Below are 72089 nucleotides of genomic sequence, written 5' to 3' on the forward strand. Positions count from 1 at the left end.
TATCATCAGGGAGGAGGAGAATGTCAAGCCTGAAGCGCTAATGAGCTTGACAAAGCAGTCTGAGCCACACAGGAAGCACAGGGCACACCAGCACTAGGCTTCTCCTTGGATGATTAATCTTATGTTCAATGTAATCCCACTGGCTTTAACGACTGGGCTTGTTTCTGACTGCTTGTGGACCAGGGAAATGAGGGTATCCTCCTCAAGCGTTGGGACCCCTCCTATCTGGTGCCAGCAAGTCTCCACCCCTGGAAGTTAGAGCTGACATGAGCCTTTTACTCTCAAATTACGTTCAAGGTTAGAAAGAAGACAGTAACTCAGAAAGAAGGATGAAGTATATGGCAATAAGAAAGAGCACTTAAAAATGGAAGAACGCCTTGGGTAAAATTAAGTGTAAACTTTGATTTACCCAAACGGTCTCTGATTTCTTCTTCACAATAATCACAAGAATAAGATGGATACCAGAGAATTCTGACATTTGTGTAAAATTCATATTTTTCAGGTATCTTTTCCTTATTTTTTTTTAACATTTGTGGTTTGTATAAGTGTTACCAAGAGCTGTCAACAAATAAAACACACAGCAGAGCTTATAACAACAAGAGAACTAGTTAGTCCAGCCTGCAGCGTGCTTCAGTTTATAATCCTGCAATGGTTACTTTCTTAGTTACATGTTTCTGGATTATTAACCCAGACAGCCCTCTGTTCTGCTGTCATGAGAGCAACGCTTTACTTGCCCATAAAAAAGCATTGCTCTCATTTTCTTGTCTCATTTTCCTGTGTCCTCATTCATATCAGTGGTCAGTGTTTATTTTATTTTATTTTATTTTATTTTATTTTATTTTATTTTATTTTATTTTATTTTTTTTTACTCAAGGTACCATCATAACCTTTATTTATATTTTATCAGTATTCCATTAACTCTTTAGACTATCACTCAGCTCTCACTTTGTTAAATAAGGTTATGTTCCTCGTTTTCTCTCTACTGGCATTACTTATAAATTTTCAGGGTTTCTTGTTTTTGTTTTTTCAATTCAGTATTGCCTGGCAATGTGAAGTTCTGGTACATGTCTCTTTACAGAACATTGGAAAAAGTCTGAGATCAGTGTGACTTTTACGTTTTTATGGCCATATAAATGATATTAGGTTGGTGAAGTGACACTCTGGAATCTTGTTTTCACATTTTCAGTTTCGTTGCCACCATTTGGGGATGGGTTGAGGGAGCCTATTCATAGCACTAAAGCTAAATGCCCCCAGCCTTCTGCTTTATCAACTGCATAAAAATTAAACTTGTTCATCACTAGAGGTTTTTGTTTGAAAAAGTTTCTTGTTCTTAAGTTTCTAACCTTCTTCATTTAATTATTTCAGTATATAATTCAGTATTTAATTCTTTCTTCATTTAATTCTTTCTGACCTCTACCCTATAATTTTCTGCCCTGTTACCCATGGGTAAGTCTTAGTCACCTGTTACCTTTATGGGATGAAACCTCTCCTCAGATGCTGCACCCTAGACTGAGAGGCTGATATCACTGCGAAGCCTTGTTAAACTGGACTCGCAATCCATCTCTAGCCTTGGACACCCATCACATCCCAGGCCTTGAAAACTTTGTGTCTTGAATTAGATGACCTCCACATTTGTTTTTAGTTTATTGAAGCATATCAAGTTAAATTCTTGGGAGTAATCTTTTGATGTATAAAATTATTCAGCCCCTTTGTATGTTAAGAAAAAGGGATTTGTCTGGATATGTGTTTGTTAGTAAAGAATCTAAGTTGAAATTATTGTATCTCAAAACTTAACAATGTTTATTCCACCTCTTCTAACAGCATATGAATCTGAGAAAGTTCTTTTGAAAATGCCTCTCTCTCTCTCTCTCTCTCTCTCTCTCTCTCTCTCTCTCTCTCTCTCTCTCTCTCTCGTCTTGTTGTGCTTCTCTGCTCCCCAGGCTCAAATGCTTCTCCGGCCTCAACCTCCTGATTGGCCAGAGTTCCTGCCCTGTATCATTACCCCTTCTGATGTTTGTTCTTTCACACTTGGGTTTTCTTCTCTGAATTCATTTTTAGCCTAAGCATTCTGAATTTTATTTTGGAGATCCCAAACTAGTCTCTGTGTCACCTGAGGTGGGTCTGTGGTCATAATGAAAAAGGAGGTAGGGAAATTGTAAGAGCCAGAGGTTCCTGTCTCAGTTAGGGTTTTATTGTTCTGAAGAAATACCTTGACCATGGCAACTCTTTCAAAGAAAAAAAATTAATTGAGACTGGCTTACAGTTCAAAAGATCACTCCATTATCGTCATTGTGGGAATCGTGGTGGCATGAAGGCAGACAATGCTGAAGAAGGAGCTGAGGGTTCTACACCTGGATCTTCAGGCACCAGGAAGAGAATGAGACACAGTAGGCCAGACTTGAGATTCTGAGACCCTAAAGTCAGCCTCTAGTGACACACTTACTTCAACAATGTCACACCTATCCCAACAAGACCACACCTCCCAATAGTGCCAATCCCTATAGCCTATGGATCATTTTTTTTTCAAAGTTCCACAGTACTGATGTTTTCAACTTAGCTGTATTTGCTAGATATGACAGTCCCGTTGCACACGTGAACTAACTCATAGTGGCTGGGACTGCTTACACAAACAAGACCTGCAAAAGATCAAGCTATCCCAAGCACAGATAGAGTTGGACTCGTGAAGTCCCTTCATAACCAAGGAGCTATTTGAGGGTCAGTGGCTGCTGAGGGATGGAGAACCAGTTTTCTTCAGGGATGTGGGTCCTGAGAGTCTACACATGCTTCATTAGATGGACTTGTACAACATGCACAAATGGGCAGTACTAAGTGACCTTGCTAGGTTTTTTTAAAAGCAGCACATGAAATGTGGGAAAAAAGTAGTTGTGGGGTTAGGAGAGAAATGGGAGGAAATGAGGTATGGGATTGCATGTGTATGTGAAATTCCCGAGCCAAAAATCCAAAAGTGATCGGTTTATGATGAAATCAGAAGTAACTTTATGGCCCAAAATAGGAATTAGACTTATGTCATATTCATGTAAGGCTTACATTGTAAGTGACTGTGACGATGAATTTTGATTATCAATTTTATTGGATTGAGAAGCGTGTAGGAGATTAAGGAAGTGCACTTCTCAGTGTTTGTGAGGATTTTTCCAGAGCACTGACTGCGGGGGGTGTGGGACACTCATCTTGGATGTGGTCCTCCCCCCTCCTCTTCTTTTCCCTCCTCCTCTTCCTCCTCTCCCTCCTCTTCTTCCTCTTCTTCCTCCTGTTGCTCAGCAGGGTTTTTCTACGTAGTCTAAGCTGATTTTGAACTCTCTGATCTCTTCTTCAGCCCTGCAAGAGATAGAATGATGGGCACACAACACGCCCAGCAGTACACATCCTCCCACTTCTTACAGTAGCAGGGATTGAACTCAGAGCTTTGTGCCTGTATATAAAGAACTCTACCACTGGACTACATCCTTACTCCAGGATGTAGTTTACCTCCATAGTAGAATAAGCATATCCCCCATTTTTTTTTTGTTCCAGAATATCAAATAGCACCACGTGTTATTTAAACTTCATTTTAAAAGGTACAATAGAATAAAAAGTGGCAATTTTGGCTTTTATAATTTTTTATACTTTTGAGATTTTCTAAAATGAGTGTTGTATTCTTAAACAAGAAAAAAAAAGATGACTGATTTCCCCAATATTTATTCGTGGGAGAGTATGTCGTGATAACCAGAAATCACAAAAATGCATATTAACAATTGAAGTGGTTATCTTTTTTTCCATTTACTGCATTAAAGCTTCAACTCCTGAACTTATTTTAATATAGATTAGAAACACAAACTGTTCATTCTTTACTTGAGCTAAATGTCAGTTATTCCTCTCCTGTCAGATGATATTTTACAGGATATTGCAACCGTGTCCTTCCTTGCAAATTTGATACAAAGTATAACAAGCTTACACTAAGTCCCTGTCTGAGAAGCAGTCCATTAGGTTGGATGAAGCGATTAAATGTGGATCTTGCAGACACCATGTAGGTGGAGTTACTGGTTCAGATAATTGGATTACTGTAAACAGTCCACTTTGCAGGAATGATCTGGATAATTGCTTCGCCTCTGCATTTTTACATCGCTCGGGGTTCTAGGTTTATTTTGCATCCTATAGACCACTTTCTTCGGTGATGAGCAATCAGGGAAAATCAGATTATCACTCTGTTTAACCTTCCTGAGCCTTGGGTAATTAAGTCAACAAATTAGCTGGAGGCTCCAATGCGGAAGAGGATTGGTAGACTGTGGTCAAGACAAGTATTTATGAATTTTCCCTTAAGCTACTTTTCTTGGGGACGCTTTGATAAGAAACATATGATGCCAATTATCATTAACTCTCTGTGGTTTCCATGTTTGGGAGCTGAAGGCTGATTTTAGAAGGTTGAGGACCCCTTCCCTGTCATTGGGTACCTGTACCAGTCTGTACCAGGCTTTGAAACAGGGTTTTGCCTTGGAGCCCAGGCTGACCTTAAACTCCACATCCTCTGCCTTCAGCCGGGCACGTGATGGCAGGACAGACGTGTGCTGTTCAGGCCTAGAAAGTTTTTTCTTTGTTTTTCTCCTTTTGGAGCTTGGGGTTGAACTTAAGACTTTACACATAAAAGCTGAGTGCTTTAATCACTGAACTATATCCCCACAATCATGTTTTTTAATTGGCCTGCGTAATTGAATAAGCATACAATGTCAGCAGTCAGAAGCCCAAAAGTAATATTCCAAAAAATAAAAAAATAAACCACAATAGAACTGAGAGTGGCATTTTCTGCATTGTGATTTTTTGTTGTCTAAAATTTTCCTGTATTTGTCAGACTTTCTACAATGAATACATTTGCATTTGTTCCTCTTAAGTGGATCCAATGAACCAATTCACATTTGTAAGCAAGTGGAAATAAAAAAAAAGCCCATAACCAATTGTTCTTTTATTTAAATAGTTGGGAGGGCAAGGTGTCTACTGACAACTGGAAATAATCAAAATAAAGATTTCCAGCTTTGGAGCTGGCAACGACGAGAGCAGGACTCCACAGGTTGATCTGCCTGCTGACTTCAGGCTCAAGAGTTATAAATTCCAGGCTCATACTCAGCTGATGGGGCCTCATCCTGGCTTCCAAGGTAGGGGTACTTCCCCCTGTGTATTACTGTTGTGTGACAGGTTTTGCCCGGAGGAGATACAACACACACATCTACTTACCCCAGAAAGGGACGCATGACAAACCAAAGCAGTGATCACACCATTTTTAAAATTGTGGTTACTAACAAGTGTATGGCTGAGGGTTATTACAAGGAGCAGGGATAACTCAAAAGAAGATGCCAAACCAGCAAGCCCGACCCCAAATGAGTGAAGACTCCCGAAAACCTACAAGCCAGAAGCTCTCTCCACAGCACACAGGTAGCTCCACAATCATTCTTTCCATAGATTGGTTGGTCAGAGTCTCCACCCCTAGCAATTGTTCACTTCCGTTTATGTTGCCAGAGGCCTCAGGAATCTTCCAAGCTTCTCTTCTTCCTGGGTATGTGGCCGTTTGTTAACCTCCCGTTTAACCACCGGAAGCTCATGATTGGCTCCTATCCTCCAGCAGGGAATGTTTGAATTTGGAGGGCAAGTTGCAATTCTGAGGGATAAGCCATTACAGCGTCCCAGCCCGAGGAGAACCTCTGCTTCTTGCGTTGTTCTGCTTCAAGTTTCTGACCGCTCCGCTTCCCTCAACTTCTTCCCAGACCTTCCCTCAGCTTGGGCTGGGGCAGGCCTAACTGTGACTCTCTGACCTGTGTTCCCTGTTCTCAGGCCTCTTCTGTAGATCAGTTTTTAACAATGTTTTCCGAAAGATAGTACCTGTCTGCCACCCTTTGAGTCATATAGAGTGACATAACGTGACTTCCCTTCTTAGTCTCACCAAACCCTATCACTGTGTCTGAGGCACGTGCTGGCTGCGGGCTTGTGTGCGTGACTAGGTGTCCACCGGTTAACAGTTTCTGCTTCTCTGTCCTTGCCAGGGAGCCGCACCTCTGAAGTCTGGGCCTGCTTCTTCCCCATCCTCTGTCGCCTATTTCCCCTCCCCTTCCCCCCATGTTTTCATATATCCTTTCAATTCCTTTGTGCATTTCTAGAGTTTCTCTCCTTTCTTTGAAATACAGTCTAGTGTTTCTTATTCCTGCTGTCTCCTTCATCAGGTTACGGGGAGGCAGCCTGTAATTGCAATTTAAGAAAACAAACAAAATTACACACCAGCAAACATATCTCAAGTAACAATTGTAAGAAGCTTCGGCTCATCAATACAGACAGACAGACTGGCCCACCGGAATTCGGAGGGCAAATATATTTTCAGATATACAAAGTAGGAGATATATATCCTATAAAATACATATAACCTTCATTCATATATATATATATATATATATATATATATATATATATATATATGTGTGTGTGTGTGTGTGTGTGTGTGTGTGTGTGTGTGTAAATATAACCCCAAAATATACTTTTTTTGCAAGTCACTCATCACAGGCCCTGAGCTAAAGGATGGAAAAAACTTTATGAAGTAAAAGGAAGCTGAAAAGAAGTCAGTCTAACTATTCTTATAGCTAATAAAGTAGACATCAAATCAAAATTAACTCAGAAGAGATAAAAACCAACCACTACATTGTAATAAGGACAGAAATCAACCAAAAGGTTCAACAATTATAAAAACATGTTTATCAAATGTTCAGTCTCCCAGGTCTATAAAATAAATGTCAGTGGACACAAAGGTTAGACAGGCGCTGTTCTAATAATGGGGATAATTTCACCACACCATTGTCACACAAATGAAAAACTTCTCCAATACAAATCTTGGAACTAAAAAAATAATTTTGAAGATTTTAGCCTGTGGGAAGGCTTCTTACCCTCATGGGTTGGTAGTGTGAAATAGCTATATTGTGAAACCAGTCTATAAATCCACTGGAATCCCTAAAAATCCCAGTGATATGTCTTCATGGAACTAGCAAAAACAGTCTTAAAATTCAAAGGAAAACACAGAAGACACCAAATAACCAAAGCAAATGTAAACAGTTATGAGCATGCTGGAGGTCTCACAACATTTAATCTCCACTTACTACAGAGTTTTAATGGAAGAAAATGTTTCACACATCCGGTGAAAGCCATAGTGCACACTAGGTCTGCACATATCAGGGGCACATCCCAAGAACAATCACCAAGAGAAGGCTGTTGGTTCTGATGGATTCTCACATCTACCCTGTCCACATGCGTTATATATAATAGAGGAAACTTTACTTTCACATTAAGGGCACCTTCACATATGTATATGAGGATATATGTATATGTACATATGCATACACACATGAAATCTGATCTTACTGTTATACCAGCATTCTATTTCATGTCCCTCTATTACCATGCATTTATTCTGGTTCCCATGGAAACATCGTTAAACAGTAATCAATGGCTGCATTAGGTTTTGCTTGATCTGGATAGATTATTACTAGTATAGTTTTGAGTAAAAAAAAGTTTTTTCTTTTAATAGTTTAGAAAGCTTATATGCAAGGCAACCTATTTATCACACATTTGCCACATTATGAGATAAAAACACATCTTTGGTATTTTATCTAGTGAAATGTATACCATGGTTGTATCTTATTATGCATTATCTAATTTATTAATGATCTTAACATTCTTTACTGATAACTGAGCACTCTGACTGTCATCATTAGTCTGGAGAGTTTATACATATTAGATCACATAGACACCATGAAGTCTGTGTAACCAATTAGCTCTACAAAGGTAGAAGAACGGCGAACAGGTAGACAGTCAGGATTCAAACTGCATGTTTGAAGCCTAAACTTTTTAATTATCTCACAAAACTCCTCCTGAAATATGTCTGGTGACTACTATGCCCTACTTCGTTAATTGATTATCACATAAGTCATGTGAAGAATTAGACTCACTGGTTATACATAAAATTCAAAGTAGCCAAAGCGATGCTAATTAATAATAAAGATTGATTAAATGTTTTTTTTTAAAGACAGAAAAGAAAAAGCCAGGTGAAGGTAAACTTTTTAAATTCCCATGATTCCATCATTCATTAGGTGGACGGAAACTTTATGGTTTGTATTATGAATGTTTGCATGACAGAGGCACGGACTGCTGTGGCTGGTCTCAGTCTTTGCCCTTTCAAACTCAGTATTCTGATAGTTCTGTACTTTTCATTAATACTTGTCTGGGATTCTACTTGTTTCCAGCACAGTCACAATCGGTCTGTCACAATCTAGTTTGCCACTGTTGCAAACAAAGTCTATATGTACTCTCAAAAACAAATCTGTCTATAATTTGCTTTGACAAACTTTATAGTGTCAGAAAAGAAAAAGTCCATTTCCCGTGTTCAGTAATATTGCCGGACTGTAGGTTGAACTATGTCCCAACAGAAAGGTGATAATAATGCTAGTGTCTTTTGGGTTGCATTTTAGATTGCTTTTGTGTTGTATACATGGGCATCTTTCATAGAGTGTTGCTGAGTAATATTAAGCACAAATCGAAGAAACATATTGTTCTGTATTATGAACATAGCCAAAGGAAAAAGAGCATTTGTAAAATATGCAGGGGCATCAGGCTGCCAACAGAATTACTTTGTACACTTAATATATTTTCATATATTCAATATATTTTAATACAATTAAGTAATGTATCGCTTAATATATTTTACTGTAAGTCTCTCTGAGGTGTGTGTGTGTGAGTGTGTGTTTGTGTGTGTGTGTGAGAGAGAGAGAGAGAGAGAGAGAGTGCTTCAGCTTTTACAATCATCAGAGAAAAATCAACAAAATACATTTGTCCTTCCTTCTTCCCTGACTACCACACACAAATACAAGCAAGAGTATTATGCAATAAGGCACGATGACACAGACCTATAATCCCAGCATTTGAGAGATGAGGCAGAAGGATTATAGATTAGAAACCAGCCTGGGGCTAAAGATAAAAAGAAACACAAGAGTTAGACTAACTGTAAAATATTCAGAAGCATCCCATGACACTGGCAACCTGATTCCGCAGAGGGATGTGCGGTTCCCCATCGTTTGCTCTGTGCCTCTCACCTGTGGGTAGAGTCAGCCTCTCTGATTCTCGCAGCCATGGGATGGATGCAGGCTATTAATTTGGAAAAGTCTGAAAAGTCCTTGGATAGCCATATCATTGGACACTGTTTGCACCTCTTTTCCAATAGCTACTTAATCATTCTCTTCTCCTTGGTCCATCTCTTTAAGATCTAATAAGATCTCTACACATTATAAGCCTGTATCTTTTTTTTAAAATTATCATTCTCTCATATATCACAGCCTGACCACAGTTTCCCCTCCCTCCCATCCTGCATGTCTCTCCCTGCCATCTCCACCTCCCCTCAGAAAAGAGCAGGCCTCCCAGGGACATTAGCCAAGCACAGCATAGAAAGCTACAATGAGACCAAGCACTTATCATCATATCAAGGCTGGACAAGGAAAAAAACATCCCATAAATAGACACAAGAGGCAGGGACAGGCCCTTCTCCAGCTCTTAGGATTCCCACAAGAATACCAAGCTACTCAGCTATAGTATACATGCAGAAGACTAGGCCATATCTCTACAGAGCCTGTATCTTTTATTCTAAGGTTCATTTCAATATATTTTCAATATGAATTTCACTGTACAGAATTACAAAGCAAAATGTTATATGCATATGTGCACATATAACTGGCACAAATACTGACATTGAAATTAAGCAAATAATTATATTTGATTGGTTGTTATATTACAGAAGGAATATATTTCATTTATGACAAAAAATAAGTATGCTTTCCCAGAAAAAAATCAAGAAATATTTACTCTAGAGAATATTTGTAAGTGAGGACAAATAGGTAAAGTGATTGTCATAAAATGTACTTTTTAATAACCGCTAATAATTTTGTTTTTAGGACTGGTCTGTGCACATCCATTTTGTACTTCTGTACTTATAACATTATAAAAGTCACCAGTAGAGGGAGTAAATAATTTAAAAATCAAATTAATTTTGATCTATTTTACTTTTTAAGGTATATAAGGCTTTATCTATTTCTACAAAATACCTGTATTAAATTGGTACTATGTAACTTATTCAAGATCTATAACTATACAGTTAGAGAAATATAAGAATAACTTTAAACATAATTTTAAAATATCCAGATCTAAACTCTAATCCAGTTTAAATCAGAACCATATGTATTATAGAAAGAATATGGATGTGAATAAAAGAGACTTAAGTTTTTATTTTTTCTTCTTCTTTAAAAAATTTTAAAGTTAGCACATAACACTGCAGCGTTTTTATTCATATGTGTTATTATACTTTGCTCTGTTTCTAATGATGGGCTTTAGGGAAATCTGTGCAATTTCTCCAATCTTCATTATTCAAGTCTTTAAGATAGAAAATGAGGAGAAGGAGGAAGAGGAGGAGGAGGAGGAAGAGAAATAATCACGGGGGTAGGATGCTACAGAGCACATCTGGACCGGGTAAATGTGGTGATGTAATGGTGAAATTAGCATAGGAAGCACTGGGAGTCCTCACTAACCCACCTCTATGAGCGTTCATCACACCTTCTCACTTCCTCCTGTGTGTCACCAGTCTTCCTCTTGGCAAAGGTAGGAAATGTTAGCAGGGCTTTCTTGGAAACTATTTGCCTTTGGCTGCTCTGCCACATTACAGGAAATCTCTCTGCTCTGCCATTTTCCTTGACTGTTAATGGCATTACCTGGATTCCAGAATGAGCCGTTTAAAGGAACACAGTCTCCACTCACAGACATCGTGAATTGTCGCATTCCATTTCTTCTTCACCAAAGCACTCTCCCAAGGTTTTATTGTAGTGTTGTCTCAACAGGGTTGGTTAACTGAGACATAAAGTGTCATAGGAAGGAAATTAAAGATACATGTCTAAATAATTATAAATTTCCCCAAATCTATTATATACATTGTCATTTTCATCAAGAATGTTTGTTTTTCTAATTTATTTATTATATGCATAACACCACCATTGCTCTCTTTAGACACCAGAAGAGGGCATCAGACCCCATTACAGATGGTTGTGAGCCACCATGTGGTTGCTGGGAATTGAACTCTGGAAGAGCAGTCGGTGCTCTTAGCCGCTGAGCCATCTCTCCAGCCCATGTTCATTTTTCTTAAACGTCCCTTTCTAAACCTGAGTTTGAGTTTGGGAGACATTTTCCTTCCCGAACTTTTCTGAATTGCCCACTGAACACACACCCAAGCCCTGGGATACTGGTATCAGGTGAGGTCACCACACCCATAGAACACCCCAAGACTAAATCAAGGTTGGTATAATAGACTACAAGTTCCACAGGACACTCAGATACCACTTGGCATGTCACATCCTGCAGAACGTGACCATTTTCTCTACTTGGTATATCTTTGGTTTCTTCATTGTCAAATGGTCAATGGTTAGACCACTCATATGTGAACACTCACCCTCATCCATCTTCTAAAATTTATTCTTATCCTCAGAATAAATTTTGTACTATGGGGAATTAAAATATAGTTTAATCCTATCTTGATTATTATTTGAAAGATCACCTGCTTTTACTAGGTATTAGTCATTTACACTACAGGTGGGCTAGCAATTTATCTTTTCCACCTGAACTCTCAAGCTCCTATATCTGCTTCAAATAAACATAAGCCAGCTGATGACTGCTTTAGCGTGCAACTGTTCCAACCAGAGCCACGCACGTTTGTGGCTAGAGTCTTGCAAGTTGGCTTGGCGAAGGCCTAAGTTTCTGTCTTATCTCCTTGTCGCGTCCGCTTTCGACCAACAAGAACGACACGACCACCAGTCCTTCTAACAGCAGTTTATTCAGCAAACTTTAGTCTTCATCTCTCTCGCTTCAACTTTAACTCTCTTCCTTCTCCCTCGAACCCCGGGCCTCTCACTCTTATATACTCTCAGTACCCATTCACTCACAGCAGGCCACGTCACCTCACCAGGCACACAGCTTCAGCCAATCAGGGCAGCAGGGGCACGTCTCCACCAAATATGGACTTGTTTAAACTACCAGCATCATGGTGCATCTGTGCAGCTCTCACGATGGTCGTGGCTTATTTTCAGGTGTAAGAGGAAGTCAGGTGCAAGTCATAAGACTTAGCTGCAGTCCCGGGCGCCATCTTGGGACTGCTGCCACACCCGCTCCTCGCACCTCCTTGTGTTGGAAAGTACAAGGCTGTATTTTCAGTTGCACACATGAACTAGAGTACTTGGAAGGGGATTCTGAAGGATTGTGAGTCTGATAGTTTGGGATGAAGGGAGCTGGTTTATTGAAAGCTTGGGGTTTTCTCTAATGTGGCTTCATTATGCTGTGTTTGATTTGTTTTCCTTCATGTTTTTAGGCAGGGGTTTTCTCTGTACTCCTGATGGCCTTGGACTCCTATCCCTGTCTTAGCGTGAAGGGCACTGGGGTTACAGGCACGTGCTCCTCTATGCAGATGGAATCACTAGCTTTAATTGCTTGAAAAGACAAGAGGGATGAAGGTGAAATCTTTGGTTCCGAGATTTAAAATGTCAATTGAAAACATTCAACCTGGACTAATTCAATAACCCTGGATGAGAAAGAACACAAGGAAAATGCATAGTCTACAGGAGAACGACTCTAGAGCATAGAACCCAGTGAGGTGCATGTACCGATTATGAGATACACACAAACACACACACACACACACACACACACACACACACACACACATTACGGACAGGAACTTGGGATTTATTGAGGCTTTGTTAGTGTTCTCACCGTTGTAACTGGAAACATTTTCTAGTAACTTCTATAATTCCAGTTGCAGGAAGGAGTAATTCGTAGTCTAAAGAGCACACCAGACTTCTTTAGAACTCAAGTGGAATGTTCCTGTACATCAGGGGTGTTAGTAAAATGTGTTCAGATAGTCTGGAGAGAAGGGATCTTGCTTATTGAAAGGTTTAAACTTTTCCCAGTGCTCCAACACCACTCAAACTGGATAACAATATTTTAAAAAAAGCATTGAGGTTAAAAAATCATAAACAGAAATGAAATCTAGGGGATGTAGCTCGAGCAAGGAGAAACAGTCCAACATGGAGCAAGTCTTGAGTTGGAGCCTGAGATCTGAAAAAGAAAATACAAAAGGTAACGAACCAACTAAGACATCAGATCAGGCAGGAAGAAGAAGAGATACTGGAGATTAAGAGCACCGCTGCTCTTCCAGAGGACCCGGGGCTCAATTCTCAGCATCTGCATGACAGCTCGAAACTGTCTGTAACTCCTGTTCTAGGGACTTGTCACCTTCACGCAGGCAAAAACACCAATGCACATAAAAAAGAAAGGCTACTGGAAACTTTAAAAGAGAACTCGAGACCAACACTGAGCTACCAAACTTATCAATCCTCTGTGATGTGCCACATAATCAGAGTCATCTAAATCAAAGTAGAAGAAAAAGAATAAAGTAAACGGAGTAAATAGTCTATAATAGTAAATACGTATAACAGTTTAGAAAGTATAAAGTAAACTAGAATGTGTTGGTAATTATTGCAGTATGAAACATCATAGTATCCATTTAGTAACGTACTGTAAGGTTTCTTACACTTGTAACTCACCTTCAGAGGAAAAGAAACCCAGTTGCCTAAGGGGCAAATAGACTAATGGACTCTGCCGCCCAAAGTCAACAAGTATAAATAGTCCCTGTGATCACAGTAAGATAACTGTGCTGGGATTCCATTTTCATAAATATGAATATTTCTTTTTTATTAAAATGTTATTAGAAATATATATATATATATATTCTTTTTTCCCACTATCAAGACATCTATGCTGAATTCCTTGTTCATGTTAGGTCGCTTGCCAATCACGGGAAAGATTCAAATTAATTACAATAGACTAGTAGAGGTCAATATCACGTGTTCCACCCTCAAGATGTTGGCTGCTATCTCACACAAATCACCTGTTCTAAGAGAGGAAGAAAACAGATTCATCAGGAGAAACGGAGTCACCAGGTCACCAGAAAAGAAGAGGAAAAGAGAGGAGGTACAAGGTAGTCAGAAAGCAGGCTTGACAACGGCAGGTATGAGCTCTGACTTCTAAGATTCCATCCAAAGGGCAAGACTTTATATTTTATAAGGTCAATCATTTTGCTGAAATTGGTTTGATCTTTTCTCCATAATTACTACCTAATAGTAAAATCCCTTTTGCATATTAAAGCTTTACTCAACAATATTACAATGTCTGCTCTTAAAGACGGGCCACATTAAAGAGTGGACCTGGCATAGGTGGTGGTGGAATTCATCACACGAGTCTCTAGAGGGATAACCGCTATTAAAAGATCCAGGCAGTACACTAACTATAAGCTTGGCTGAATTAACTACAGCTTTTGTCAACAAAGACAGCAGTTTCTTTTTTAAAAAAAAATTATTCTTCTTTCTCTACATCCTCGCCAACATGTGCTGTCACCTGAGTTTTAGGTATTAGTCATTCTGCTTGGTGTGAGGTGGAATCTCAGGGTCATTTGATTTGCATTTCCCTGATCACTAAGGATGGTGAACATTTCTTTAAGCGCTTCTCTGTCATTCGAGATTCCTCTGTTTTGAATTCTCTGTTTAGTTCTATACCCCATTTTTAAATTGGATTGTTTGTTTTTTTTGGAGGTTAGCTTCTTGAGTTCTTTATATATTTTGGATATTAGCCTTTCTTGGATGTGGGGGTTGGTGAAGATTTTTTTCCCAATATGTAGGTTGTCATTCCTACATTGCTGGTGGGATTGCAAACTAGTAAAACCACTCTAGAAATCAATCTGGAGGTTCCTCAGAAAATCGAAAATAGATATATCTGAAGACCCAGCTATACCACTCCTGGGCATATACCCAAAAGATGCCCCACCATGCCACAGAGGCATGTGCTCCACAATGTTCATAGCAGCCTTATCTGTGATAGACAGAAGCTGGAAACAACCCAGATGTCCACAGAAGAATGGATACAGAAAATATGGTTTATATACACATGGAATACTACTCAGCTATTAAGAATGAGGACATCATGAGTTCTGCAGGCAAATGGATGGAACTAGAAAATATCATCCTGAGTGAGGTAACTCAGACCCAAAAGGACATACATGGTATGTACTCACTAATAAGTGAATATTGGCCCCAAAAGTCCACAATAACTAGAATAAAATCCACAGACCTTAAGAAGGTTAACAAGCCAGCTGAAGGCCCAAGTGAAGATATCCAATCCTGCTTGGGAGGGAGAAGAAAGCAATCACAGGAGTGGCAGAGACCAGAGGCAGAGAGGCAGGGACCAGGGTAGGAAAGGTGACAGGGAGGGGAAGAGGGAAACTTGATCAGGTATTGGGTGGTGGTGGGGAACAGGACTGAAGCCCTGAGGGCCAGCAGAAAGAATGGAAATAGGCAAACCTTAGGAGGTAGGAGGTGTGGGGACCCTATAGAATGTACCAGAGACCTGGAGGTGAGAGACTCTCAGGACTCAAGGGCAGGGACCTTAGATTAAATACCCAACAGCGGGGAGATGGAACTTGTAGAATTCACCTCCAGTAGAAAGATAGGGCTTCAAGTGGAGGGGTGGTGTTGCCATCCCACAGTCAAAAACTCTGACCCAGAATTGTTCCTGTCTAAAGAACTTCAGGGACAAAAATGGAGAAGAGACTGAGGGAAAGGAGATTCAGTGACAGGCCCAGATTGGGATCCATCTCAAGGGGAGGATTCGAGGTCTGACACTATTACTGATGCTGTGGTGTGCTTACAGACAGGAGCGTAGCATGGCTGCCCTCTGAGAAGCCCAACAAGCAGCTGATAGAGACAGATGCAGATACTTAAACCCAACAAATGGACTGAAGTTGGGGACCCCTGTGGTTGAATTAGGGAAAAGCTGGAAGAAGCTGAGGAGGAGGGCGACCTCATAGGAAAACCAGCAGTCTCAACTAACCTGGACCCTTGAGATCTATCAGACACAGAGCCACCAGCCAGGCAGCATACATGAGCCAGTCCAAAGCCCCGACACATATACAGCAGAGGCCTGCCTGGTCTGGCCTGAGTGGGGGGAGATGCACCTAACCCTTGAGAGACTTGAAGCCCCAGGGAGTGGTGAGGCCTAGAGGGTGGTGGGGAACATTCTCTTGGAATCAGTGGGGAGGAAGGATGGGATGCAGAACTGTAAGGTGGACTGGGAGGGGTACAACGACTGGATTGTAAAAAAAAAAAGTAGTAATAATTTTTTTAAAAGTTTATTCTTACCTTCATTTGTGCATTTGTGTGTCTTTGTGTATGTGTGTCACATTTGTGCTGGTACCTGAAGAGGCCAGAAGAGGAATATCAGACCCCCTGCAAGCGGAGATGAAGGAGGCTGTGAACCATCAGACATTGGTGCTGGGAACTGAACTCCCAGTTGTCTGGAAGAGCAGTGAGTGGTTTCAGCCATGCAGCCATCTCTCCAGTCCCAGACATTTCTCCTTGATAGGTAAGGAAGAGTGAAATGTTTGGACAAGAAAAAAGAAGTTGCATTGTAAGCATTTCCAAATAAATAAATAAATAAATAAATAAATAAATAAATAAATAAATAAACACTGTGTTCATTCTGATAAAATCACATTGTTCTTCCAGGCACCAAACTTACACTACGCCGGTTTAAAATGGAAGGCTGTTTTAATTTTTTTGTGTGTGTGTTCTCAAAACTGTTCCTCATTATAAGCCGGCCTTCTGAAGAGCTACGGTCTTTCATTCAACGTCTACAACCAAATAAATAATACTGCTTCCAAAACAGTGTGTGCAAGAGACTGGTTGGAAGCTTGATCACATGCAGACCTCTTTGTTATGATACAGTAAACCTTTGATTGTATCACTCCTATCTAAACATACATCTGCCAGCTGTCAGTTTGTCTGAGGAAATCAAGGTTGCCTTTCTTGGTGTGTTTCCTGTTCTGTTTCTCTGAAAGCACAGTGTCCCCACAGTGCCACGCTCTGCTGCTCCAATCACTTATCAGTCTTCCAGTGGGGGAAAAAAAAAGAAATTACAAGGAATTTTTGTTTTTGCAATGATTAGGAAGGAATGCTGCTTTCTGGATTCTCACAGATAGCAGGAAATGCACGCACCGGCTGCAATCCTAATCACTAAACTAATTCTTTAAAAGCGCTATTATTTTAACTACCATTCTCCTAAGAAATGACTACTTGCAGAAACCTCCACAGGAAATAACTGCCTGAGAAAATGTGAGCTGGGAAATGGGCCATAAAGTTGTACCGGGAGGCTGACTATACATAAACACTATTGTTTAGATTCTCAAACTGTCCCTGTTCGTGGTATTAAATATTTGTAAATAAGTAACTCTGTCAAAATATGAATATTGGGACTCAGAAATAAACCAGTGAGGTACAAGGCCAAGGCAGATAATCTGCTAATCCCCTACATTTTAAGACAAGGGGAAAACGGAGAGTGGAGTCTGCTATTCTGGCAATTCTCTTCCTACCAAGAATTTCCAGTGGGCTTGTCTGGAAACCATTTTTAATTTTTGTTGTACATATTCAGTTGATTTGCGTCTTGATAGATATTTGAAGTTGTGGAACTAGAGCATTTGATGTTCCCCACCTCTTACTCCTAAAATTCATGCTTGATGTTTTGTGCTGGAAAAAAAAATCAAGGAAAGTATATTGTTTTTATCACTCAGAACCATCTCAGATTGTATGCAGACTCTCTACCAGACAAATCAGCTCTTCTATCCCAACTTTGGTAGTTGTAAAATTTGTGAATCTGGATATCTTTTTCCTCCAGAAAATATCAGCCTTGAAAAAAAAAATTCTCATTTTGACTTACAGATACACATTTTATTTTAGTTTGATTTGCCTTGGAATTTTGAATGATTTATGTAAATATCAAGTAATTTTTATCTAGTGCCTTTTCTTTTCCTACATTAAACAAACAAACAAACAAACAAACAAACAAACACAAAAGTAAATAAAATCCAGGTTATAATACCCACAAAACAGAGACCTATTAGCTGGTCATATCTAATGCATACATTTGTGAACACTAAGTAATAGCTCTACTGTGTTGGTGTGTGGAGTACTAAAGTCAATGATATTTCACACAACTGTTGCTGCCCATGTAACTCTACTTAACATAACAATAAATGTAAAACCTTACGTTCCATATATTGAGGGAGGAAAAGATACACAGTCATTCCTAGGGTTGAAGAGAAATAGCCAAGGTCTGTGCCTGGTTGTGGTCTTACTAAGCGCTGATTAGCAGGAGGTTCTTACTGCTTTCACAGTCGTAGCTGGGGCCAGCGTTTTAGAGCTGCTACTACCGAACCACTGTAAACTGGTAGATTTGATAATTAATCCTCACGAATCGAGCATGCTTTGAAGCTAATTATAAAGATATTAAAACAAAATATTTAAGATAGTTTTTTCCCATATTGTTCTGAAATTAACTTCAGCCACAGACTGAATAAAGAAGACCCCAAACAACAGGGTGTAAACCCACCTAATAACAAAGAATAAATCCCTCTCGCCCTCAGCACTGCCCAAGCATAGAATGGGAACATTATCAAGCCCCAAGAAACTTCTCAGCATGCAGCTGACTCTCCTGAAGAGCATTTTCTTTGGCTTTTACATAGGTACCTTGGTAGGCAACTTTCCTATCATATTTCACCCTTCTTACTAACACCAGCAGATTGCTGACAAACAGAATACAAATGTGTATACAAACAAGTTGTCCAGAACTGAAGAAGGAAGTGGAGGAACCTCCAAATGAGCAGCCTATGACTAATTAAACCTTGAAGCAATTCAGAGGAAAAAACAGTTTACAGGACACATGTCTGCTGCCTGCCTCCTCTCGTTACTGCTTTTCATCATTTCCTCTTCTGGCCTTTACTCCTCCTGCTTCCTTCTCTCTCTCTCTCTCTCTCTCTCTCTCTCTCTCTCTCTCTCTCTCTCTCTCTCCTCTCTCCCTCTCTCCCTCTCTTCTCTTCGTCCTCCTCCTCCTTCTCTCTTTCTCTCCCTCCCCTTCCTTCCTTCCTTCCTTCCTTCCTTCCTTCCTTCCTTCCTTCCTTCCTTCCTTCCTTCCTTCCTTCCTTCCTTCCCTCCCTCCCTCCCTCCCTCTCTTCCTCTTCCTCCTCCTCCTCCTTCTTCTCTCTCTCTAGGATTTATTGATTTATTTTTTTGTATATGAATACATTGTCACTCTCTTCAGACGCCAGAAGAGGGCATCAGATCCCATTACAGATGGTTGTGAGCCAACACCTGGTTGCTGGGAATTGAAGTTGGGACCTCTGGAAGAACAGCCAGTGCTCTCAACCACTTGAGCCATCTCTCTACTGCTTCTTTTTCTAAAAAATTTAAACTCTCATCTCTTCTGCCCATCATAGCTCATTTTTGTAAAAGAACTGTCCTCAGGCCACAGTGACTAAAAGATTTGTGCTTGCCTTACATAAATAAACAGGATCGGAAACATATTTAATTATGAAAGAGGAAAAAAAAGAACCTAACCTCCCAAATGAATATAAAAAGATGTTTTTTACCATAACTTTGGTACATTAATTAAAAACCCTGTTTTACTCTTATAGCTCATAGTTGCCTTTAATTATTTCCTGTGACTGAAACTGTGCACCTCAATACACAAACACACACATCATCACCATTTATTATCTACAAAAAATATACATAAATGGGTTTTGTATTAGAATTATCTTGTATGTGGACTTGATGGATGTCCGAATCAAGGTTAACTTATACAAAAGGGAGATTATATTAGTATCTGGGGGAAGGAGAAGGTAACTGGACAGGAGAGACAATCCAGACTCAAAACTTTCTGATTCTGGTATCTAAAGACCAATCACGAGGTGTCCCATGTCACAGCCTGGTCTCTGGAGCAAGACCCAAAGATGCTGTCTATTGCTTATGTACAAAAGAAGTCTGAGTCATCCTGAGTGCATCTCATTTATACTCATGAAGTTTTACTGGACATTATCAAGTAAGGAGCGTTTGAGAATAAACTCCAGTACAAGTGAGCATAACACTTTGTGCACCTGATTTTTTTGTTTTGTTTTTTTTGTAAAGTATACTAATTAATTAAATTAGGACTTTCCATTGGTCTCTTGCTTTACAAAATAGATTCTCATAAGCCTTAAAGGGTCAGAGGGATCCTGGTAATAACAACAGTGGGGAATTTCAATAGCTTACTCTCATTTTTAGACTGTCAACAAAACAAAACAAAAAAAAATCAAAAAAGAAATGTCAGAGTTAAGCTTCATCATAGAGTAAATGAACTTAACAGATATTTGTAGCATATCCCTTCCAACAGATATTAAAGTCACATTCTTCCCAGCATTCTTAGAAACATTCTATAAAGTAGGCCATGTTCTAGGCACAGAGGAAGGCTTATCAGGTACAGAAGAACTGAAATAATTTATTATATCTTATCAGATCATAGTGGAATGAAACTGGAAATCAATAGCAGTAGAATGTATATTTCTACTGGGAAACAAAATGATATACTCTTGAATGCCAAATGGAGGATGGAAGAAACCAGGGAGGAGAATGGAAAACTCTAGAATCAAACCAAAATAAAAGTTCAGATTATCATAATCTTTGTGATTGGGTCGGAGAGTTCTAAGAGAAAAATATATGCTTACTTTGAAACATCAGAGAAATCTCAAATAAATAACCTAACATTCTAACTCGGGTTCCCAAGAAAACGACAATTCCTAGGAAAAGTCCAAGCCCCAATGTCGTAGGGAGAAAGACATAGCGAAGATCGAGAGGTCTTGACTGAGACTGGTGACAGAGGACAAGTTTTTTAAAAGTTGGTTCTTTAAAGGGATAAGCATGAACCATACACTGTAGCCAAATTAACCAAATAAAAGACAGAGACAATCCAAAGCAATGAAATTTGAGGTAAATATGAATATTACAATAAAGTCCAGTAAAATCCGGAAGATAATTAGAGAATATTTAGAAAATTTACACTTCCAAACCTAGAAAATCTAGAGGAAATGGCTACATTCCTAGATATATATGACTTTAAAAAATTAAATCAAGAAGTTATAAACAACTTATACAGATTCATCGTAAGCAACGAGACTGAAGCAGTAACCAAAATTTACCCATAAAGAAATGTGGGAAGCCACATGTGCCGTTGCAGGGTGGCACTAGCTACTGCTGGCCACCACGCATACATAGGCAGTAAAGTTTTTTTGCCAAGATGAGGTTTTGAGAATTAACCAATCAGATGAGAGACAAGTTAACCAATCAGATGAGAGACAAGTTAACCAATCAGATGTGAGACATGCAAATAAGGTGGTAAGCAAAACCCATGCATAACCAATCCGGGTGTGAGACATGCCTCTCCTAGGCCTATATAAGCAGTACCAGTTCTAGGCTTGGGGACTCTTCGCCTCTGCAATCAAGCTCTCCTAATAAATGTGTGCAGAAGAATCCTGTTGCAGCGTCGTTCTTGCTGGCGAGTCAGGGCGTGCGCAAGAAAGAAAAGTTTAAGAGCTGGCAAATTCACTGCCACTTTCTACCAAACCATTAGACAGAGCTGGTACCAATAGTTCTGAAACAATTCTACAAAGTAAAAATTGACAGCGTAGCATTAAACTCAGTTCTACAAGAAAATTAAATAAGGCTAAAACAGCAACTAAAAAGGAAGAAAGAAAGAATAAAAAGAAAGACCCTTTAGTCCAATTATCTGGAAATACAGATTCTCAGTAAAATACTTGCTACTTGAACTCAAGAATATGTTAATAAGATGGTACACCAGGACCTAGTTAGTTTTGTCCTGTTAAGGCAAGTTTGGCTCAATATATGCAGATGAGTAAATGCCAGCCCATAAATAGATTTGTCAGGACTCATAATTATATCAATAGATGCAGTAAAGACCTTTGACAAAGTTGATCTTCCTGTCAGGTAAAACTCCTAGAAAACTAAAAACAGAAGGGCCATGTCACAACATAATAAAGGTTATTTATAATAAACCATTATATTAAATACTGAAAATTGCCATCATTTCCCCTAAAATCAGTGAGACATGGGTGTCCAGGTGCCCTTCTTATTCAATATAGTCTTGGAAGTATTAGCTAGAGTAGTCAGAAATAAAAATAACGGATGAAATAAAAGAGGAAATTCAAAGAGGAAATGAAGAAATCAAAGCATCCTTATTTACATATGCCATTTTACTAAACTGAAGGCCCTGGAGACTCCAGCAGAAAGCTCTTATGCCTGAAACACACTCTCACTAAAGCAACAGGATATAAATTAATAATAAAAATCAGTACCCTTTCTATATACCAATAATTAATTTCTTAATTTCCTATTCCTAATGGCTTAAAAAATAACTTTCCAGAACTAAACATAAACAAGGTGGTGAAGGACATCTACATTGAAAACTTCAAAGACTTTAAGGCATGAAACAAATGGAAGACACGAGAAGATGGCAAGATTTTCTGTGCTCATGGATTGGTGTAATTACTATTGTAAAGATGGTTATATTATCAAAAATGGTCTACAGATGCAACTTGATTCATATCAAAATCCCAGTGACTTTCTTCACAGAATTAGAAAAAGTTTTAAAAATCATATGGAACCACAAAAGACCTCTAGTAGCCCAAGTAATTTTGAGCAGAAAGAGTAAAGTATGAGATAGTGGCATACCTGGTCTCAATTTCTATTACAGGGTTATAATAGCAGAAAATATGATGCTGGCATACAAACAGATATGTAAACCATCTAATAGAATAGTAGACCCAGAAGTAGATTTATACAGTTATAACCACTGAGTTCACAGTAAAAGTGTCAAAATGTACAGGAATTCAAGTCTAACGATTTGGTGCTGGGCAAACTGGATATCCACATGTAAAAGAATACAACTACATCCATATATCACCCTGCACAAAGTTCAACTCAAAATGAATAAAATAACTCCACATAAAACTAGTAGTTTTGAAACTGCTAAAGGAAACAGAGATATAGACAGAGACTTTCTGAAAAGAATTCCAATAACACAGAGAGGAATCCTGAAACTTGACAAAAGAGGATTTTGCTAGCATGAAGATATTCCTAAAGAATGTGGGGAAACATCTTTGTCAACTTTCTATGAAATAACAGATTGATAATGAGAATAATAAATAGCTATAATAACATCATGTGCCCCTCAACCCACTTTCTGAATGGGTAATGAACTAAATATGGAACTCATTCAATGTCCTTAGCAAATCCATATGGAGATAAACATTGAAACAGCTTTGTGATTCCATCTCACCAAAGTCAGAGCAGCAAACACCAAGAAAACGAACGACAGCAAATGCTGATGGTTGGAAGCACAGCGGATCCCATATTGACTGCTGGTAGAAATGTAAACTGGTACAGCCATTATGACATTCATTGTAGAGGACTCTAGAAAACAAAAAAAAAGAAAACAAAACAAAGACCCCCTCACCCTGCCCCACTCCCCAAATATAGAAAATGAACTATTGTGTGATATTGCCATACCACTCCTGGTTGGATTTCTGAAAGCCTCTATGTGAGCATGCCACAGAGATACATGTGCATCTGTTTATTGCACATTCTTCACAATAGCTACCAAATGGAACCAGCCTAGACTTCTATCTGGATGAATGGAGAAAGAAAATTCAGTGCATACCTACAATGAAAAGTTTCCAGTCATAAAGAAAAATGAAATAATGACATTTATAGTGAAAGAAGTCAGCCTCAGAAAAACAAAACATTTTTTTCCTCCTACATCAATTCTAGATTCAAATATGTGAGTGTTTGTGTGCTTTTGTGTGCATGTGTCTATATGTATGTGTGTATGTGTTTGTGTGAATTTGTGTGTGTGTTCATGTATGTGTGTTGTATGTGTTATGTCCATGTAAGTATAATTATGTGTGTGTTTATATGTGTGTATGTGTTTGTGTATGCTTGTATTTATGTGTATTTGTTTGTGTCTATGTATGTGTATGTGTGTATATATTTATGTGTGTGTGTTTACATATGTGTGTATTTATGTGTATGTGTGTCTGTGTGTGTTTATGTGTGTATCTGTGTATGAGTGTGTGTTGCTTACGTGTTTGTTATGTGTGTGTATATGCGTGTTTGTGTGTGTGTGTGTAATCTCATGGAATTAGAAAAAAGAGCAGCATTGTTAGGAAGAGACCTGAAAGGAGCAGGCATGTGACTAGAGTGAGAATAGGTCTCTTATGAAATGAAAGGGGGAGTATTATTTAGGAGGGTCTGAGGGGAGGAGATACAGCAGGAGTAGAAGGGCATATGATTTGGGGCAGGACACTAAAAGCAGGGTAAAATGACAATATATAGGAAAATGCCGCAGTGTAACTTATTACTGTCTCAGCTAACTTTAAAAATTAATAATAAAAATTTTCATCTTTAATTATGAAGACCACGTTTGCACAACCTCTCTACACTGTGGAAGGTGATGTATTTCAGAAAGTGGACTTTGTTTGAATAAGTGGTTGGTTCTGTATTTCTAGCTCTGAACTTGGGCTTGCCTTTCAGACTGCTTTAATTTTTCACACGTAAAAACAAAGCCAAGAACTATAAAATGCACACAAATTTCAGTCACACAGAGATGACAAATTCATATTTATGTAATCATGGTGAAGTCAGATCATGGTGGTGAACTGCGTAGTGTGGTTTTGAATGGTTTTAGAAGAAATCAACAGTAAAGAATATTCAAAATTTATGAAAATCAAATCAGAAACTCATAGACTAAAACCAACCTAAGCTCACTTAGCACCAGTCTGTTGCCATGGTAATGTGACACAGCCGTGACTCCGCTCACCGCAGGCAATTAGAAGTTTTCTTTAAGGGTAACGGTAACTTTTGCTCATTTCACATTTGTATGCTACTTTCTGTTAACCATTATAAATGTGAAATCAGCAACACATACTAGGGGCTTATTAAATACTAGGTGGGAAGGCGGTGGTAGCATACTAGAAGAATCAGATGCAATTCATTTTAATTATTGTCGAGAGTGGGGAAAGCAACCCTGGCAGGAATTTCCTGGGTATAGATAGAATACTGTACTTCTAGATTGTTATTAACCACAGCACTATGATTTCAAGACAGAATTAAATGTCACACAACTGACAAATTGTAAAATGATGTTCACTGACATTATCAGGTAAGCAGTTTTATTTTTAACTTAAAAATGTTGTCCCATAAATTGCATTTTATGTTTGCCCTGAAGACATATGATATACAACTTACCCAAATAAACTTCTTAGTCGAAGACTGAAGGGTTATTTTAAAAGGGGGGGGGGCTAGATATATTATGTAAACTCCGTCTTTAGTCTCCCAGAAGAGAGGAAGCAGATTGGGTGTTTATTTAAATTACTAAATTACCTTTATAGCAACTTGCGGCCAAGGAGGTATTTATTTGCAAAGCTGTAATACAACATCTTTAGCAGGAAATCTTAAATAAGAGCAAAACCACTTCAGGACATTGGCTGGAATTCTGAACTACGAACATTAAACAATCAGGAAGAAAATGACATAGCGTTATTTCATTCATACAGACAGTTCTATAAATAGTCAGGAGTGAAGGGAGGGAACTGTACACTCCTTGCCTTGGCACGACAGTTCCTGGCAAAGAAGATACATAGGAAGACAGTAATTTTCTTCAAAAACAGTGATAAAGATGGATTAAAACTTTTTTTTAAAAAGAAAAATCTAACTCATTAATGCGGAAAAGCTATCCAAACTGGGAAGGGGTGGGTTAAGAAGAGACAGAGCATATTTCTTTCTTGAGCTGTTTTTAGTCTCTTGGTGCTGTGGAATTAGAGAAGCAAACTGAAATGATTTATGGAATGAAGGATTCCTGCCCACCCAGTTCACAATCATGTGCAATAACTACTGTTTCCTGCTATTTGCCGCAATATTTAGCTCAGATGTAGGAAAAAAAAACCACCCCACAACATACAGAAGAATCAATTATAAAAAGAAACAGACTTCCTCACACTTCCCCTATACAACTGTAAACAGATACACAAGAAAATAACAGATGTGATTGTGTGCACATCAGTAATTATCCTTAATCTCATCCCTTGCCTTCTCTTTTTATTTTTCCCCGAGAAGTTGAATTTGCTTTCACCTTTGAAGTACTTTTATATGATCTTCTCTCTCCTTTTCTCCCTTGGATCCACCATGCCTTTCCCCCCTTTTCACAATTTTTACAGGTAATATGGCTTACCTGTTAGCAAGTGATCATTAATCTATGTAAGTATTCCTCAGAGGTGATTTTGTCAAATAGTTATTTTTCTTATATTACTAACTAGATTAATTATGCATATGGAAGGAGTTACAGAGACAAAGTTTGTAGCTGAGACAGAAGGATGAACCATCTAGAGACTGCCACACCCGGGGATCCATCCCATAATCAGCCTCCAAATGCTGACACCATTGCATACGCCAGCAAGATTTTGCTGAAAGGATCCTGATACAGCTGTCTCTTGTGAGGCAAACACAGAAATGGATGCTCACAGTCAGCTATTGGATGGAACACAGGGCCCCCAATGGAGGAGCTAGAGAAAGTACCCAAGGAGCTAAAGGGGTCTGCAACTCTATAGGTGGAACAACAATATGAACTAACCAGTACCCCCGGAGATCGTGTCTCTAGCTGCATATGTATCAGAAGATGGCCTAGTTGGCCATCATTGGAAAAAGAGGCCCCTTGGTCTTGCAAACTTTATTTGCCTCAATACAGGGGAACGCCAGGGCCAAGAAGTGGGAGTGAGTGGGTAGGGGAGTGGGGGGCAGAGGGTATGGGGGACTTTTGGGATAGCATTTGAAATGTAAATGAAGAAAATACCTAATAATAAAAAATTATGCACATGGATAGTCATGGGAGTATAGGCAGGATTAATATAGTAAAAATGGCTATCCTGCCGAAAGCAATCTACAGATTCAATGCAATCCCCATCAAAATTCCAACTAAATTCTTCACTGAGATAGAAAGGGCAATTTGCAAATTCATCTGGAATAATAAAAAACCTAGGATAGCAAAAACTATTCTCAACAATAAAAGAACCTCTGGTGGAATCACCATGCCTGACATTAAGCTGTACTACAGAGCAATTGTGATAAAAGCTGCATGGTATTGGTACAGTGACAGACAGGTAGATCAATGGAGTATAATTGAAGACTCAGAAATAAATCCACACACCTATGGTCACTTGATCTTTGACAAAGGAGCTAAAACCATCCAGTGGAAAAAAGACAGCATTTTCAACAAATGGTGCTGGCACAACTGGTGGTTAGCATGTAGAAGAATGAAAATTAATCCATTTTTATCTCCTTGTACAAAGCTCAAGTCTGAGTGGACCAAGGAACTCCTTATAAAACCAGAGACACTGAAACTTATAGAGGAGAAAGTGGGGAAGAGCCTCAAAGATATGGGCACAAGGGAAAAATTCCGAAACAGAACAGCAATGGCTTGTGCTGTATGATCAAGAATTGACAAATGGGACCTCATAAAATTGCAAAGCTTCTGTCAGGCAAAAGACACCGTCAATAAGACAAAAAGGCCACCAACAGATTGGGAAAGGATTTTTACCAATCCTAAATCTGATAGGGGACTAATATCCAATATATTCAAAGAGCTCAAGAAGCTGGACTCCAGAAATTCAAATAACCCCATTAAAAATGGGGTACAGAGCTAAACAAAGCATTCTCAACTGAGGAATACCGAATGGCTAAGGAGCACCTGAAAAAATGTTCAACATCCTTAATCATCAGGGAAATGCAAATCAAAACAACCTTGAGATTCCACCTCACACCAGTCAGAGAGGCTAAGATAAAAAATTCATGTGACAGCAGATGCTGGCGAGAATGTGGAGAAAGAGGAACATTCCTCCATTGTTGGTGGGATTGCAGGCTTGTACAACCACTCTGGAAATCAGTCTAGAGGTTCCTCAGAAAATTGGACATAATACTACCACAAGATCCAGAAATACCTCTCCTGGGCATATACTCAGAAGAAGTTCCAACTGGTAATAAGAACACATGCTCCACTATGTTCATAGCAGCCTTATTTATTATAGCCAGAAGCTGGAAAGAACCCAGATGTCCCTCAACAGAGGAATGGATACAGAAAATGTAGTACATTTACACAATGGATTACTACTTAGCTATTAAAAACAATGAATTTATGAAATTCTTGAACAAATGGATGTATCTGGAGGATATCATCCTGAGTGAGGTACCCCAATCACAAAAGAAGTCATTAGATATGTACTCACTGATAAGTGGATATTAGCCCAGAAACATAGAACACCCAAGATACAATTTTCAAAACACAAGAAAATCAAGAAGAGGGAAGACCAATGGGTGGATACTTTGTTCCTCCTCAGAATAGGGAACAAAATACCCGTGAAAGGAGTTACAGAGACAAAGTTTGAAGCTGTCCAGAGACTACCCCACCCGGGGATCCATCCCATAATCAGACACAAAACCCAGACACTATTGCAGATGCCAGCAAGATTTTGATGAAGGGACCCTGGTATAGCTGTCTAGTATGAGGCTATGCCAGTGCCTGGCAAATACAGAAGTGGATGCTCATAGTCATCTATAAGATGGAACACAGGGCCCCCAATGGAGAAGCTAGAGAAAGCACCCAAGGAGCTGAAGGGGTCTGCAACCCTATAGGTGGATCAACAATATGAACTAACCAGTACCCCCAGAGCTCGTATGTCTAGCTGCATATGTAGCAGAAGATGGCCTAGTCAGCCATCATTGAGAAGAGAGGCCCCTTGGTATTGCAAACTTTATATGCCCCAGTACAGGGGAATACCAGTGGGAGTGGATGGGTAGGGGAGCAGGGTGGGGGGGGGGGAGGGTATAGGGAACTTTTGGGATAGCATTAGAAATTTGAAATGTATATAAAGAAAATATCTAATAAAAAAGGAAAAAAATTAAACAAAATCAAACAAAAAACCCTGTAACTAGTACTGTTATCCTGTTCTGTAAAACTTAATAGAGGCATACAGGGGCCCTGAAGTTGTATTAAAAGATAAACCAGTTAATTTGTGTGTGTGTGTGTTCATGTGTGTGTGTGCGTTCATGTATGTGTATTCATGTGTGAGTATGTATGTATGTTCATGTGTGTGTATATTCATGTGTGTGTGTATATGTATGTATGTGTGTTGTGTGTGCATTAATGTGTGTGTGCATGTGTATGTATGTGGGTAATCCAGAACAATAAGAGCTGTTTTAACAAAATGAAATAAGTGGAAGGGAGTCAGATATGTTTCTTTGAAGGCCCTCTTTCTATATTGGGAAGTCATATTATATTTATGTTACAAAAATGACTGTCACAGAGGCTCAAAAGATGGCTCAGCAATTAAAAGCACTTGCTCTTGCAGAAGTCTGTAGTTTGGATTCTAGTATCCCCATCTATAACTCACAACCTTCTGTAATTCCAAGTCCCGAGGATCTAACGCCCTCTCCTAGACTCTGTGTGTACCTGTACTTCAGAAAGATTAAATGAACGAACAAACAAATAAACACAGACTATCATAAGATCATTTACAATCAACTATGGCGTCAGTTCAGAAAAATGACAAAATAATTGAAATGGAAAATCAACAGAAAAGGTGAGACTTGGCATGGCTTTCAAGGATGAAAGATTGGTCTACTAAGAACTTGACTTTGCAGAATTAGTAGTTATGGATGAAGTTCAGCCTTCCTAAATTGATAATGGTTTCCCACATCCCCTGGATATCCTGGCAGATACTAAACCAAGACAGGTGATTTGCAGCAACAGGAGAGCAGGAGAGAATGGGACTGTAATTCCCCACCTATCAAAACCCCACAGAGCTTTTCCAGAAGTAGTTGAGGCAATTTATGTTTAAATGTATTAAGAATATAGATAGTATTAAAGCCAATGAGTTTTAGAAAATGAGTGAGAAGTGAGGAAAATGCTTCCTATTTGTCTTAGTTAGGGTTTTACTGCTGTGAACAGACACCATGACCAAGGCAAGTCTTATAAAAAACAACATTTAATTGGGGCTGGCTTACAGGTTCAGAGGTTCAGTCAATTATCATCAAGGTGGGAGCATGGCAGTATCCAGGCAGGCATGGAGTAGGAGGAGCTGAGAGTTCTATGTCTTCATCCAAAGGCTGCTAGTGGAAGACTGACTTCCAGGCAACTAGGGTGAGGATCTTATACCCACACCCACAGTGACAAACCCATTCCAACCAGGTCACACCTATTTCAACAAGGCCACACCTCCAGATGGTGCCACTCCCTGGTTCAAGGATATACAAACCATCACACCAAGGAAGGGTGGGTATCAACTCCTCTGGCACAGGAACGCCACACAGCTGTTCCAAAGAGCTGAAACATCCGTGTTGCTTTTTAAAAAGTGAGTTCCAGAACATTATGAACTAACCAGTACCCCAGAGCTCTTGACTCTAGCTGCATATGTATCAAAAGATGGCCTAGTCGGCCATCACTGGAAAGAGAGGCCCATTGGTCAGGCAAACTTTATATGCCCCAGTACAGGGGAACGCCAGGGCCAAAAAATCGGAAGAGGTGGGTAGGGGAGTGGGGGGGGGGGGAGGGTGTGGGGGACTTTTGGGATAGCATTGGAAATGTAATTGAGGAAAATATGTAATAATAAAAAAAAAAGAAAATAGAAGAGAAAAAAAAAAGTGAGTTCCAGGACAGCCAGGGCTATACAGAGAAACCCTGTCTCGAAAAACCAAAACCAAACCAAACCAAAGCAAAACAAACAAACAAACAAACAAAAAAACCAACCAAACAAACAAAACCCAAAAAAACCTTTTATTTGCTAACTCCACTTTCTCTGCCCAAGATATACAGGATTGATGAAGAGAACAGGCAGATGGAGGTTGGAATAGGGTACAGAGTTAGAAAAAAAAAACTCAATACTTTCTTATCCTTTCTTCTTAGTCAAAAATTATTTATAGATATCTATATCTCATCCTCAAAAAATTCTTTTTGAACCCTTGACTGAATTCTAATGTTTTCTCAGCTGATAGTTGAGCATGCCTGGTCCCAAATCTAAAGTTGATGATAACTTATGGTATCAATGCAATGTGGATAATTAAAGTTTATGTGACCAGCAACTGCATGAATTTGAAAGTCAACATAATAAAGTATACTCCTTTGTGTTATATTTTGTCTTGTTTTAAAAACAGGATATTGCTGTGTAAATTCAATCAATAGGATTGAATTTATGATTCTCCTATCTTAACCCCAGTACTGGGATTCTAGTCTACTTTCATATCTATATAGCATTATTTAAAAGATGATTTCAGCAGATCACATTGGATACAATTCTCTTGAAGGCAGAATGTAAGGTCTATCAAAAGGAAAAAAAGAAATGCATACACACACATTCACACTCACTCGCACATGCATACGGACATGAACTCACACATGGGAGCTTATTAAGACTTTCAGTTCATCCTGAGTGAGGTAACCCAATCACAAAAGAACATGCATGGTATGCACTCACTGATAAGTGGATATTAGCCCAGAAACTCGGAATACCCACGATACAATTTGTAAAACACTTGAAACTCAAGAAGAAAGAAGACCAAAGTGTGGATACTTTGATCCTTCTTAGAAGGGGGAACAAAATACCCATGGAAGGAGTTACAGAGACAAAGTGTGGAGCAAAGTCTGAAGTAATGACCATCCAGAGACTGCCCCACCTGGGGATGTGTCCCATATCCAACCACCAAAATCAGACACTATTGTGGATACCAACAAGAGCTTGCTGACAGGAGCCTGATATAGCTGTCTCCTGAGAGGCTCTGCCAGTGCCTAACTAATAGAGAAATGGTTGCTCACAGACATCCATTGGATGGAGCACAGGGTCCCCAATGAAGGGTCTAGAGAAAGTACTCAAGGAGCTGAAGGGGTTTGCAGCCCCATAGAAGGAACAACAATATGAACTAACCTATAATCCCCAGAGCTCCCTGGGACTAAACCACCAACCAAAGAAAAAACATGGTGGGACTCATGGCTCCAGCTGCATATGTAGCAGAGGATGACCTAGTTGGTCATCAGTGGGAGGAGAAGCCCTTGGTCCTGTAAAGATTCTATGCCCCAGTATAGGGGAATGCCAGGGCCAGGAAGTGGGAGTGGGTGGGTTGGGGAGCAGGGGAAGTGGGAGGGAATAGGGGGTTTTCGGAGGGAAAACCAGGAAAGGGGATAACATTTGAAATGTAAATAAAGAAAATATCAAAAAATAAATAAATGAAAAAAGACTTTCAGTTCAGGGGCTGAAGAGATGGCTCAGCAGTTAGGAACACTGGCTTCTATTCTTATTTAACCCAGAGGACCTGGTCAAATTCCCAGCACCATGTCACAACTCACAACTATCTATGACTCTAGTCCCAGGTGATTCAACACCCTCTTCTGGCCTCCATGGTCATTACACACACACACAGTGCACAGACATTGATGCAGACTGCAGACAAACATTCATAACTGTAGGCTATGATTTTTCTAAACCTACTTTAATAAGAGTTTTTAAGTGCTTCAACCTCCCTTCTAGCCCCAAACCCACCACAGGTAGTGGGAGAAAAGGATTAATAGTGAAAGATCCTGGCAGAATGTAAAAGGACACAGAAGCCCTGAAATTGGCAAGATAGACGTCAGTGTTAGAAGAACTAGCTTCACTGATTTAGAAAAATAAAGGTGCACAATGCTCTGGCCACTCCTTGAACCTGTGTGTCTGCCAATGTTCTGACCAGGTGTGTGCCTGTACTGGCTAGTTTTGTGTCAACTTGACACAGCTGGAGTTATCACAGAGAAAGGAGCTTCAGTTGAGGAAATGCCTCCATGAGATCCAACTGTAAGGCATTTTCTCAATTAGTGATCAAGGGGGAAAGGCCCCTTGTGGGTGGGACCATCTCAGGGCTGGTAGTCTTGGTTCTATAAGAGAGCAGGCTGAGCTAACCAGGTGAGGCAAGCCAGTAAAGAACATCCCTCCATGGCCTCTGCATCAGCTCCTGCTTCCTGACCTGCTTGAGTTCCAGTCCTGACTTCTTTGGTGATCAACAGCAGTATGGAAATGTAAGCCAAATAAACCCTTTCCTCCCCAACTTGCTTCTTGGTAATGATGTTTGTGCAGGAATAGAAACCCTGACTAAGACAAATTGGTACCAGGAGTGGGGTATTCCTGTGACAACCTGACCATGTTTTGGGGAGGACTGTGGAAGGACTTTGGAACTTTGGGCTTAAAGATCCATCCGTTGTTAAGAGCTCTGTCGGATGTTGTGTAGGAGCTTGGAAGATAATGTTGAGAACACTGCAGAAGATGGAGGTCTGGTTTGTGAAATTTCAGAGGGAAAATTAAAGACTCTTTTCAGGGCCATTGCTGTTTTGAATGTGAAGATTCTGTAGTTCTGGTTAGGTGGGGCTGAAGAATCAGCTGTGATTAACAAGATACCAGAACTACCAAAGCAAAAACTTTGTATTACTGGGACTATTGATGCTGGTTAGCTGGAGCTAAGAAATTAGCGGTGATTAAGAAGAGACCAGCATCATTGAGGTGACATCTTCTGGGAAGTGTTTTCTGTAAGCACAAAGAGGCTGTGTTCCAGAGATGGCCAAGGTTGTACTCCTGCTGCAGCAGGACTTGGTAATATGTAAGGGTCACCCAGGTGGTACTGGTTTTGAAGGCATGAAGGGGTCACGCAAAGCAGCTGAGGCTCGGCACTGTGAGAGGCCATGGAAGGCCATTGGTGAAGGTGCAGCCTCAGTTGCAATTGAAGGCCCAGGACTGAAGGGGTCATGCAATGTTTTGGAGATGCCAGTACCATGAGATGACCACCAAGAGCAGCAGCAGCAGTGGAGTACAGGCATCTGGAGCCTAGAGGATGACGCGTGTGCTACAAAGGGCCTGGCTAGAGAAGTGACCCAAGCCCTTGGAGGAGCCCAGAAGATCATGAGTTGGATCCCAGACATTGGACGGTTGGAGATTGACTTTTGCTTTTGATTGTGACTGTGCCTTGATATTTTCCCTCTTGAAGGAAGAAACTTTTTTAGTGTAGCCCACAGTTAAGAGACTTTTAGTTGTAAAGAGACTTTGGATTTTAAAAGAGATGGATATTTTAAAGAGATTGAAAATTTAAGAATATGTAAAGACTGTGGGACTTTTAAAGTTATTTAGAATGGGGATGAATAAGATTGTAAGGGTTGAGGCTTACTAGTGATGTTTTTGTGTGTCAAGTTGACAAGGGGTCAATTGTACTGGCTAGTTTTGTGTCAACTTGACACAGCTGGAGTTATCACAGAGAAAGGAGCTTCAGTTGAGGAAATGCCTCCATGAGATCCAACTGTAAGGCATTTTCTCAATTAGTGATCAAGGGGGAAAGGCCCCTTGTGGGTGGGACCATCTCAGGGCTGGTAGTCTTGGTTCTATAAGAAAGCAGGCTGAGCAAGCCAGGTGAGGCAAGCCAGTAAAGAACATCCCTCCATGGCCTCTGCATCAGCTCCTGCTTCCTGACCTGCTTGAGTTCCAGTCCTGACTTCTTTGGTGATCAACAGCAGTGTGGAAATGTAAGCCAAATAAACCCTTTCCTCCCCAACTTGCTTCTTGGTCATGATGTTTGTGCAGGAATAGAAACCCTGACTAAGTCAGTGCCCATTGCTGCACCTTCATTAGACTCTTTCCTTGTACCCCTCCCATACCCATTTTTTGAGAATAGACATTGTTTAGATCTGGAAATCCCCTAATCTCCCCCTTCTCCTTTCCCCACTGAGGGCCTATAAAAACTGGGAACTCTTTCCCCTCGAAGTCAACTCCTCTACCCCTGCGTAGGATATGAGTCATCGCCAGAGCTCTGGCTTTCCCCGAATAAAGCCTCATGTGGTTTGCAACAAGCTCGGTCTGTCGTGAGTTCTTGGGTGTCCGCTATTGTCCTGAGGCCTGAGCGAGGGGCTCCTCTTAGAGTCTTTCAATAGGAAACAAGGGTTGTGGACCTGTTTAGAAATAATTCTTTGGGGCTATTGCAATTTTTGCTGTCAACAGTCCAGTCCACTAGCGAACTAGTGAACATGAATCAGCAGCAACAGTCTATTCCACTCAGCAATTATCACTCATGAATCAGCATTAGCAGTTTGATCCAGAAGAAACCTTAAGGCTCTGCCAATCAGCCTGAGTCCTCGGAAGTGACAAGAAGACTCCAGAAGATCAGAAGAAGTTCTTTGTTGATGTACTCTCTATGAAATTACTACAAGTGATCAGCAGCTCGATGCAAGGAGAGCCAATGCCAGAGCCTCATCATTGAAGACTAGTTTCTAAACATTACTTGTCCTCTCACCTGTGTCTGCTTCAGCAAAACATTCTTTCACCTCTTTGCCCCACCAAAAATATTTTATGACATAACTGAGTTTCCAAAGGAACCCGAAATTTCCACTTCATCTAATGAAATAAAAGTAAATGAAAACAAAAACCAGTTTCAGTTGAAATTGATGAAAATCTTGACCTAAACTAGTCTTCTCCCTAGAGGACTAAAGCTTGATTGATAGTATTTGGCCTCCAAGGTCCCTTGTTGAGTGAAGATAAGACGTGAAACAGATCTCCTGTTGACTTTGTTGTGACTCTGTGATCAACCAGGATCATCCTGGCAGTATGTAGTGTAGGTAAGAATTGAATGTGTGTTGACAGTGAGCACAATGTTCTCATTGCACGCAGGGGAGTTTCTACCTCTAATTGTTTACTCTGTGAGCACAGTGTACTTGAAAGGCTTCAATTTCACCCTATGAAGACTAGAGTTAAGTATATACATGAAGAACTGTTTTCCTTGGAGCAATCACCATCCTCTTGGTAGCCTTGCACCCAAGAGGGACATGGAAATAGCTGTGAGTATGCAATCTGAGAGCCTTTGTTACTGGTCCGATAAGCACATAGTCATCTTTTTTAATGTAATGAAGATGGAAGCTACTGTACTGTCAACTAGTCATGAAATGAAAACTTCTAATCTGATGTGTAGAGGTGAAATGACTTGGCAAGATGTATGTTCCCCTTTCCTTCCCCACTTCTAATACCCCAGTTACCTACCAACATTGTAAAATTTAAACACAGGAATTGTCAACAAACTTTGGCCAAAGAGGAGTGGTTTCAATTATCTGAGGGAACTCGATTATAAGATGATTTCAAACTGATTGTGATTGGAGACTTAGCATTGATGATGCATGGACCCTGATGATCCTTAAGAACTAAACTTTTCACTTATATTTACCCAATAAACAGCGTTTGCAGACAACGGTTAAAAGTATTTCTTAAAAAATAATGCACATTGCTTATCAAAATTAAAATTTTTCCCTCTGCTTTGGTCACAAGAGCCAATGTCGCTGACATCTTAATTATAAGCAGAAATATTTAAATAGCATTGTGCAATTGTCTAGGGTTGGTTGTTTTTTTTTTTTATGTGCCCCCCCCTTGAGATTCCGACTTTTTTGGCGTTTAGTATTTACTCATTTTGCTCGCTTCCTTCAACCTAGTAGAACTTAAACATCAGCAGAGCCAGACCTCCTTGGATGCCTTTCCTTAGATCGCCAGTGATAAAAAATCGTCTTTTAAACACACTTCCACAGAGGCCACATGTGTACCATATATAGGCTTAATATAAATCATGAGGAGAGGCCTCCAGCATCCTATGCATAAAGTCTTTAGCTTGGTATACTCTAGTAGGTTGTCTTTGATCTGAGGAAACCCACAATTGAATTAGCCAAGATGATTTCTTTTCTGTTTTCCCCTCTTTCTCATGCTCTTCGTAGATTTGCAGTTCAGAGAACTCTGGCCCTAGGGACAGAGGAGGAAGCTTTTGGCAGCTACTCCAACCCATTGTCTGTTAACAAAGGAAAGTGAGAAAGCCAGACAGTTCAGGAGAAGGAAGCTTGTCCTGGTCCTATGGTAATGTGTCCTGTAAGAAATGTGGGTTGTTTCTCCCAATAGTCATCCAATCTGTCTTTCTGGTTTTTTTTTCCCCAGGGGGAGAAGAAAATATCCTCATTAGAACCAAGTTATAGGTTATAAGATGCTGCGGATTTCTCTGTGCTATACTCCTGGTTATATTTCCATTCTCTTGTTTGAGCTCTACCCCTAAATGAAATGACAGGACAGTGTCATGTGAAAGACATTTGTAACCTAACCCTTAGAGCTTGGACCTTCAAAGCTGTCTGGTGATTTCTACTCTGCTACGATCAAGATTCTGCATGAAGGAGCCAAAGAAGCCACTGGTCCAAGTGCCTGAAAGGCTTTAGTTTCGACAAACAAGGTCTGTCTACACCTTGTAATTTTAATAATGACAAATCGTATCTCAGCTTCTCTTGGGTAGCCATGTCTCTCATCAACAAGATTTTGATTTTATTTCTATATATTATCTTATTTCCAAAAGGATTTAAAATGATTTTATGGTACATTGGCTGCTTTAAATTGATATCTTAGAAAGAAGAAACTATCACTCCAAAACATGAAGCTAAAATAAAAAGTATATAATCATATAAAGAAACTCTTTGGGACTAATTATATTACAGAGTAGGGAGGAAAGAGATATCCCATGGCTTAGCTAAATCTGATCAGTTAAAGTTTCTAAATCCTTAGCAATTATTCAGAGGAAACAAAAGTAAAATAATTTAAGGGACCCTCAGGACAGAAACATTCTCAGCTCTTGGGACAGTGCTTGATAAATCTGACACAGCTTCCTGGTCAGTAGGACAACTATCTGTCATTGTTATCTTAGATCAATTATTTTGGATCCCTCAAGCCTTTAATACCAAGCAAAGATTGCCTTGTGTAAAATATTCTCTCTGTTTATACGTTTACATTTATCGGATTCGATAGAGAGATTGATGCCGAGTTTAATGACACCGAACCGTGACGGTAGATTCCCTGTCTTAGGTGGCTTTCTGCACCATGCATTGGAATTGGCTTGTATGGAAATCTGGTATGACTTTATCGGTAGAGGGTGACATAGGCCAGGCCAATCCTTTCTGTCTAGAAGACTAATGTTGGAAGAAGCATGAGTCTGAACAGCGATAAACACTGGGAAAATATTGCCAAATGCAGCCCTAAATAATGCACTGATGTCACCATCATGTGGATGCCATGTACCGCCCTTCATATGATGACAGTCGCTCTTACCCATGATACTCCCATATAAAAATCTGTAACTCTCAGGTACATAAAGAAACACCAAGCTTAGATCGTGAGACATTCTACCCAATACCAGAAAACTCCCCACAATGATATAAAGTCACAAAACACAGAAAAACGGGCAAACTCTATATTATCTTTAACACTTCTTTTTAGATATAAATCATTTCTAAAGGACTCCCGAGATGGTTATTGGTAAATGCCTCTATGATACATTCCCATTGGATACAGAAAAAAACATTTTTAAGTTTAAGAGGGAAAACTAGCTGCAAAAGAAAGGGACTCTTCTTGTTAGGTATAAACGATATAAGAAATAAAATAAGCACATGAGGCGTATCAGAGAAAAACAATCATTGGATCATGGTAAACAGGGAAATGACTTGCAAGTCTGTATAAGGTCAAGTACTACATATTCTATGATTTCTCAGAGACGAACATCCTTCATGTATTTCCTTCTCCGTAACACGACCCCCTCCCTAATATTAACCACAAATACCTAGCCCCATTATACGCAGTCCCCAGAGGCACCCTGAAGGAAGTTCAAAGGGGAGTTTTTCACACCCAAATTATCCTGAGGTATTTTCCTTCTTTCTTCTTCTGGCATATTTATCTTGTTTTAATCACCTTGCCTCTTCTATGATTTTCTGCTATGTCAAACTAGGGAGCAATGCGAGGGAGCTGGTAGCCAGCTGTTTTCCATCCCAGCTGCAGAAATAGCAGAGATTACAGCCAACTGAAGGAACTGCAGACAGGAGTCTGGAGGAACACCTCCTTGAATGGTCATTCCCGCAAGCAAGGGGCACCAGAGGAAAAGGCATACTGACCCTGGGTACAGACTGGCTCATTTGTCCAAATTAGAATAGGAAGATTAAGAAATTAAAAAGAAGGAAATGTTTTCTACAAAAATATAGATTCAGGACATTCATTTAATAACTGAACTCAAACCTCTCTGTAAAAAAAAAAAGATGTCTGGAAACAAAGGTAAAGTTAAGGACTTTTTTGCAATATATGTGTCTCTTAAATATATAGAACAGTGTGTTGGAGAGCTGAAGAAGTATAAGCTCCATAGACCTAGTAAGATGAGTGGTATAAATTTTCTATAGTGAGAAAACAAATAAATGTTAATTCTGTAATAACAAATAGAATTCTGTTTCAGGGGCTCACAGACCTGAAGGCACTCTTGTAAAGATGTTTCTCTATGGTCATTTCCAGGGTGTTTTTTTTTTTTTTAATACGACTTCATTATTTTAAATTCTATTTTGAGTATTTTTATTTATTCTCTGAGAATTTCATGCATGTATATAACGTGTTATGAAATTCCCCGTAGCATGCCCCCACCCCGCTCCCAAGTGCATGCTTTATTTTTCTCCATTGCATCCAATTAGCATTGTTTATGTGCATATGAGTGTGGAGCTATACTTTGGAACATAAGGAACGTAAACAGTGACCACAATCCTAAAGAAAGACTGCTGTTCTCCCATCAGGAGCCTTCCATTGCCTTAGAGCCCCTCCCCCATCCATCCTGGAGCTTTGCTTGGCTTGATCTTGCACAGCTTGATCAGGCTGCAGTGAGACCAGGAACTTAAGAGCTCTGATATAAGAGCTATAACATGTCCTGAAGACAGCACTTCACAGAACCCTCCCCACTGTGCAGCTCTGACTTACCTCCTTGTCAGTCTTCATGAGAACTCTTTATCACCTATCCATTCCCAGCACAAGGCAAAACTGCCATGGAAGACGTAGATACAAAACTGTGAGAAAACAAGAAACAAAATCAAGCTAAACGTTTTATATTTCTTGGACTCTTTCCAAGTTGAAAAATACTTACCTTTAAGAGTTACAGAATGGAGCGCAGTGGAGATGTATCACTGGTTATAAGCATACTGCTCTTGCAAAGGACTCAAGCTTGAGTCCCAGCTTCCAAGTCAGGAAGTTCCCTACTGCTTGTAAGTCAGCTCTAGGAGTAAGCCAATGTCTCTGGCCTCTGTAGGGGCCTGCATTCCCATATTCATACTCACTCCACCACCTAATAAAAACAAAATAAACTTGAAAGAAGCTTAACAAAGGATTATTCATGAAATATTTAGCATTTGATAGACTTTTATAAACCATCCAGAGCAATTCCCTTTCAGCTATCCAAAATGAAAGTGGGTTCTGGGTGATGCTCTGTAAGCAGACATGTTAAAGTTCTATAACCATCAGCATACAAACCACATACCGTATTTTGAATCTGTAGACTTGCTTTCTCAGGCTGACAGCATTTCAGACTCTGTTGGGGAGTTCTTACCTCTCTAACGAGGCCATCAACGAACGAAAAAGTGTGTGGAAAGTTGTAGCCAGTGGTGTGCTGGTGGGTGTTTAATGCTGTCCTAATAAAAGTGTAGATGTGTGCATATGTGTACATGTATCAGTTCATAATAATTTTTAAGAGTTAAAGGTAATTTATGTGTATATGTGTGTGCATGTATGTGTGTGAGCATGTGTGTGAGCATGTATGTGTGTGTAGGTGCCTTCAGAGACCATAGATGAGGGTTGGAGTTAGCCATCTAGTGTGGATGGTGGGAGCCAAACTTGGGTCTTTTAGAAGGGGAGCAAGCACCCTTAACTTCTGGGCCATCTCTTCAGCACCAAGTTTGTAATAATTTTGCTGCAGTAAAGAATGTATATGATTTTTGTTTATTGTTCTGAACTTGTGTAGTCATAGACAACCTGTGGTTCTAGTTGCAAAATACTTGTGGTTCATGGGTGTCTGAGCTGGGTGGGACTATCCGTTGCTTCTGTCTGTTGGAAGCGTGTATCATGAAGTTGTCGTATCATGAAAGCTAGTGTTCAGGGAGGCTTCCCCGTCTATCCCATCTTGTGGCCTTAAAATGAATGTGGATTGACAATTTTTTTTTTATCAAGTATGTCATGTCCCTCAGAAGCCAACCCCTGTTACTTGTACTATCTGCCAAAAGAGTCTTCTTTTATGAGATCAAAATCCATTAAAAAAAGTACAGAACCTGAGATTTTTGAGGGGCCTGTGTTTTATTACCCTGAGTGTACTGGTTAGTTGGTTGGTTGGTTGGTTAGTTAGTTAGTGTACTAGTAGTTTTGTGTCAACTTGACACAGGCTGGAGTTATCACAGAGAAAGGAGCTTCAGTTGGGGAAATGCTTCCATGAGATCCAGCTGTAAGGCATTTTCTTAATTAGTGATCAAGGGGGGAGGTCCCCTTGTGGGTGGGACCATCTCTGGGCTGGTAGTCTTGGTTCTAGCAGGCTGAGCAAGCCAGGGGAAGCAAGCTAGTAAGGAACATCCCTCCATGGCCTCTGCATCAGCTCCTGCTTCCTGACCTGCTTGAGTTCCAGTCCTGACTTCCTTTGGTGATGAACAGCAATGTGGAAGTGTAAGCCGAATAAACCCTTTCCTCCCCAACTTGCTTCTTCGTCATGCTGTTTTGTCCAGGAATAGAAACCCTGACTAAGACAGTTAGTTAGTTAGTTAGTTAGTTAGTTAGTTAGTTTATTTCTCATCTTGACACAAACTATGGTTATCTGGGAAGAGAAACCTCAATTGAAAAAGTACCTCAATCAGACTGCCTGCAGGCATGTCTATAAGGTATTTTTTAGATTAAAGATTGATGTGAGAGTGCTCAGCCAAATGAGAATAGTGTCACCTCAGGGCAGGTGGTCCTGGGTGGTCTTAAAAAGCAGGTTGAGCAAGCCATGGCGAACAAGCCAGTAAGCAGCATCCCTCCATGGTCTCTGCTTCAGTTCCTGTGTGCCGCTGGAGTTCCTGCCTAGACTCTGCTTCACAATGGACCATAAACTGAGATTAGCCCTGTCTTTCTCTCCCATGCTCTTTCACAGCCTTTCTCTATAAATCCCGACCTGGGGTGGCAAAGGAATAAAAAAACACAGAAAAGCTGGAGTGGGTGACTTGGGTTCTCTGATGAAGAATCTGTAGGGTTCCCTTACCTCCCAAGCTCAGCGTACTTATTGTGTGTGCACTGTTGACTGTTGCATACAGCTGAACAAACAAACAGAGGATTCGATATCTCTGTAGACGCAGTCTCCGTAAGGTAGAAGTCTTCAGGCCATGAACATCTAGGGCAGGAGACAAGAGGGTCGTGGTGGACATTTTCTGCACACACTATCAACATTTGTATGTGGACCTAAGGAAGGCTTTGCCATCACTCTGAGCCTCATGTGGGAGGGCTAAGCCTCACACAGGAAGGCTGAGCCCACGATGGTGAAACTGAAGTGGTAGAGTTCTGCGACATGGCTGTATCCATGTCAACAACACATGCCGTTCCTACTCAGTCCTCATGTTGCTTTTGCTCACAGCAATAGTAAGCAAACTAGAACGCTGAGCAAGGCAAAATTTAATTCTCCCCTCAAAGGTTCCCGAGAACTGATGATTACAGCGCAGAGGCTAATTCTAAGGTTTAAAGGACAATTACAGGTATCCTAATCTCCAGTAACCTCCGGTAAGCAGTGTGTGTGTGTGTGTGTGTGTGTGTGTGTGTGTGTGTGTGTGTGTGTATGTGTGTGTATATGTGTGAATGTGTATGTGTGTGTGTATGTGTGTGTGTGTGTGTGTGTGTGTATGTGTGTGTGTATGTGTGAATGTGTGTGTGTATGTGTGTATGTGTGAATGTGTGTGTGTGTATGTGTGTGTGTGTGTATGTGTGAATGTGTGTGTGTGTATGTGTGTGTGTGTGTATGTGTGAATGTGTGTGTGTGTATGTGTGTGTGTGTGTATGTGTGTGTGTATGTGTGTATGTGTGAATGTGTGAATGTGTGTGTGTGTGTATGTGTGTATATGTGTGTGTGTGTGTGTATGTGTGTGTGTGTACTAGCTATTGGGCTTCCTGTATAGATCTAGCAGAAAGATTGTTTTAATATGTTTTTATAATTACAGGTTAGTATATAACTACAGTAAGCCTTAAACCTTCAGAGTCCTCCTCTTTTTATAATGCTTTTGAGTGGTGCTGTGACTTCAGTGCATGGTGAACATGTGCCCTGCCACTCAGCTGTACCCACAGCCTCAGTGGCAAATACAAGTTTAAATAGCGTTTCTTAAAAAAAAAAAATGCTTATTTCACAATTTTATATCTTTTAAATTTCCAGAGAAAGCCCTGTCCTTTTTTTTATTTCTTTTAATGGTCCAAAGAAATGAGCCCTGAATTTAATCCAGGATACTCACAATTTTTCACATGTGCTATTGATTTAGTTCTTTCCTTTAGGCTCTAGAGGAAATGTACTTGTAATTAATAATTCAATTTATTTCTGTGTGATTAGATGGATGCTAAGGATGCCATCTGTGTTATAAGAAAGTAAAGCTAGACCTTAAAATGGCTTCATCATCACGTGATAGCTCTGGTAGCTGTGAAGTATGTTTGAATATAAATGCCTTTCTCTAAATACCTCAGTGGTCCCAAAGAAACAGTAAAACCAGCTGCCATTTTCTTACAAATACAATGCCTCCAAAATTGATTTATAGTGCGTATCTAGAGCCAGGGAGGTAGGTGAAGGCACTTGCTGCCAAAGCTCGATTAACTGAGTTCAATCCCCAGAACCCACATGGTAGAAGGAAAGAGCTGACTCACAGACCGGGCACAATGGCACCCATCTTTAGTCCTGATATTTGGGAAGCAAAGGCAGGCAGATCTCTGTGAGTTTGAGGCCAACTTTGTCTACATAGTATCTTCAAGCCCAGGGATGCAAACTGTGACCCTGACTCCCCTCAAAAACCTGACTCATGCAGATTGTCCTCTGATCCCCATGTACAGACTATGACACATGATGGCACACACACACATACACACGTGTGTGTGCGCCCACACACACTTAAGCAAGTAGACAAATGAATAAACAAACAAATGTACGAATTCCTGCTATGGTGGTGTACGTCTGCAATCCCAGCAATCTAGGAGTAGAGGCTTAAGGAAACTCAAGGCCATTCTCTGGCCACATAGAGAGCTCAAGTCCAACCTGGGCCATGCAAAACTTTAAAAAGACAATGAAATAAAGTGCACCATTAATCCAATTTATAAAATGCAGATATTCACCTAACCTACTCACTTTTCAGTATCCTACTTGGCTATTTTATATTCTAAATTTATATTTGAACATCTAATACTATGCTGTTATCTACTTTTTACAAGATATTATTTGTTGACAGCTTCATGTGTGTATATAGTATGTTTTAGTCATTTCTGCCAGATACTCTGTCTTGTTCATCTTCTTTCTTCCACTGAGGCTCTTTATCCCAAGAAACAGTACAGCTTTCATGCCTTCTTAATGCACATGTGACACTTTGAGTTTAATGAGCATTACTTGCATGGTGCAAGTGGGGGATTGTCTACTGGAACACTGATTACTTTTCAGGGTGCATCCACTGACAACAAGAACATTCGCTTCTCATTCACTGACAATAGTTCCCCATGAAGGGACCAGGTCTTGCCTCATTCCACCATCTTGGGTCTGGAAAATTGTCTTGGGTTGGTGAGGGACTGAAGAAAGGACTGATATGTGTAGACACAAGTAGGGAAAAGCTGGGTTTGTGTGGGCTGGTCACACTCTGATGGAGTGCCACCCACTGTTATAACAAGCCATAGCCTCAGTGTGTTTATTAGGTACAGCGTGTGTGTGTGTTTGTTGTGGAGGGTAGTGTGTTAGTCTAGTAGGAATTTGTAGGCATAAGAAGTTTTAGTTGGTAGTTTTTGCACCAACTGATCAGGTATTGGTAAACACATGCTTAGATCAGAGGAAGGCTTTGACATTTTGTGCCTAACCCCTATGGGGAAGACTTTACCAATTTTTCATGGGTCAGAGACATTGGTCCTCCACATGCTATGCCCACATCAGCAGTGCACATTGACTCAGGATTTAATCTTCTCTTTTCAGATTTATTGAAGGTTTCCTTAGGTCCCCGTAGGGCCTCATTCATCTTTTTCCCAGCTACAATTCTGCAAGTTTTGTGGACATAATCACAGATGCAGTGGATTCCTGAGTGTAGCGACCATGTCATGTCCTCAAGACATCATTCTGAGTCATGCTAACTCATTCCTCATTCTTTGCACCACATAGCTGTGTAGGGTATGAAGAAACCAGAGGGGGACATCCAATCCCTAAAGCTGGAGTCACAAATGGTTGTGAGTTGCCATATGGGTACTGGGAATTGAACCTAGGTTCTCTGTAAGAGCAGCCAGTACTACTAAACACAGATTATCTCTCTAGCCCCATTATTATTTTTTTATTAGGTATTTTCCTTGTTTACATTTTTATTAGGTATTTTCCTCGTTTACATTTACATTATGCTATCCCAAAGGTCCCCCATACCCACCCCCCCAATCCCCTACCCACCCACTCCCCCTTTTTGGCCCTGGCGTTCCCCTGTACTGGGGCATATAAAGTTTGCAAGTCCAATGGGCCTCTCTTTGCAGTGATGGCCGACTAGGCCATCTTTTGATACATATGCAGCTAAAGACAAGAGCTCCCGGGTACTGGTTATTTCATATTGTTGTTCCACCTATATGGTTGCAGTTCCCTTTAGCTCCTGGGGTAATTTCTCTAGCTCCTCCATTGGGGGCCGTGTGACCCATCCAATAGCTGACTGTGATCATCCACTTCTATGTTTGCTAGGCCCTGGCATAGTCTCACAAGAGAGAGCTATATCTGGGTCCTTTCAGCAAAAACTTGCTAGTGTATGCAATGGTGTCAGCATTTGGAAGCTGATTATGGGATGGATCCCTGCATATGGCAATCACTAGATGGTCCATCCTTTCGTCACAGCTCCAAATTTTGTCTCTGTAACTCCTTCCATAGGTGTTTTGTTCCCATTTCTAAGAAAGGGTGAAGTGTCCACACTTTGGTCTTCGTTCTTCTTGAATTTCATGCGTTTGGCAAGTTGTATCTTATATCTTGGGTATCCTAAGTTTCTGGGCTAATATCCACTTATCAGTGAGTACATATTGTGTGAGTTTCTTTGTGATTGGGTTACTTCACTCAGGATGATACCCTCCAGGTCCATCCATTTGCCTAGGAATTTCATAAATTCATTTTTTTTAATAGCTGAGTAGTATTCCATTGTGTAAATGTACCACATTTTCTGTATCCATTCCTCTGTTGAGGGGCATCTGGGTTCTTTCCAGCTTCTGGCTATTATAAACAAGGCTGCTATGAACATAGTGGAGCATGTGTTCTTCTTACCGGTTGGGACATCTTCTGGATATATGCCCAGGAGAGGTATTGCGGGATCCTCCAGTAGTACTATGTCCAATTTTCTGAGGAACCGCCAGACTGATTTCCAGAGTGGTTGTACAAGCTTGCAATCCCACCAACAATGGAGGAGTGTTCCCCTTTCTCCACATCCTCGCCAGCATCTGCTGTCACCTGAGTTTTTGATCTTAGCCATTCTAACTGGAGTGAAGTGGAATCTCAGTGTTGTTTTGATTTGCATTTCCCTGATGATTAAGGATGCTGAACATTTTTTCAGGTGCTTCTCTGCCATTCGGTATTCCTCAGGTGAGAATTCTTTGTTCAGCTCTGAGCCCCATTTTTTAATGGGGTTATTTGATTTTCTGGAGTCCACCTTCTTGAGTTCTTTATATATATTGTATATTAGTCCCCTATCCGATTTGGGATAGGTAAAGATCCTTTCCCAATCTGTTGGTGGCCTTTTTGTCTTATTGACGGTGTCTTTTGCTTTGCAGAAGCTTTGCAATTTTATGAGGTCCCATTTATCGATTCTTGATCTTACAGCACAAGCCATTGCTGTTCTATTCAGGAATTTTTCCCCTGTACCCATATCTTCGAGGCTTTTCCCTACTTTCTCCTCTATAAGTTTCAGTGTCTCTGGTTTTATGTGGAGTTCCTTATTCCACTTAGATTTGACCTTAGTACAAGGAGATAGAAATGGATCAATTCGCATTCTTCTACATGATAACCGCCAGTTGTGCCAGCACCATTTGTTGAAAATTCTAGCCCCATTATTGACCTATGAAATGCTAATAGGTTAATATTAGTATTGGATTTATGCAGTCCTATGTGTAAAGAATTATATGAAAGTGATAAATGGAGCTTGTTTTGTTAACATCTAAAGTATTTTCATTCTCAAAGACCGTATTTTTGCTCAGTTGATCTCTCCTAGATATCACCCCATATAACTTATGCTAGGTTTCATACATACCTGAATGATGGGATCAAACCCCAACCTCTCAGCTTCTTGGCTGCCTAGATTTCTCATGATTTCTCTTTGTTATACATCTGCATTTGTCAGTTGCATTTACAAAGAATTCTTTGCAATTGCAAAGAATTTCAATTTCAAGTGTCTTAAGCTCCAGACATCACTCACTTCCATCTAGCCCATTCTTTCCAGTAAATCTATTAATGCCCTACCACAGTGGTACCTAAAGTCATTCATACTACCTTCTAATGATTTCAGAACTAATTTTATTTCTTCCTCTTCATATACATTCCAACTTTTTTCTAAAGCTCTTAAGGATTTATTTTTGATAAAATCTTATTCTTCAGGGGCTAGAGAGATGGTTCAGTGGTTAAGAGCACTGACTGCTCTTCCAGAGGTCCTGAGTTCAATTCCCAGCAACCACACAGTGGCTCACAACCATCTGTGATGGGATCTGATCCCCTCTTCTAATGTGTCAGAAGATATCTACAGTGTACTCACATACATAAAATAAATAAGTAACTCTTAAAAAAAACTTATTCTGCCCAATGTTTATTCTGGGGATCATCACTAGAGAGAAACACAAACTTACGAAGTTTAATTTTAGTGCTTATAGACACCAACCTGGCTTTAAATGGTGCCCAGCAACCTATACTTTATTCTCCTGCTCTGTTCTGTCCTTACATTCCTAGATAGTTATTTTAAGCCTTCTGTTCTTGTACATTTGTAACTCCTTAGTGCCCATGCTTCAAGTTTCTCTCCCTCCCTCCCCCCTCATACACACACACACACACACACACACACACACACACATTTAAAAAGATACCTTCTACAAATTCTGTATCTAAAATTCCTCATAGGTCTTATATGTCTCATACATCACCATATATTCTGCACTCTTTTGTTATCCCAGATAGGATAATTACTCATATCTTTATATAAGTCCAATCCCTTATCTGTAATGTTAGGTCCCGTTTTCCCTTATAAGAGACATCTCTCTCACCCTTCCCATATGTCTCCTGAATCCTTGTCTCTCTCTCACTCACTTTCTGGGCAACTTCATTAAAATAACCATCAGTTTCCCATCCTTTTCGCTTTGATAGAATGCTTTGATCATTCATCTCATTAACTTTTCTTGATAGCTTAGCATTTAGATCATCATATATTTTGGATAAGTGTACCTCCATTTTCCTTTTATTTAGATTTCAGTGAATGTGTGAGTTATATGAAGATGCCTCTACCAAAGGAGAAATTAACAAGGAGCTATAGCTTGTAAAAGCATTTCTTGGCTTTACCCTTATATCACTTATAGTGTGTCTGGGGTGCAATATAAACATCTTAATACTATAAAATTGAGGAAGAGAGAGAAACGGGGCAGTTTGATGAAGTGTTTCCAAATGTGTCAAGGGCAATGCTAATAGACATTCCTTTTTTTTCCAAGTTAATAAAGATATTTCCTTTTATCTAAAGAACATCATGGAGGAGTAACAGGGATCCTAGGAGCAAGACAAGCAGATTTCTCTAGAAAACACTGTAAGTTCATGCAGGCTAAGGGCATACAGTAACATCAAAACATGGCAAAGGACTTACTTTTTTCCCATTAATTAATTTATTCACTTCACATCTGGATTGCAAAACCCCAGTGTTTTCCTCACATAGTCCCTCCATCCTTCCCCTCCCCCTTCTTTTCTGATGATGGGGAGGTCCCCCTAGGTACCATCCCACCTTGACATGTCATGTCATCGCAGGACTAAGCACATCCTCTCCCACAGAGAGCAGACACGGCAGCTCAGTTAGGAAAACAAGATCCACAGGCAGGTCACAGAGTTAGGGACAGGCCCTGCTCCAGTTGTTGGGAGACCCTTACAAAGACAAAGCTGCAGATTTGCTACATATTTATGGTGAACCTAGGTCTACACCATGCATGCTCTTTGGTTGATGGTTCAGTCTCTGTGAGCTCCCAAGGGTCCAAGTGAATTGACTCTATAGGTCTTCTTGTGGAGTCTCTACCCGCTCCGAGTCCGTCAATCTTTTCCCCAACTCTTCCATAAGACTCCCTGAGCTCTAAGTCTGATGTTTGGCTGCATCTGTTTCAGTCAGGGGCAAGGTGGAGCCTCTCAGAGGACAGTTATGCTAGGCTCTGTCTGTAAGCATAACATAATATCATTAATAGTATCGGGGATTTGATGGTTTCTCAGAAAATTGGAAATAGTTGTACCTTAAGACCTAGCTGTACCACTCCTAGGCATATACCCAAAAGATACTCTACTACACCACAGGGACACTTGCTCAACTATGTTCATAGCAGCTTTATTCATAATATCCAGAAACTGGAAACAACCCAGGTGCCCTCACCTGAAGAATGGATCAAGAAAATCTGGTTGATTTATACAATGGAATAATACTCGGATATTAAAAATAAGGATATCATGAAAATTCCAGGCAAATGGATGGAACTAGAAAACATCATCCTGAGTGAGGTAACCTAGACTCAAAAGGACATGCATGGTATGTACTCACTGATAAGTGGCTATTAGCTGTAAATTACCATGCTACACTCCATAGACCCAAAGAAGCTATGTAACAAGGAGGGCTCAAGGAAGGATGCTTGAATCTCACGCAGAAGGGGAAATAAAACAGTCATCCAGGGATGGATGGATGGAGGGAACTGGGTTGGAGAGGGGATAGGGTAGGAATGGGTGGAGAGGGGATCAGATATAGGGAGAGGCAGGGAAAGAGGACCTGGAAATCAGAAGTGAGCTGTAGCTGGAGGGTTGTAGGGCTAGGGAATGCTGACACATCTCTAGGACTTGCCAGAGACCTGGGGTGGGGGAGGCTCCAGGGAGTCTATGAATGTGACTCTAGCTGAGACTCCTAGCAGTAGGAAATATGGAGCCTTAAGTGGCCACCTGCTATAGCCAGGCAGGACTCCCAGTGGAGGACTAAGGACACCAACTCATCCACAAAACCTTCCACCCAAAATTTGTCCTGCCTACAAGAAGTTCAGAGACAGAGATGGAGCAGAGACTGAGGGATTAGCCAACCAATGATTGGCCCAGCTTGAGACCCAGTCCATGGGCAAGGACTCCCTTTCAATCAGGGTCTCTTTGTTACATTGCAAGTTTTTAAAGGCAATAAATCAGACACATTATTTCCTGAAAAGTAATTTCTGTGTTTTGTATGGAATGGGCTGCCTTTCAATCTGTATAAATATTAAACTTTATAAACCCACTAATGCTATCATAGACATCCTTTTATAGGCGATTTAAGAGGAATTGCCAAATATATATAAGCTGAAGTTCTAGAAGAGCATATGAATTTTTCAGCATCTAAACTACTGTATGCTTTGCTATTTTCTACATTTTCTTCCTAACAGATAAATCTATCAGAAATGTGCACTTAATACTGTAATTAGAAAAATCAAAATTATGTAAAATGGTGAATTCAAACATGCCACAGAACTCTTCCTTGTTCTATAGATTTAGCTAGATAGAATTATTCTTTGTTTACTATTGCTGAAAAATTAATGAAAACAATAGTTTAGTATTGCTGAAAAATTAATGAAAACAATAGTACTGAAGTGGTCTGTGCTATTCACTGTTTAGTCATTTATTATGCTTTTCACTATTCATCATTTAAACTATTCAGTTTAAATAAATTGTGAAATCATTAACCCTTGAAGAAGCTCCAGCCTATTGCTGCTGCCTTTTGTTACCCCCCTCAAAAGGGAAAGGCTAAGTCTCAGTTGCTGAAGATAACCATGCATTTCAGAAACAAGGCTCACCCAGAGGAACTTGATCTGGAACTGCCATGACAGCTGTGTCATCAGCTCCTGATCCGAGTGTGTATCATACTCCCCAGCTTTTCAAGAAATCACTCCTTTTACACATTCCACCCATGTTATCACCTGGCCCTGTTTTCACGAGGAAGGGGACAAGTGAAAAAATGTGTAAAATATTAAAAAGGCACAGATATGGTTGCTTCAAAACTTGTGGAACTAGATAAAACATATTTAAAAAGAGCTGGTGAGACCGTGGTGAATGTATCACTTCAAGGTTTTGAATAATGCGGTATTTAGCCAATAATAATGAACTAATAATAATAAAGATGAGGTGGAGAATTTTATCTCTATTTGGCATAGTTACCTTCAATCTAGAGGCTTCCATTTTGAGTATCAAAGCCTGAGAATCAATCTGGAAGATTTTTAAGAGATGCTGGCAGGATGTGGAATCAATGAAAAATTAGTGGTGCAGAAGGCCCTGAGTACAGTTGTCTACTTTCATTTCCTAGTGCTACCACGCCAGATATTAGATGTTATAGATTACTTAAAATTCATCCCGGTGAAGCTCTTCAGGCTTTCTAGCATGAGACTTTGAATCTTGATGTCAATTATTCATTAAGCGAAGCTTAATTTTGTAATTAATGTTGCATGACCTTGTTTGAGACGAGCCTCTACTCACTGCATATCGAGAAGTCAATGGCAGACTGAAGAAGCAATTCCTTTCAGGTTGAGCTGGGTGAACCTGTGAGTTTAATTGGAATTAGAAGGGCACGGGTGAGAAGTTACTTACAGAAGCCTGGACAAGTCCGGGGTAGCTGCACTATTAAGAGTCCTCTCCACGCCCCAGCAATTGCTAATCTCATGCAAATTCTTACAGAGGGGCAGGAACTGGTTAGTGTGCTTCCTGTACCATGTGAGCCTTTCCCCATGCTCTGCTTCATGAGCCACTTTATGAAGGCTGGGAGTGCTTTGTCTGTCCTGGGAGAGATCCTTTCTAGCAAACATAATCTGCACACGTTCAGGGGCAGTTTTCCCGCCATGTGTTCTGCCTTTCTCGTGATGACAACTGAGCCGATGGGCTGCAGCCAATCAGGGAGTAATACGTCCTAGGCGGAGGATAATTCTCCTTAAAAGGGACGGGGTTTTGCCATTCTCTCTCTTGTTCTTGCTTTTTCTCTCTCTTGCTCTTGCTTTCTTGTTCTTGTTCCTTTTCTCTCTCTTGCTCTCTTGCTCTCTTGCTCTCTTGCTCTCTTGCTCTCTTGCTCTCTTGCACTCTTGCTCCTGAAGATGTAAGCAATAAAGTTTTGCCGCAGAAGATTCAGGTTTGTTGCGTTCTTCCTGGCCGGTCGCGAGAACGCGGGTAAGAGACTCAACTTTCTAACCCCACCGACACGGATGGAAAGAACCTTTGGGGCTGAATCACAGCACTAGATTGCTTTCTTCAATCCATAAAATTGTAAGAATGGCAGACTAGTTAATGTGTCATGAAATAATTTAACCTTTTGTTGTCTCTAGTGAACAAAAAATGAAAAACCTCTCTACCTAAACATGTTTCAGAAGGTTTTGTGTGACGCATGATCTTCTGATATTCTCAAATGTAGCATGTTAGACGTTCCTTGACAGAAATCTCAACAAAAAGAGCTTTCTGGCGTGTACAATGACGTAACGTGAGTGCAGCACTTCTGCCGTGTACAATGACGTAACGTGAGTGCAGCACTTCCGAGGCTGAGACGGGGGATCGCTGTGCAACGGAGGCCACTTTGGGCTACTCAGGAAGAGTCAACCAGGACTTCAGAGTGAGAACATTCCATCAAATACAAAAAAGGAATGAGGCAAGGGAGAAAGAAAGACAAAAAGATAGAAAAACAGGCAGGTGGGCAGACAGACAGAGACAGAAACAGAGAGACCGACCGACAGACAGATAGGCAGAAAGAAAGAAAAGGAAGGAAGCTTTTCCGTGTTTGCATAGTCTAGTCTTTTCCCTTTGCTTACTGAACTCCCTCTAAGCATCCTTTGTGGTGGGACACCATGGCTTGTAATGAGAGCAATGCAGTTTTGGGTAAATGGAACAGAGATGCATGCTTTTCTCAGACACAATCTCTAACCCTTATGGTGACCTGATTTGTTACATGCGATGGACATGCTACACTTAGCCATTACTCATTTTTTTTCATGTAGTCTTGCCCAGCAAGCATTCTCAGCACCCTCTTCCTGGGAGCAGGGCCTGCCCACCGCTGCGGAATCTGCACATTCGTGTGTCCTTGCTTCCTGAAGCTCTAGTTGCTCTAAGGGTGAGAACAACCCAAAACAGGGCAGATACGGGTCGTTCTGTAAGATTAGAAAGAACTGTGGCCTCATTTTACAGAGGATGTGATATCTGTGGCTCTACACCAGTTGTTTTCCTGGCACCAGAGGAGATTCTGGAGAGCCATGGCGGGGAAACAATAGCTTGTTAAAGTAAATTTCTGTCATCTCTGAGAAATCCAAGTTTCAAAATATTCTGATACTATACAAAACAGAAGTCTGCTTCCCAGCCATATGACCCATAAATAATTTCAAATAAAATCACTTAAAGGCCACCTATGATTCACTAAGATCAGATTGTCCACATGCAACTTTGATTCATACATTCTTGTATACACAATACAATTGAAATGTTAGTTATATTTTTTTGTAAATTATCTCTGCATTGCTCACAATTTTGCAATTAATGGGGGTTTTACTTCTTGAGGCTTAAATTCAGGCAAAGGCATCTCTTGATACCAATCATCTTAAATTCTACGATATAGATTTGCTAGTCTTTGGCAGTGATTAAAACTTGTCATTAGAACAGACTCAGAAACAACAAGGGGGAACCTATTTCCCAGTAGAAACTTCAGCCCTTTGGATTCGATGTGGGCTTCTGTAGAGCATTCTTCATTCAAGACACTGTGCATGATAGAGAAGAAAGGAGTTCCTTTGCTCTGTGTGTCTTTCTGGCTTAGTGAAGGTCATCGTCAAAGATCTGGCCAACTGGACACAATGGTTTGTGTCTGGATTTGCAGGTCATTAGGTCAGTTTCCTGTAATGAAGATGAAAATGATGCTCCACCCGCCGGAGCCTCTTGAGCGCCTCTCTGATATCAGTTAAGAAGACCAGTGGCAGAGTGCCATAGCATGTCTTGATGGCTGTGCCTAGAGATGTGTTTAGTGCTGGGGTTCCTTCCCACATGGCACCTCCTGCTGCAATTTATTGACACCAGATGTCCTTTGTATCAGTAAGACTTGTAGCAATGTCTATTTAAAGTTAAATTGAATAATTGAAGCCAGAGCATCATACTTTGAATGAAGTAAATCAAAGCACATCACAGTCATAAAAATGTAGACGAGGGAAAGCATGAATGAAAGAAATCCATTATAAAAAAAAGAAAGTCAGACTATTAGAGTCTGAAAGCACTGATTAAAATTTATCATCTCACACAGCCCTGATAGGAGTCAAGTGGTAACTGGTCAGGGTTGCGAGACCAGAATTAGCAAGCATGCCTTACTTTATAAATTAGGCAGGCGTCTTTTGTCAGAGTGACCTTCTTCATGAGAACTCATGCAGGACAATTCTTCTCTTGAATGACTTCGGGGATCAGATGCAAAACCTCTGGCTAATGATAAGAGACATGGGCCTGAAATCTAACCATTTGACCAACATAATGCTTTCAGAGGTTTTAACAAATCAAGGCTTAACTAATGATTGATGGTGGAGAATGGAGACATGTTTTAAAGTCTGATTTAAGAGAAAACGAAGACAGGAAGGGCTGTGTGATTAGAGAGGCTCAAAGCAGACTATGAGCCGTAAGCATTAATAAATGTGGATTTTAATAGGTAAAGATCTGGCAGCCCGCAGACAGAAAGAACTTGGACTGATTGAAAATAAATGAGAACTTTTAGTATTACTCCTAAATTGAATATCATAAATATGCCAAATAATAATACTAATTTAAAAGCACAGACCAAAGCTACTAAAGACTGAAATTAATGGGAGAGCAGAGCAGGATATTATTTTAAAGAAATTAGATGGTGTGTTCCATATATATATATATATATATATATATATATGTCAAGTATACAAATTCATTCTAAAGAATTTCCCTAGAGAGCTACAGGGTTGTAGGAAAATCACTATATAAATATCGATGAGTTATGGTAAAGTTATTTGGTTTTGTCACAGTAAGATACAGCAAATAACAAAGCCTGTTATATAGGATACTTTAAGTATGAACTTTGTATTTTAAATAGCTTTTGATTAATTATGAGACACAACGATGATGATGTAGAGGGTGAGAAAGGAAGGTTTGATTCCATCTTAGTAGAAGAAAGACTCCTAGAAATAAACTATTTTGATTAGTGTACACAGGGCTAGTAAGTAATGCATTTGGCTTTGTCTAGATGTAGATAGTATGCATAGGAGCCTCAAGAACTAAAATAGAGGGAGCTACCCTTATAAGCACATGCAGGAAGAATTTTCTACAGCCTATGGCAGCTGGAGGAAAGAATTTAGGGGATCCCAGGAGAAAAGGAAGCCATAGTAGTGATATAATGTAAGCAAAAGGGTAACACCAAGGGCGAAGAAAGTCTACTGCCTATGAGTATACAATCCTCATTATAGTTTGGACAGTAAATCTTTCAAAACTTCTGAACTATGATGTCTAATATACAAAAACACTATGCAGAATTTCTGTTAGTTACTATAAACGTCAAGAAAAAATACTTTTGATATTAATGCTCTTTGAGAAAAAGGGGCCAGCATGTTGGTAAATATGACAGAAATGTCCTGTCAAATAAACATAAATACATGAAAAAATATGTATGATTCATGTGTGTGTATATGTATGAATGGCGACTCATGAAAACACGAGAACACACATTTGTCAGCTGCTAATACTGAACTTGCACACTGCCTAATGGATACAAGGGGGGCGCTTTGGTTTTTTGTCGCTTCCTGGATTAATGTGCCAGTAATTTGAGAAACTGGGTAGTGATGTGAACATCACCCAATCTGTTGATTAAAAAATGCTCATACACCTTGCTTCCCATCCTTACAATGTGGATAAAATTTAAAGAGAGATTTCTTAGTATCTCTGAATCTGTATCTTTCTTTTTGTCTGATTGGCTATAGAATTTTCTGTTACTGTTCAAATTAGTTGTACTCAGTTCACATTGGTTTCTTGGGATGTTGGGTATCTAACCAGATCAGCTCAGTGATGACAATTTTTCTGGGATGCCACTACAGCAACACAGAATGAGGCCACTGCTGCCATCTTTTCACCACATGTGTGAAGTATGTGTTGGCAAAAAAAAAAAAAATAGTAGACAGAAGCAGATAGTGCTTGGGGATTATGAAAATCTGCATCTTGCTAAATATTTTGAGTCTAAAAGCAAGATGAGTTTATTATCTTCCTTCAGACTTGTGTATAAATTTGGGTCAATAAATTCCATTTTTAGATGAAGGCTTTTTGGTGTGTGTATGTGTGTGTGTGTGGAATCCTAACTGATGCAATAACAGCTTTACACATGGAACAGCACCAATAATAGAAAAACCTATCACAATATTAACATGTAACGACCATGACTTTTGGAACGGTGGAGTAAGATGACAAATTCTATATGACTCATCATTAGTATCTATTGAGAGTTTTCAAACACGAATATTTGATGAACTTATTTCAAGTTTGTATAACATATTAAGAAATGAAAAAACACAAGGGGGAATTTAGTTTATGAGAAGTAGAAAGTATAGCCATAGGTCCAGAGACAGGCCTAAAGTGGGATCCAGCTCAAAGGGAGGTCCCAAGGCCTGACACTATTACTGAGGCTATGGAGTGCTCACAAAAAGGGACCTATCATGACTGTACTCTGGAAGACCCAACAAGTAGCTGAAAGAGTCAGATGTAGATATTTGCACCCAACCAATGGACAGAAGCTGCTGACCCCTGTGGTTGAATTAGGGAAAGGCTGAAAGAAGCTGAGGAGGAGGGAAACCCTGTAGGAGGACCATTAGTCTCAATTAACCTCAACCCCTGAGATCTCTCAGATATTGGAATGCCAACCAGGCAACATATACCAGCTGATATGAGGCCCTCAACACATATACAGCAGAGAACTGCTTGGTGTGGATTCAGCCAGAGAAGATGCACCTAACTCTCAAGAGACTGGAGACCCCAGGGAGTTTAGAAGTCTGGATGGGTGGGGGTTGGGGGTTTGGGGGAGACATCCTCGTGGAGACAGGGTGTGGAGAGGAAATATGGGATGTGAAGTGTAAATAAATAAATAAATAAATAAATAAATAAATAAAAGAAAAGGAAAAAAAGAAAGTATAACCATAATGATTATCAAAGCAGTCCATGGGCATTTTTTTATATGATTGGGCCTGAAATGTAATGACCACTTAATAAAGCAATAGGTATAATTGTGTAATAGTTATATAGATGGAATTAGCCTAAATCCTTACACACATCAAATTATTTAATCTTCATAAAACTATCAAGTTCATATTATTACTGTTCTTCATTTTAAAAATGGAGCAGAAAAGGATAAATTAACTGTTCTAAGATTAGGCAGCTGTGACATGAAAGGAAAGAAGGAAAAGTCTGCTCTAGGGATGATCTAGAAGTTCTTTATGGTACTGGTCTAAAGGGGGAAGAAGAGCTGTTGGTCACATGGAATGGCAAACTTTAATTCAGAAGTGAATTTAATCTGCACCAAAATCATCCAGGATGCAGGTTCTTAAAAGAAGGCCATTGTATAGTAAGGGAAGATGGAATGGGTTTATAGGTGAAGATGGTTGCCTACGCCTGCTAAGAGCCACTGGGAACAGAACTGAAGAAGGAAAATTAGACTTTGTTGGTTTAAGCAGTACAGATGAACCCCAAAGAGGTGAAGTATTAAAACTGTCCAAATTCAAATGGTTGCTTCTTAGAAGCCAGCTTGAGTTTGGAATAAAGACCATTTTTACAGAAGAAATGGATGCTGTGACAAAAGGAAGGAAAGAAAGAGGGAAGAAGAGAGGGAGACAGGAAGCAAAGAGCAAGGGTGGGAAACAGTGTAAGTTCTCTTAGAGAGAACAAAGGACGGTTTTAACTGATAGAAGAAACTGGGTCTATGTTGGCTACCATTTCTCATTGTAGTGCCCAAATTATTTTTTAAAAAATCTCTCTCTCTCTCTCTCTCTCTCTCTCTCTCTCTCTCTCTCTCTCTCTCTCTCTCTCTCTCTCTCTCTCTCTCTCCCTATCTATTTATCAGAATAATTCTGTAGCCTTAGATGAAGCAGCTTAGGAGCAGGTAGATACATGGAATTCTGGGTTTCTTATTCATTCCTCCGAGATAATCAATTTGAGATCTGCCCTTTGGGAAGGTCCAGCTGTAGTTTCTAAGAGATCTGATCATTTTTAGTAGACAGTGAAAGCTCAGAGGTAATGGTATGTCTCCTACTCAAATGACATCGTTTCCATGTGTCTGTTTTCTTCTGGGAGAAACTAATAAGTACCTGCCATGCTCAATGGTTTGCTCATTCAGCTCCTGGCAAGGTGGATAAATTATCATACTGGATATTCAGACATAACTGGTTACTTTATTTTTCTGTATTAATAAATTTTCTCAAGGTCTCAGACATTTCACCACTGTAGAAATGTTCCCCCAATCTATCCCCTCTATGTCCGACCGTACAGAGAAGTCTGGATAAATGAACACATACACTCCCAGGTGAAACCTATGTCCTTCATACTCAGCTACCTGAAATAATATTGACATTTTGATATTTACATTTTCTCAGTGCTTTACAATGTTTCTAAAATTGATCAAGCTGCAGGAAGGATCAAAGGGTGACATTTTCCCTATTCTCCCTGTTGGCAGTATCTAGTAAACTACTGCACAACAGCATAAATCTTCTGACAGGTATGTTGTCTACTTGGTAGCCATTGTTGGACATATGTAACTTTTCAGCATGTGAAAGGTGCCCAGTGCAACTGAAGAATTGAATTTTAAGTGTGTTGGAAGTTCAAATCACCATGTGTTGGCTATCATATTAGTGAAGTTTAAATCCCAAACAGAGGTTACTCACCTGCTCTTTCCCTACTCACCAGAGGAATAAATTTAGGAGTTACTGGTATGGTTAATTAAAATTAAAACATTCTATTATGATTTTAACTTAATAAAAACATATGTGATTGCACAGGAGGATGAATTATCTAGAGAAGTTCAGAAAGACATTCTAAAGATGTGTTACTGGAAAAAAAAACACACTTAGGTAGTAAATTTTAGACTCTCAGCATATGTGAATCTGTATGACAGACATGCATGATAGAGTTCGTTTGCTTTCATAGCTGTATCTTGGGTTTTAAGCATTTTGGTTTCAAGATGCCAAATAAACTCAAAATATCATCGATAGAAATGAGAAGTCACTGAAATAAAACATAGATGTTTTTGTTGGCTCTATAAAGAATTATGCATCTTATTTAATGCTGCTTGCTGTGTGTTGGTAATATAGAAGTAATTGGTTGGACATGTGAAGGAACGTCACAGGAAGGGGAAGCTCAGGCCATGTCCCCATGGAGAACATCAAATAGACATTGAGCATTTCCTTGTTCAGTCACATACCACGAGAGTTTTTTCCCACCTCAGTTTCTGTCCTTAAAACCACTTTTTTTCTTCTTTTTTCACCTGCTCTTTGCTCCACCCCTCCTTCCAACAACTGTCTTCTATTTCTTGATCATGTATGACCTTACCACATGGTTTATAACCCAATCTCCAAGGCAAGGGCTCCAAAATAAACATTTAGAATGTCTTTGCTCCAATTACACATTCATTATTAGTTCAACTTTAGCTAAATGTCTCAAAGGATGAGACAGACAAACGGCTGCTGTACTTCCCCGCATTAGTTTTGATAATGTGGTTGAGCAAATGTGGATGAAAATGTAGGGTCACTTATGCTACCTTTCTATATATCAGGATACTGGAATCCAGAGAAGCTAAGGAATACACAACAGAACAATGTTTGCAGGAGAAAGTGCTTTTTTGTACAAAAATATTCTATGTCCACTTCCAGGCTTACTGTCAATATTCAGTATCAAGACTTTATAGTAGACAGGAAGTAAACGTACTCTGAGACATACTATGAGTTTTGGTGGGGTCTCTGTTCAAGACTAAACTCATGAAGAAACTCTCCAGGAAAAAATTAGGTCCATGGATTTATATGTGTGTGAACATACACATATATTTGTGTGTGTATATATGTACACACACACACACACACATATATATATATATTTACATGCAATATATGTACATATATACTTATATACATTTGTGACTGTATGCGTGTTATGTTCATGAGATTGGCCATGACTTAAGTATGGAAAGAATTAGATCATTGTTTATGTTCTTTGTATACATTTATGTTTTAAGTAGCTAATCTTAAAAAAACTGAAATCATGTTGTTATTCAAGTACAGAGATTTTGAAAGGTAGAGTTAAGGTCGAGAGCATTGACCTTAACTAAATCCCTCTGGATTTGTTTGTTCTTGATGTAGTGGGAATGGCTGGTCAAACACAGTGTGACTTTTGTTAAATCATATTGATTTCTATAAAATTGTGAACGGTATAAAGGGCACTGTCTAAACATTCAATCTCTGAGTATGCAGACAGACAGCAGGATCTGGGTTTCTATGAATAGCCCATGGAGGATTACTTACAGAAAGGTGGAGAACAACCATGTATTCAAAGCCTAGATTGAACTTGCACTGTTTTTGAAAAGTCCAATAATTGAAATTCAATTTACTGCTGGAGAGTTTCATATAGCCATATAATGAATTATAGTTGTTTTCACCTAGAGAAGCAGAAATGACCTTTTAAAAGGTGTGGGTGGTAGGAACTGGGAAATGGCTTAGCAGTTCAAAGCACTTGCTATTGTTGAAGACCTTGTTCTGTTCCCAGCACCCACATGGTGGGGCACAGCTGTAAGTCCAGTTCCAGGTTATCTGATACCCTCTTCTGCTCTCTGAGGGCACCAGGCACACATATGATATACACACATCTATTCAGAGAAATAGTTATATGCATAGTATGAAAACCAACCACAAAAAGTGAGCTATGCCATGAAAGATAGGAGAGGCTTCCTACATTGTTAGGATTTTACTCTTCTGGTGAGAAAAACCAACAGTAAGATGCAAATGAGAGGAGGGTCAGCATGAGCAAAGAAAAGAAGGGCTGTATATATAATGAAAAGAGTACTATTTCTCCAGCAGTAGCTGCTAAAATGGTCCCTTGACTGAACAGGAACAAGAATGTATCCCTAGGATCCACTGTATTGTCTGGTTTATAGTTAGATATATAGAAATACAGAGTTAGAAAAAAGTCCGAATCTCTATGGTTCCTCCTCAAAAGCCCTGTTAGGAGAAAAGAAGAGTACCTTTGTTTAATCAGCTATAGAGGAAGGGGAATGGGGAAAGGGGAAGGGGAAGGGGAAGGGGAAGGGGAAGGGGAAGGGGAAGAGGGGAAGGGGAAGAGGGGAAGGGGAAGAGGGGAAGGGGAAGGGGAAGAGGGGAAGGGGAAGAGGGGAAGGGGAAGAGGGGAAGGGGAAGGGAAAGAGGGGGAGGGGAAGGGGAAGGGGAAGGGGAAGGGGAAAGGAAGTGCTCTTATGGGCCTGGCTGGGGTGGAGGGCTGGTGGTTGTATTGTAATATGAGGAGAATCTAGAATGATTTCTGTGCCTTAGGCTGTTTCTACCTCAGGTCTCCTGTTTTCTCCTGAGGTTCATCCTAAGGCTGAGGTACACATTGAGGAGACAGGGAAAGAATGAGGAGATCCATGGAGAAGAGTGATCATTCGTAAGTTCTGGAGCATGGAGTTAGCTGGTCTTGGCATGAGCTTCGTTGAGGTAGATGGTCAGGAATCCTTGGTGGTTTTCATGTCTCCTTCTGTAACTTTTTCCCAGCAGGCCTTGGATGTTTGTAAGCAGGTATGGTAAGTTGGGATGGATTGGTCATTTTAGGGCTCAAGACAACTCTCATACAGAACAATAAAAAAAAAAAAAAAAAAAAAAAGAAAAAGAAAAGAAAAGGCAAACTTCTTTTTAAAAAACCACCCAGTAAACTGTTTTCTATAAAGAGTCTTGTTTGTTTTCTACAAAGGGGAAGAGAAAACTCTCACTAGTCACTTTCCAAAAATGGCAACGTAATGATTGTGGTTTGATATATAAATAGGCATGAAATGGTTAAATTGGGCAAGTCAACACCAGCTGCTGTAACTAAGAAGATTTCTAATCTTGAAGAAGCAAAAAGTAAGAAAGTAGAAGCAGGGCTCTCTAGTTATAGAGGAGAATCTTTCAAACAATAGCCAGACATGGCAAGACGTCACTGTATCCCGCCCAGAAGCCTGAATATTTTCTTCATGTGTAAATGAGCCCCACCGAATGTTAGGGCATTTGATGACAGAGGTGGCTGCAGATCAAAAGTTAAAACTTCTCTATCATTTTATTTGGTATTACGCTATTGTTTCTCTATGTGTGCTTTTTGGGGACAGCCTCAATGGGATATAAATAAAGAAAAGTGCATTAACTAGAAACAGATTCTGCAATTGAGCTTGGACCTAGAATTACATAGACTCATTCTGATACACCTTTTTGTATATTAAAACAAGTCATGAGTTTCTAAATCTTAGTTATAGCATACAGACCTCCCAGGATTATTTGAGAAGTAGCTTGTAGTTGTTATGCAATGTTTCTATAGATAGAGGTGCAGTATGCTTGCATGCTCTTGTTTGCGTGTAGGTAACCTAAGTTCCTTGTGTCAAAGTTCAAATCAGATTTTCTTTAGTATGGTCCCAGGTCCCCTGCGTGGGCATCTAGTGGCTCTTTACTAAAATTGCAGCTCTCTTGATTTAACACAGAGAATGGTCTATCTATCTGAGGTGGAGCCCTGGAATTTTCTTGTAAGCACAAGCCCCAGCTATCAGGTCCATTTAGGAAGTGAGGGTTTAGGTCTGAGTCCTTTCTCCAGTTATCATCAGCTGGGCTATTAACTTTCGAAAACACTCTTCATCAGAGTCCTTCTCTTACAGGGTCCTTATTACCTTGTACATGTACCCTACATTCCTTCTTGATATTATCTGTCTCTGGTTGTTTTAAATTCTTTCCTGGATATATGAAAATTTTTGAAAATTAAGTTTGCTACAAACAAAGACATAAAACCTCAAGTGCAAATGTTTCTTCCAGTGAAAACCTATACAATGTGTATTGGTTACTCATTGCTATATAACAGAATGCCCAACACAAGCAGATATTCTTATGTTGAGGAAGTGTGTACTTTAAATCCCAGTTAGGGGGTACAGTCCACTATGATGGGGAAGGCCTAAGGGCAGGAATGTGAAGTGGTTGGTCTACACCCAAAAGGCAGATGGACCTGGGTATTAGAACTCTGCCTTTTCATTTGCATTTAGCCCACCAGAGCAGTCCGTGGATGGTACCTCCGACATTCAGGATGGGTCTTCTCATTTCGGCTAAACCTGGGCAAATTCCCTCCTGAACACACCCAGATATTTGACTCTGAGATGATCCTAAACCATCTGGCCATCACAGCACACATAAAAATACCAGTAAAGGTAAGAATGTAAATTTTCTGCACTTAAAATCTCCTGACTTTGTACTTTGTAGTAACAAGATAAACAAATGAATTTTGACATATCTTCAATAGAAGAAAAAAAACAATTGAGTTAACAAAAAACAATCTCACAGAAATTGCCCCTGCAATATGCCTGTATAAAGCCCTTAGGCATTCCATGATGAGGTATTGTGGTTGCCTAAGATTTTTGTCATTAAAGAGGAATATTTAAAACTTAAATATATAGTATTTAATTTAAATACTACAAAGTAAACTTTATATTAACATTGGATATTTTTAAATAATAAAAATTTAGATATAATCCAATCTCTTTTGTGGGTATTAAAACACTCCAGTTATCTTTGGATTTTGAATTTTTGTTTCATAAATTTTCTGGTAATTTGGAATTTAGTCAATATATGAGAATGAAAATAAAAATGTTGAAATTATTGTGAAATTAATTACTCATAGGTTTTGGTTTCTAAACCTCTAAAGCAGAACTGAATAGGGTACATTTATAGTCGCCTAAAGCTAAAACTCTGTTCATTCAGCTGTTGTTTGTTTGGCCTGCATGCGTGAGCATGCATACACATTCACACACACACACACACACACACACACACACACACACACACATACACACACACATACACACACACATACACACACACATACACACACATACACACACACATACACATACACACACACACACACACACACACACACACTATAACCACGCCAGATTGAAAGACTCTGCACATGTACAATATACTTCTTAAAAGACATGAAAGATAGACCCCATTAAATTTATCTGTGTATATTAAAATTCTTGCCTCCTGTCAGTAATAAGATGGATGTTGCTTTTCCTTCCGCTGACTCTGGTCAAATGCTAAACTAAGCTAAAAAAGAAAATAATTTATTCCATAGGAGGAACAACTTGCTTTCAAATGTGTATTTTAATTGCCTTTACATTTTGTTTAATTAGGGTGAGGAGTGCACGCTGGGAGCTTTGTATGGTCCTGATTACCAAGTGGAATGCAGCTTCCCGATTGAAGTCGTAATAACTACAAGTCAACAGAACTTGTATCAATGGCTGCAGCCAGGCAGGAGCCACCGCTCCGATGTTATGTCTCTTGTCACTAGCATGTGCCATTGTGAGCCAGGCTGCAGCACAAGGCCCGTCTGCTTCCTCACAATAGCTCTCCCTCCCAGGGGACTGCAAAGGCAGACAGCCGCTTTTCTCTTGCCTTCAACAGACACTCATAGGGTCTGTTACTTATTATCCCTGGAAGAAAGGACACAGGTTTCCACAAGCAACTTGAGCTTGTATCAGTTCCGAGATCAGAGAAGATGAGTTAGGTCCTTAAGCCCCTTCTTCGAGGCAAACTTTATTGTCAGTGTTGCTGATAAGAGTTAAGATGCAGTGATTTTAACTGCATCCATTTTTACTAATGTCTTTGTAGGAGTTGATTGCATCTCCCGCAGGAAGCAATAGAGGCTTCAGTGGGGACACAGAGAGAGCAAGAGAGAGAGACAGAGACAGAGACAGAGACAGAGAGACAGACAGAGAGAGACAGAGACAGACAGAGATAGAGACAGAAAGAGAGAGAGACAGAGATGAGATAGAGACACACATACAGATACACACTCACACACACACAAAAAAGAGTTTCATGAACCCTACAGTTACAATTTGAGAAAAGTACCCTATGGTGCCCATTTACAGCCCTACTGGATTGACGTTTACCACAGCAGTCTCTCTTATTGGCCTTATCCGGTTGGTCTATGAAGTTATTCACATTTTAAAAATCTTTTCCTCACTTTCTCTTTTAAGTAACAATAAAAAACTCATGTGGCCTAAAAAGGAGTCTTGGACTAGAGTCCATAAGAGCTGGTGTCTAACCCTGGCAGTAGTAGTGGTGAGTACAAGACCTTAGGAATATGGCTCAGTATCTCTGCACCCTGGTTTCCTTGACTCTCATATAGGACATTTAAAATGAACACCTCAGAAGTTTCTAAAAGGAAGACGACTCCGTTCCCAGATACAATGAACTGTTTTCTTCACTTGGTCTGACGTAGCTGTAAATTTCAAACATTTTAAATTAATACAGATTTACTCGGGCAAGCTAGAAGGCCCCTAGTTTACTTACACTTTCCAAGCAAATATCTGTGCATCTAAAGAGCAAAACTGTATTTCAGCAGGGCCACCTAGGAGCAAGAATAAAAACCAGCTGTAGCATAATACTCCCAAGGACGGGCCTTGGTAAGAGTTCTGAATGTGTCTGTTCGTGATGAAAACCAAAGGGAAAAATGCAATGTTATATTTCCCTTTCATTGGATGGAAACTAATAATACATAGAATAAAATAAAGGCACCAACCCCAAGGCTTTCTTCTTTTTTAACTAGAGCATCTGGGTGGACATTGTGGAGCCACCAAGACTGAATTCTGCAAATCCATTAGGAGAACGCTCATTTCGTCCCTGGTGATCGAACACCAAGTAGAGTAAGTGACTGAGAGCACAGATATTCAGTCACTGGTGGCCCTTGGGTAGAATCCCATGGCTGATTTCACTTCCGAAGCACCAGTCCAGAACCCATCCTAGTTTAGGCTCCACTAATGGCTTGTTTATTGTCTGGAATCACCTCCAGATTGTACTTTTCTCTTAATTGTTTAAAACCCAAACAAACATTGGCTTCAGTTTTACAAATCGAGATTCAGATTCCTGTGGAGCCAAGTGGACTGATAAGAAAATTGCTTAGGCTCTACCTGGAGATACTGAGATTTTAACACCACTATTACCTTGTTGAGTTATTGAGCTTCTTGTATACAGACAGAATCTTGCCATCCCAAAGGGACTCATCATGGTGCCGTGTTTAGCCCTCACATGTATACTTAAAGCCTGAGCCTGGCTTTTTCTCCCACTTGGAACAAAAATGTTCCTTTTTTGCCTATGCGTGTCTCAATCGTGGTTCTTCGGGACAGTAGTAAACACTCGGCACACACTCGAGTTTCTTTCCTGTCATTAGAAAGCACTTGGGTTCACACAGCCATGGACCAGACATCCTTAAGTTTATCACCCAATTGTTCTTTCTGTGTTGCTTAGAATCAAGAGACTAAATCACCCCCATTCTCCAAATTCTAAGCAGGCTGAGAGACAGACCCACGAGTTAAAATTAAAGACACTATATTTACTGGAGGCAAGTTTGAGATGAACAAAATGTGGCTTGACCCCAAGAAAGTTGAATATCTAAATCTTTGTCCACTAAGCCAAAATTACCAGTTGTCCTTAGAAGTGTGTCAGCTTATGTGGGGAGAAATAAATAAATTATTCGTAGAATGCTTTCCTTTGTATATCACCAGGGGTGTAGGTAAACCTTACAGGAATGTATTCCTCTCCTAATTACTTAAGCAGAATTATCCAATTAAAAAAACAATTATATTTTATTTTACCCCGGCTTAGACAGCGTGATTTTCTTATTGTTTTAAACCATCATAGCAGGAATGGAAAGAACCACTCTGCACAAGTGTAAGGGATATTTAGAAGTTACTGATGGCACTCATGTGAATAAGTGAGAAGCGTACTCGCTACCCACAGGGCTGTTCCCAGGTTCACAGCTCTAAGAAACAGTCCAGGGCAAAACGGAGAGGGGGGACTGTAAGCAGGACCATGGGACGAAAGCTGTTTCAAGTTTGTGTTACGGCTTTCTGGACACACGCCAAGTGTTCAAGCATCTTTTAAAAAACCACTAGATTTCCTCGTAGACAAAAAAAAAAAAATAAAAATAAAAATAATTAAGAAAGCCTTTGAGGAATAGTAGAAATTGGCGTTCACCCACCATCACAACATAATCCCTAGGATGCCCTGGGAGTCACCACAGTGATACATGGAAACCCAGAAAGAAACAAAACAAAACAAAACCACCCTGTGTGTTATAAGCCCATGGTACATAGAGCTTTTGACTTTAAGGCTATTACACATTTTTTTTAATTTGTCTTTTACAACAACTACTTATTAGAAAGAGGGGGCAGGCAAACACTAAAAGGGCTCCTGGTGTCTGTTCTGTAGTAATGGAAACTACCATTTTAGCTGGACATATCCCAGTCGAAATAGTGACCATAGTTAGTCCCTTGATCTAGGTATAGCCATACAACTACATTCTTACTAATATAGTGTGACAACTTCAGGGAAGTGTCATTAAAAGATGTGTTCTATGGGGTTTCTCAATGGAGGAGTTAGAGAAAGGACTGAAGTAACTGAAGGGGTTTGCAACCCCAGAGAAAGAACAACAATATCAGCCAACCAGACCCTCCTGGAGCTCCCAGGGACTAAACCTACAACCAAAGAGTACACATGGAGGGACCTATGGCTTCAGCCACATATGTAGCAGAGGATAGCCTTGTCAGACATCAATGGGAGTAGAGGCCATTGGTTCTGTGAAGGCTTGATGTCCCAGTGTAGGGGAATACCAGGGTGGGGAGGTGGGAGTGGGTAGGTGGGAGGGCACCATTATAGAAGCAGGGGGAGGGAGAATGGGATAGGGGGGTTTGCAGAGGGGAAACTGGGAAAGGGGATAACCTTTGAAATGTAAATAAATAAAATATCCAATTTAAAAAAAATGTGTTCTAGCTATTTGCCTTCCTGCTTAACTTCTTGTTTGCTGGAAAGCAAATGGAATGGCTGATATGCCTACATGATATCTGTCTTGCCCATGATAAGACCCATGATCAAAACTCACACACAAAAAAATGTCATGTGGTAAATGCAACAGTGGACATAGTTGTTATCAAAGTTCTGAGAATTGCTGTCTGAATTTTTATATAAAAGAGAACACATTTCATATTTGAGCCTGTGTGTGTGTGTGTGTGTGTGTGTGTGTGTGTGTGTGTGTGTTTTCTGTACACTACACAAAAAAAGGCTAATTACAAATAGGTAGAGATTAGGAAAGAGCATTCACAATTTCTACCCAATGGAAAATTTGTTTTTAAAAAATTCTTTTTATCATCAAAATAAATATTAACTCTAAATTGATAATCAGGCATATCTATTTGAACAGTTATATAATTAACATATCAACTATCCACTCTAAAAATTAAATGCAGAAAAGTCAAGAAGTATGATAAATTTTTAAGTGAGACACAGGTCCTATTTAATTTTTAGGATATTTCTTCATAGGACAGTGATTCTTGTGTTTGCTGTGTAATGGCTCACTCCAGCGGGCAGATCAGGAGGTCTTACATTACCTCCCAATCTAGCAAGGACAAAGCCCCAACTTTTAAAGTTTAATCACTTCATTTATCACTGTTTATTTTCCTGGCTGGAACCAGGAGGATGGTTGAAGAAACAAACTCTTCTAGTATGTCTCAGCCTTTTCTCAAGAAGCTATTGCAAATGACTCCTCACAAGGAAACTCAATGCAGCATAGCTGTTTAAACATATCACACTTATGGGCAAGCCTCAGGCCCCAGCTGTGGATGCCCCAGCTGTGGATGCCCCAGCTGTGGATGCCCCAGCTGTGGATGCCCCAGCTGTGGATGCCCCAGCTGTGGATGCCCCAGCTGTGGATGCCCCAGCTGTGGATGCCCCAGCTGTGGATGCCCCAGCTGTGGATGCCCCAGCTGTGGGTGGCCAACACAAAACAAACTCAGTGGAAGTTTTGGAGATTTTTTTTTGTCTCCTAATGCTTTGTTTGGGCATTTAAAAAATATAGAGCCATTTGCACATATATTGTCGTTTCTAATATTTTGTGGGTTTGTGGGTTTTGTGTGTATGTTGTGTATGTGCATGTTTCTGTATGTGTGTTACTGTATTTTCATTTTAGTTTATTTATTTATTTTTTGCTTGTTTACTTTCTAAAGATGGAGAAAAAAGGTATGGAGTTGGATGGGGGAGGTGGAAGATGGGAAGGTGGGGGCTGGGGGGGCTGGGGGGATAAAGGGAGGGGAAGGGAGGGGAGGGAGAGGACACCAAAGGGGATAAGGGAAGGGAAACTGTGGCCAGAATATATTCTATGAAAAAGTTCTTTTCAATAAGGAAGAAGTTACTGCGATCATTGATATAAACCTCACAAACCTTCTCAAACTGTATATATAGCACCGCTGTGATAGGTACTTTTCCAACTTTATCATGTACTAACACGTCTAGGAAGAATTAGGTTTTTAAAAGACACACACAGGATAGGACCCCTGAAATATATACAAAATTTCAAAGTGCTCTTGAAACAGCTAGAAGGCCAACTCTAGCGTCGTGGGTATTCTGAACATTGCAGGGACTAGATGTCTAATTATCAGGATGAGGCATGACATTTGATAGAAGAACATATTATGACCAATCGAGTTATAGAAGCAAGTTATCCCAGACTCGTTTCTCAAAGGATGTTGGTCCAACATAAGAATCCCATCTGTGAGTTATCTTTAGCCATGAACTTGAAGCCAATACCTCTCTTACGTTATTATTATTGCTTCTGCACAAATGTAATTGTCCTGTTTTGTTTGGATACTCCAATAAGGAAAATCAACAAAATTGAATTTCAAAATTTTTGTTAATGTGTATTTCTGAGACAAGGATTACAGATGAATAAATAGACTTTGAGAGAAATTGTAGTTGTAACTATTGCAATATAATGTGCTCTTTCTTCTATTCATACAGCTTTGTTGAAGTACCACTTAGAAGTTTTGTGTTATGGTGGGAGTACACAATTTTTAAATTTTAACATCTGTGTGTCAAAGGTCATAAAAGACAGGGTTAGTTTTTTTCATTTACAGTAGTATATCTATTTTCTTGAACAGCAGAAGAGAAGAGAGGGGATTCCCATCACAGGGAAAAAACAGTGAATGAAAACAGCTCATTGGAATAGAAACCTGACTGTCTAGGAACCAAACATGCCTAGCTGCTGTGATGATTCATAAGAAGAAAGAAGTTGGAGAAACTGTGAGAGGTACTTTGGTGAAACCCAACCATTTCCTCTATCGCCAGTTGACTTTTTATTATATTTTCCTGTGTTCTAAAACGTGTAAAGATTATTTCAAAATGCCATGCCAACAATCTTGCATGAAATTCTTGCCCTATTTTCTCTGCCTAGATTTAACTAATTTTTTAAATTAGTTTTATATACAAGCAAAGGTGACAGGTACAGACTGGAAAACTGATTTTAACTTAAGACCTTTATATGGTCCCAAACAACAGGGACTGTCAATCATGAAAAGATTCTAAAGTATTATATTAAACTAAAACCAATGCTGGGGGGGGGTGGGGGCTGGTGAGATGGCTCAGTGGTTAAGAGCCCCAATTGCTCTTCCAAAGGTCCTGAGTTCAAATCCCAGCAACCACACGGTGGCTCACAACCATCCATAAAAAAAAAAAAAAACTGAGGCCCTCTTCTGGAGTGTCTGAAGACAGCTACAGTGTACTTTCATATAATTAAAAACAAACAAACAAACAACAAAACAAAACAAAACAAAACAAAAACACAACAAAAAAACCAAACCTGGAATGAAGCTAAGTTTTTACTTATTTTGGATCCTTATGTAATTAATGTTTTCAGTATACACCCTTTTCACAATATTTCTAAGCTGTGTAATGTTTTTAAGCAATGGCATTATTTTAGAATATAACATGGTTCTGGATAAAAGATGAGAGAGTTCTAAGAACAACAGTAAAAGCAAGGACAACGACTACCATTTACTGGGGAAAAAAATCCCACCTTTCAGCTACCACTGCAACCAGTTGTACTTACAATAACATGTTTAATATTCACAAGTATATGATTAGTAAGCCTAGTTATTCCTATTTTACACTTTAAAAGCAACTTTTACAGCAAAGAAACCAGGATTTCAGGTGAGCAAAAAAAAAACAGCCCATGATCTCAGGTGAGCAAAATGTAATTGACTCAAGAGAATCAATTAAAACACTGTTTTTAGAAGTCCATGCTACTTGTTGAAAAGACGTTTAAGTATGGCTAGGTTCTTTTGTCTCATATTAGTCGTACTTAAGTCACTCTTTACTTAAATGGGCTAGATAGGAACTGGGCTGTGTAATCCACACAGTTTTCTCTCCACAGGGAAGCAGAGATTCAAGAAGGTTAAATCCCTCAAAGAAAGCCACAGGTCTTGTCTGTTCAGAGCCTAAGCTTTCAAAGAGGGCAACTTCTGCCTTTTAGAGAACCCCTCCTCCGCGGCATAAATACAAAGCAACCATTATCGATTAACTTGGTAACTGCTCAGGGATAGCAGGCCACCGGAAATAGATAACTTTTAAGTTCATCACAGACCATGTACTTCATGATATGCATATTGTTCCT

The 72089-nt window shown here is 39.8% G+C and overlaps 1 long non-coding RNA gene and 1 pseudogene across 1 annotated transcript; both read right to left on the reverse strand.

Moving 5' to 3' along the window:
- The window catches only part of Gm36006, a 3614-nt pseudogene extending 3136 nt beyond the window's left edge, over positions 1 to 478 (reverse strand).
- A 15628-nt stretch (positions 479 to 16106) lies between these two features.
- On the reverse strand, positions 16107 to 40241 carry Gm36319. Its single transcript, XR_386647.3, has 3 exons — positions 40044 to 40241; positions 39881 to 39966; positions 16107 to 16513 (listed from the first exon to the last, which is right to left on the reverse strand). It is a non-coding gene; the product is annotated as a predicted gene, 36319 (long non-coding RNA).
- Positions 40242 to 72089: the final 31848 nt, after the last annotated feature.

Source organism: Mus musculus, chromosome 19, assembly GCF_000001635.26.
Source record: "Mus musculus strain C57BL/6J chromosome 19, GRCm38.p6 C57BL/6J".
In the NCBI taxonomy this organism is placed as follows: Eukaryota; Metazoa; Chordata; class Mammalia; order Rodentia; family Muridae; genus Mus; species Mus musculus.